We start from the raw sequence: 71,815 nt of genomic DNA on the forward strand, positions 1-71,815 counted from the left end.
TAGTTCCTGCGATTTTTAAAATTATTTCCTGGCTTGATCTGAGTTTGTTTGAGGACAAACAAAGGTTTAAGTCTGGAGGAGTTGATAACACCCTATTTTGACCACTTTTATGGATCATAATGATGTCTTATGCAGGTGTTTTAACTTTGTTTTCAATGGTTATTAAAAAAATTTCAATTTTTTAGAGTTTCAAAAGACTTTTCAGGAAACTTGGGCAAAATATATGCAATTTTGAACAAATAAGCAATTTTGGATAGATGCAGACCCTCAGAAGTATGCCAAGCGATGAAGCCCTTCTCACCGTCTGATCACCCCCAAACTTTGAGACAACATAGAAAGTAAAACCAGCTTTCTAATTCACTTGGTTTGGAGACAATCCAACGGTTAGATCATTAGATATCCCTGATACAATAAAGATAGAAACTGCAGTCTCGAAGGAGGATGTTGGCCAGGACCGCGGCCAAAGCATGTTTCCCTACGGGTAGGAGCACCGCGATCGCAGCCAGTAGTCGTTCACTTCCCAGACGACCTAATTAAAGCCCAAGTCGATTCCTTTTATTATTTTTGAAGCTCTAAGTGTGCAGGACCACTCTAGAGGCCATAAATACCCTCTTTAGGTCATTCTAAAGGGAGAGACAGAAAAGAGATGACTGACTTAGAAAGAGAGAGATATTTTCGTGTGAAACCCTAGGGAGGCCGCCGTCTTCGAAGAGGAGCTGTTGAGGAGAGCATCATCGCGCCTCCATCTGCGACTCTGGTCTTCGTTCTTCTTCCATGTTTTCTTTAACTTCCAGCAACTTTAAATATTTTATCACTACAAGAAAAACACCGTTTTACAACGGTCGAAACCATCGTAAATTCGCTGTAAAGGCTCTATTACGACGAACTAGCGACGGTTTGGAAATCGTCATAAACGATATTTCGTCATAAAATCATCGTACAATCTAGGACGGTTATAAATCGTCATAACATCGACGTAAAGTGAACGTCATAAAAGCATCGTAATGGTTACATCGATTTGCCACGATTTGATTCTCAGCATAACCGTCATAAAGTCGTCGTTAAACACCGATGTATGTTCGTTGTATAATATATGACGTATATTTCGTCGTAATTCATTAATTTTTTTTCTTTTCGACATAAAACCGTCGTAAAACAGTGACGTATATTCATCGAACAATACGTCGTATACTATACGACGAATATATGGTTGTATGGTTTACGACGAATATATGGTCGTATGGTTTACGACGATTTTACGACATTTATTTAATAAATAATAAATATATTACGACAATTATATGACTTTTTTTTATAAATGAAATAAAAAATTATTTAATCCAAATTAAAATTTTAATTAAAAAAGAAATAAATTTAAACTTAAATTTAATTAAAATTCAAAATAAAAAAAAAATTATAATAATTACAAAAAAACCTATCAAAGATCTAACTCTAAACTAATGTCGTCTATCCCCGCATCGTCCCGCTCCGGATCCCCATCTTGCTCCACAGTTTCCTTGCCGTCTTTTCGGTTGGAGGCTTCCGGCGCCTGATCCCCGGCTCTAGGAGGATCAACCCCGAGAGACCAGAACATCTCCTCGTCCGTCTGCACCGGTGGTTGCCTCCTAGAGGATGAAGAAAATGTTTTGACGACTCCAGCTGCCCGCAACCTGTCCAACTGAGCCTGGAGCAATGGGTTGTCGGCCCCCATAATCTCGAAGAGACCGTACAACTGGTCGATCTTGTTCTCATACTGCGTCTGCATCTGATGGAGCTCCTGGCGGATAACGACTGGATCCTCTGCCCGGACATGACCAGTTGCCGTAGCGACTGGGGTATCACGGATGGATTCCATCCCTAAAACCCGGCCCTTCTTCCGAGGGGCAACCTGAAAAAATGTAGAAAACTTATGTAAAACAGTATAATATATAGTTAAAATCATACTAAATAGAAAAAATAAAGTAAATTAAACTTACCTCTTCGAATATCTGGTCCATCTCCGCCACCGTCAATGTCGGGGTGGACTGGACCGAGCTACCTCCGGGAGACGTCGGAGGCGCCTGCTGTGTGAGCTACGTCTGCCGCTCCTCGATCCCCGCACAGGCGGCGTTGTAGATCTCCTCCGCCCAAGGATTTGTGAATTCACCGTTCTTCTTCTTTTGGTCTCGGCGAAGACCTTCATCATCGGAGGAAGTTCTCCCCCGTTTTCTTCGACCTACAAAATCAATTTGAAATTATTAATAAGACAAATAAGGTTTATTGAAAACAAAAACTCATTATAAAAACTTACCATCATAAGTCGTCTCCCGACGAAAGGAATCTGGCCGGAAGTGTGCGGGACGTTCTTTGGATTTCCCGCATCGTCAGTAGCGTTCCTGAAAAATATAGTAGTTAGATTTGTAATTAAACCTATATAGTATTATAAATTAAACACATTTTAATTTAATTTACAAAAATACCTGGATGTAGAAAACTTGGCGGCAATAGTCTGATTGTGCGGGGTCAACCAATGGTGCACAGACCCTCCCACTTCCGCTTCCAGTCGGAAACGGTATTGTTGAGCCGGTACTTGACCTTCTCTTTGAAGGCCGTCTTCACACGTTCGTGTGCGGAAGTTTCCCAATGCCAGTTTTGCTAAAAAAAAAAAGAGTTAGTAATTATTGTAAAAAATAAAAAATAATAATATAAATCGTAATTTTAAATAACTTACCGCGAAACACTTGAACCAAGTGTCAATAGTTGTCTGATCCAGCTTCTTCCACCTGGTACGGGGTTGTACGAAGAACCCCTTGATGATGTCGGAAACGTTACGACCGACTGCGTTATCGGTCGTAAACCTTGTCATTTAAAAAAAATTTGGTTAGATATTTCAATTATTATAAATATATATCTTTTAAATAAAAATTTGTGAAAAAAAACAAAAATCATACCAAAACGTCTCCGGGACTCGATCCGGATCGAGTTTCTTCATACTCCCACGACCCCATTGTCGTAGAAGATCCTCAACCGTAAATTGGGCATACAGTTCAGGCTGTATCGAGGCTGCGGCTGGTGCTGGTGCTGCTGGTTTTGCTGGTGGTGGTGGAGGCGGTGTAGGCTGTGGTACAACGACCTGTTGCGAAACCGTACGTTGTGTTCCTGAGGACTTCGAGATGGCAGACCCCGTAGCTGAGGTGGACGGAGCGGTAGCATCCGGATCAACTATCTCCCGGTAGTGGAACCTCTTGGTCCGGGGAGCCATCTGAATAATTTACAAAATTAAATTAATTATAATTATTAATTATATAATCTATTTCTAAATTCCGGGCCTATCTAAATTCAGAATCTAACTAATCCCCCTAATTATATCTATATAAGGATTTAAATTTAAACAGGAATATAAATTATAATGAAAAAAACTTTTTAAAAAAACTTACAAAATTAAGGCTGGCTCGATATGCTCATTTCCTAGGTCAAGATCATTATTGAGAGGTGCGAAGGTTGATACTTCACGTCCTTGAATGATCTTCTCAACCTTTTCTTCAACTTCATCAAATGCAAAGACCATTTTGTCTACAGTGGAGTCTATCTTGTTTGCTTTGTCCCAAACTTCGTGCACTATACTACAAAGTTTGTCTACATTGAAGTAGTTCTGGTTGTTGTTATCATTGATGGTTTCTTCCGCCTCATCGAGCTTGATTCCTAAGGTACGATTTTTCCTTTGGCTTTTCGGATGCTGATTTCGTTCTCTCCAACTCGTCCTTCCACGTCGTCTATTCTCTTTTCGATGAATTCAGCGTCCTTGTTTACTTGTGTTTCAATGGCCTGACCTGAGCAAGAGATCTTCAAAACTTCTTTATTGAAGTGTATTGACATACTATCAATTCTCTCATGAAGTTCGGCCTTAGAGACAACTTGAGCATCGATGAACTGCTTGATTGTGGCTTTAAGCGGTTACTGATCTGGATGTTCTTATCCTGCTGAAGGATTTGGTGAGGTTGGCAATGAACATATGGTCTAGGGTTAACAATAGGAGGCGCGTAGGGATCGTCTCGGTGACGTCCATTCAGCTGGTGGTTCGGATTAGGGTTCTGAACAGAGTGGAGAAGATTGCACATATACTGTTATCCTCTGCATCTGGTGGCTATAGGAGTGTTGTAGAAACCTTTCTCGTAGTAGGAATTTCTGTTCATGGGATCCATTGCTTCAAAATCTGAAACAAAGAGAACCAATAACAAAAATAAGCAGAAAACGTGTTTTAGAGTTGATTTACTAACCTTCTTATTGTTTTTCGGAAGAGAAAGCGCTTGCCTTCTCTGGCAATGGTGCCAAAAACTTGATGTGGTGTGAGTGCGAGAACAAGTTTTACCCTAACAGAATCAATAAAAGTCGCAAGTGCACAGCTAATTGATTCTAGTACTTAGAGATCGAATCCACAGCGAAGGAGGATCTTTTGTGCAAAAACTTTTGAAAGAAATTGAAATAAGAAAGTCTAGAACTAATCGATATTTTAAACGGGTTTTGGGGTGTCACTAAAGCGTAAATCCTAAACTAAATGAGAAAAGAAAGAATCGAATAAAAACTAAAAATGACCTAATGCTAAAACTTAAGAAAATTGGATGGAAAAAAATAAGACTTAACGTAAAAAGCTTGAATGAAAATCGATGTAAGATTATTAAAACGAGACGCTGGGTTTTCAGGAAAATTATCTCTGGGGTATGAACGATTCAAAACTTTGCTGAAAAGTAATTTAAAAGATCCTAGCTAAAACTTTTAGAACTGGAGCTTGAAGGTATGACCACGTCACTGTCGTGATCCCAACTAACTATCACCAAACGACCCTGACCAGTAGGTTTCCACTTGATATATTCATTTCATTGCATATTTAGAATGCATTTTTGGTCCAAGAATAAAGTCTCATGCATGCATTTTAGATAGATTCTTTGTGTTTTGTCTTTGTTTTAGAGTTTTAAGGACTTTGAATTAGGTCCAAGGAAGTCTTGCATGTTTGGAGTGATATTCAGGTGCTTGGGAGCATATTTGGAGTGGAAAAGATGGAACCAATGGAAGAAATGGTGAAAGAAGTTGAAGAAATGATGAAAATAGGCATTTGGAGCTTATGGGCCAAACCATGTGTCGGTCGCTTTTTCTCGACCAAACCATGTATCGGTCGCTTTTTCTCGGTCAATAACCTTACCACGGGTATCAGGACTCGGCCAAACGCGGAATATGATGATTGGCCAAATTTCCCAGGTGTTGATACACTTCAAAGATCGTGATACCGGAAACCCTTTTCGTTAGATTCAGCATCCGGTGTCTTAAAAAAAATCAAGAATATTTAGCCACGGTTCCATAACACTTTGAGTCAATAGAATTGGAGCAGTGAGCTGAAAGTTATGGCCAACATAAGATGAACATATCTCGCATCCATTCCGGCCCAATCCGATGCGCCTCAAAGATCACCCAGGACGAAGCCTTTCCCTTCCGATCCACTTTCCGGGGCCTTCATAAAGATTTTAGAGCTTTGAGTCATCTTTCCAGGAAGATTTGAATCATCTAATTTGAAATGATGAGTTGGCAGATATCTCAAACGAGGAACAGACCCGTCCCGCAACAAGAAACCGGAACCTTCTGATCTGATGCAAAGAATCGCTTACTGGAAAGCCTTTCTCTCCTCGGATGTACTTGCACTCTTTTGAAAAAATTCTAGGCAATTACGCTGCCTTCCCCATGGAGTTTGTCTCGAGTCATTTGCATCAGTACCCCGCAGGTTATGGTGCCTCAAATGCAAACTGGTCCGAGAAAAAATGAAATGCTGCAAGATGGGACTATGACTGAACAATTCGCAGCAGCGTGTGTTTAACACCAGGACCATGCTGCAACATGGGAGCTGCGTGTGGAGAAGGAGAAGACCTGACTCGCAGGTACATTCGCTTGGGGCTGCGACATGGGAGCTGCGGGTGGAGAAGGAGAAGACCTGACTCGCATGTACAATTGCTTGGGGCTGTGACATTTGGAGCTGCGGGTGGAGAGAAGGAGACCATCTCGCAGCAAACCATCGAGGACCCAAAGAATCCAGGTCAGTACCCAGTTTTTCCTGGGCTGACCCGGTCCAGATCCCCTTAGTATAAATACTTTTTAGGGAGAAAACCCTAGACATCTTTGGATCATCTTTCATTCCCATTATTTTCTTTGCCTTTTTTTGTGAAAGATTGTGAAGAGATACCTCGTTTTTAATTAATCAGTGCTGTTTCTTATCATTCTTTTCATCGTTTCTATCTTATTAATCATGTTTAACATCACCTCTTGTAAAAGATTAGGTGTGTTAAGCATGATTAGTTAGTAGTCTTCTTTTAAGCTTCTAGGTGTGTAGATTAGGGTTCTTAGATGTTTGATTTATGATGTTTAGTTTCTAGATTCTCATTTTCTTTTCTTAGTTAGCTGCTCCTAATGCCAGATTTCCTTGAGAAAGCGAAATATGGATTCATATGCATTTCATGCACCAAAAGTGTTTTATGAAATGCATGAATGAGCTAACTTAAGGGTTTATGTTTTGAATGCCATGGGAATGTTTGTTTGAAGCATAAATGACATGTTAGGACTGTTTATTAATGCATATTGATCATCATTACCACTAATGAGATTTAGGTTTGAATGCTGATTAATATAGTGATCATTGTATTGGGAAAGAAATTGTCTTGCTTTGAGTTCTAAGTTGAATGGGATTTGAGATCATGTGATGCTTGTTTATTCTTTCTGTATGAGATTCATTCTATCTTAGCTCTTATTTTAATGCACAAAGAGGCTGTTCGGTCATATTAGGCTTGGAACCTTATGCTTGTTAATTGCTTATTCACTAATGGGAATTAGTCTTGATTAGGTAATTAACAAAAGGATTATTGTCATGAGAGTGAATTAATCTGATTTAGAATTCTAGACTAAAGAATAGCAAGTGTTGCATTGTTTGCTTAGGATCATGAATTAGGCATTGAAATCACCCTGATCAATGATCACATCTAGAGGTTTAGCTATATCGTTTGTTTGTTTTTCTTGTCTAGTTCTTAGTTATTGCTTGTTCTTGTTTCTTTTATGTTTTAGATCACTTTGTTACCAACCTATTTCATTAGACTTGGATTAAGAATTGATCATCATAGTCCGGGTGCCTAGAAATCTCCATTTGGTTTTATACCTCAAATGCTACAATGATATGAGTAGTTTGAGTAACTATATTTAAACCTACAAGTTCCAATTATCACCACCCTGCCCTCAGAAGCAAGTGTACGCAATCTTGCACTAGACTCATCTACATTCACAACTCACAATAGGTCAGTGGCTGCGGGTGGAACCTGTATGACCGCGGCTGAGGGGATGTTGGCCGTGGTCACAAGAGATGCGAACGCGGGGAAAGGTCTCAAAGGTGACTTGGTTGATTCATCTTCTCCTTTGTCTTCTAAGTGGTTTCCTGGATCTTCTGGCTTGATATGCTCATTTCCTAGGTCAAGATCATTATTGAGAGGTGCGAAGGTTGATACTTCACGTCCTTGAATGATCTTCTCAACCTTTTCTTCAACTTCATCAAATGCAAAGACCATTTTGTCTACAGTGGAGTCTATCTTGTTTGCTTTGTCCCAAACTTCGTGCACTATACTACAAAGTTTGTCTACATTGAAGTAGTTCTGGTTGTATTTATCATTGATGGTTTCTTCCGCCTCATCGAGCTTGATTCCTAAGGTACGGATTTTTCCTTTGGCTTTTCGGATGCTGATTTCGTTCTCTCCAACTCGTCCTTCCACGTCGTCTACTTTGGATGAATTCAGCGTCCTTGTTTACTTGTGTTTCAATGGCCTGACCTGAGCAAGAGATCTTCAAAACTTCTTATTGAAGTGTATTGACATACTATCAATTCTCTCATGAAGTTCGGCCTTAGAGACAACTTGAGCATCGATGAACTGCTTGATTGTTGCTTCAAGCGGTTACTGATCTGGATGTTCTTATCCTGCTGAAGGATTTGGTGAGGTTGGCGATGAACATATGGTCTAGGGTTAACAAAAGGAGGCACGTAGGGATCATCTCGGTACATAGGAGGCTCGCGACGTCCATTCAGCTGGTGGTTCGGATTAGGGTTCTGAACAGAGTGGAGAAGATTGCACATATACTGTTATCCTCTGCATCTGGTGGCTATAGGAGTGTTGTAGAAACCTTTCTCATAGTAGGGATTTCTGCTCATGGGATCCATTGCTTCAAAATCTGAAACAAAGAGAACCCAAAACGAAAATAAGTAGAAAACGTGTTCTAGAGTCGATTTACTAACCTTTCTTAGAATTTTTCGGAAGAGAAAGCACTTGCCTTCCCCGGGAATGGCGCCAAAAACTTGATGTGGTGTGAGTGCGAGAACAAGTTTTAGCCTAACAGAATCAATAAAAGCCGCAAGTGCACAGCTAATAGATTCTAGTACTTAGAGATCGAATCCACAGCGAAGGAGGATCTTTTGTGCAAAAACTTTTGAAAGAAAATGAAATAAGGAAGTCTAGAACTAATCAATATTTTAAACGGGTTTTGGGTGTCACTAAAGCGTAAATCCTAAACTACATGAGAAAAGAAGAATCGACTAAAAACTAAAAATGACCTAATGCTAAAACTTAAGAAAATTGGATGGAAAATAAATAAGACTTAACGTAAAAAGCTTGAATAAAAATCGATGTAATATTATTAAAACGAGACGCTGGGTTTTCAGGAAAATTATCTCTGGGGTATGAACGATTCAAAACATTGCTAAAAAGTAATTTAAAAGATCCTAGCTAAAACTTTTAGAACTCGAGCTTGAAGGTATGACTACGTCACTGTTATGATCGCAACTAACTATCACCAAACAACCCTGACCAGTAAGTTTCCACTTGATATATTCATATCATTGCATATTTAGGATGCATTTTTGGTCCAAGAATAGAGTCTCATGCATGCATTTTAGATAGATTCTTTTTGTTTTGTCTTTGTTTTAGAGTTTTAGGACTTTGAATTAGGTCCAAGGGAGTCTTGCATGTTTGGAGTGATATTGAGGTGCTTGGGAGCTTATTTGGAGTGGAAAAGATGGAACCAATGGAAGAAATGGTGAAAGAAGGTGAAGAAATGATGAAAATAGGCATTTGGAGCTTATCAGCCAAACCATGTATTGGTTGCTTTTTCTCGGACCGGAACAAGTCTTAAACAGCTCAGCTTCAACTAAGCTCTCATCTGGCCATAACCAGGTATTTTCAATTTAGTACAATCTGTGCAGGTAATATGGAGGTATCCTAGTGGTACCAGACTCGCAAACAATGCCATAGAATGTCGGTTCAAGCCCAAAGAAGGCTGCACGTAGTTAAGTTATTTTTCTTTTTAGTTTAAGTGAACTTTCCATTTTTGTGTCCAAATGAGACGTGTTGCCATTTCTTTTGTTTATTTTTACAAGTCATGTAGTTTTGAGTCTTTTGTGTCCTTTTTCTTTTTGTCGAACCTAACAGGTTCAAAACTGACGGACTATTTATAAAGTCCCACACACAGCTGTGGTAGTCAAAACTTTTTACCTTGATCAATAAAATAACGCAGTTCTTCTCTTAGCGAGTGCTTGAGAGTTATTTTGCTTCTGTTCTTGTGTGTGTGATTCACCGGATCCAAGTGTTAAAGTATCAGAGATCCTCAGTGGTGCCTTTGATCCACTTCACTACCATTAACCGATCCCTCAAGAGAGAGCATCAAAGCCAGCTTGACAGATCCCATCTCGATTTAAGTCTTGTGGAAACAAGCCTTGTCTTACCATCTCCATCCACTGATCCACACGAGAGAGCGTGAAAGCCAGCATGTTGATCCCATCAAGCCATCTCTTTCTCAATCATATAAGTCTCTCACCGAGTCTTATATAAGATTTCCAACACGTTGCCCAGCAATCTCAAACCATACATTGAAGGAGTATGAACATGCCAAAAAAAGAGGTGGTCTCTTGATTCATCTCGTTTTCTACAAAGCACACAAGCTTGCTCTGCTCCCCACTAACGCATACGATCTCCTGTCGAAAATCTGTTTTGCACAGCCAGCCAAGTAATAAACTTGCATCTTGGGATGCCTTGATTAAACCAAATAACTCTCCACCTCTGAACTAGAGGGTGATGAACCCGAATCTGGTCCCAAGTGAGCATTGAGGATAAGTCCTTATACGTAGTGGTCATGATGCCACAAGTAATAATCTCGTCCATTCTCCTTGTGCACATAATTGTTGGAATAGCGGATCAAGATAGCAAAGTCTTATACGACAAAATCTCCACCTATTTGGTCCTATTGCATCTTTAGCTGTAGCATTGATATGAATTCCCAGAATTCAAGGCCCCCATGATCCAATAATATCTATTACACGACCCACCGGTAACCATTTATCATGCCAAAATGAGATCGAGTTTCCATCTCTGACCACGCTTTGAATGAACATTGAAGCTTCTTCCCAATTAATAAATTTCTCCATATCCAAGACCCAATTGTGCTATCCGGTGCCACCCAAAAGCTCGTGTTCCTCAAAAATTGCGCTTTGTCCAAGCAACCCAGAGGGATCATGACTGGGAGAATAATGGCCAAATAAGGTTCAAAGCAAATACCCTTGAGACATCTCGCAAACGTCGAATACCCAAGCCTACTTCATATTTCAGAAATTGGAAATGCTCATTATAACAGATGCAATGAGTTGAAGTCTGCCCGCATAAGATAGTTGCTTACATATCCAGGAAAGCGTAGAGGAGCATAATCTTATCTTGTAAGTGTCTTCGTAGTTAAAGGTAATCCCAGATATCGAATCGGAAGGGAACCAATCTGAACTCCCAACTTTGCTGCTGTGGAATATATTCTTGCTGGTGGCGACCTCCGTTAAACAGACCCGACTTTGTTGTATTAATACGAAGATCCAAAATCCATGCAAATTTTAATATTACTGTTAAAAAATAAAAAGAAATAAAAAATTTATTAAAATTTTCATTATCAAAAAAAAACCAACGTAATATTAAGATAATTTTACTTATGATGAAATAATTTTATCACCATTTTTATTAACAAACTAATTTATTATTATATATATATATATATGTTATTTAGACAAATTGAAGTTACTTGATTTTAAGGCTTTCCACATGAAATTTTAAATAACTAATAATTATGATTTACATTTATCCAAATTTTTGTCCCATGTAAAAAACATATTTTCATATCACCTCATGTAATATATTGTGCAAAAATGATCGAAAAAAGTACATTTTGTATATTCGGCTTAGAATTGCCATAGATCAATATAGAAGTTCTTAGTTTTATATTGTTCTATTTGTTATTATTATAAAAAAAAATTATGTAAATGTATTGGTTATTGTTTACTTGTAATTGCATGAAGTGATAATGAGTATGATGAAACTGAATATAATCATTAAAAAAAACCTTAATACGATATAATCAATGATATAATCAATGAAAATGCAGATATATTGAGAATAAAAATGAACATGATGAAAAATATTATTCATTCTGATTGGAAGAGGCAGATATAATCATTGAGAAATCTTTTAAAAGTTACCAAAACCAATTTACTGGTAAAAATATATTTAATTCACCTATCTCGAGTGATTTTATTTATTTCATATTCATTTATTTTTTGTTTTCAAAATTTAAAAAACTGTTATTAATTTTAAAGTAAGAGTTGTGTTTATTAGTTTGTTTTTTAAATTAATAGACCAAAATAGAAATTTGTGTTGGTTAAACTATAGAAAGAAAATAGTAACTTATAAAATTATTACTTTTATTGTCTTTAAAAAACACATATATAACAATAATGAAAGTGAAAATGATAAAAAAAATATACATATATTATTTTATTGATTTAAAGAAATGATGAATAATATTTTATCTTCATATTAATATTATGTTTATTAAACAACATTTGTTTAATTTGCAACATTTTTAGTTGGTTTTGGTATATTAATTTATAAGTGTTTGACCAAATAATACGTTTTTAAACATGACATATACAGATTCAAAACAAAACCGGTAAAACCTCATAATCTACATATAAATTCTGAGATTGAAGCTGCAAGATTTTTTTAATATATTATTAAAATACTAATATATAAAAAATATCTTAATAAATATAATTGATTTTATATAAATTTTATGTCCTGGATTGAGTAGTCAAATGCACACTTACAAGACTTATAACATCTAACTCTATCGTCGCCTAGGATAGAAATTATTTTGGTCCACTTATCAAGGTATGAGTAATGTTATATCTAACCCCTGAACAAAGGATACGACTGACTCAATAACACAATTTGTTTTAAAATAAAACTAAACATAAACCCGTATGGATGTTCTAATAACTAAAGGCAATCAAATTTGAAATTCCTAATCTCACTCTTAAACTAATCCAAGTGTAAGGCAATGTCAAAATGTAAGTTAGGGTCGAACCACTGAGAAGACTTACGGGATCTAGATGCAAAAAACCTATTAGCTTAGTTCTAAGGATGAGGAGATGGTTGTTCTTATGATTGGAATGTAAAGCACAGTGATGCAAAGCATGTGAATATACAAAGTAACTACTGAAGGTTGAGAACTTATAAGATGAGACATGGACCTTGGGCATACGTCAATGACTTTGGCTGACTAATAGTGGCTTAGTGGTGCTAACAAACCTCAAACAAGCTTAATCCAAGGCAAATGCTCACTATAATAGACTAATCTATCTTCATAGCACTAATCTCTCTACTAATCATTTGACTAAACAATTTTTCAATAGTAGCTCAGCCTCCTTGTTGGAAAAGGCTAAACTTTTCTTCTCCTTCACCCCACTGTCTTCATCGGCGCATAATACCATTCACAAAATTATTATAAACAGAGGAACATAAATCAGTTTGCACTACTTCTTCTAATTTTTCATTCACATGCAGTTTATAAGCGATTGGATCAGTATATTTTTATTGAGACTAAATCTTCTTCGCACTCTTCCGTACTCAGAAAATTCAACATCACAAAATTAGAATCATCAGAAACAAGTTGGATAAATGGATTTACCTTAGCAGAACTCTCGGTAAGTTCTTTTCGAGCCATGGCATGTGGAGTTAACGTGTGATCTGGTGGCTCTTCTTGAAGAAAGATGTTTCTGATGCCAACTTCAACATCTCTAGTGGTTATCTCGTGGTAACTACTTCCACTGTGTGCTCCACTTCTTGTTTTAGACCTGCATCAACAACTTTTGGCAAAGACAAGTGCATTAAACAAAAATCAGGAATTTCAGAATTCAACTCATCTTTTTCTACTTCTCTAGCTTCTACTTTTTTCTGATTCAGTTGAGGACGTAGTAATTTCTTGTTTTCTATCTGGGCATAACTTAGCAAAATGTCCTCTTTGATGCCATCTATAACAGATCATGTCATCTACTTTAGAGAGTTTAGAAGGCTTACATTGATCTGTCTTAACTTGCGGTTTAAGCAATGGATTTGAACTTTGCTTGTGAGCTATGGTTTGAAGATCTAACTTTGGTTGTCCACTCTCTGCTTTGGCTATTGGTGTCATCTCTGCCTTTTTACTGAAGTGTTTGGAAACACTTTCATTGGCTTAGCTTTTGGAATTGGCTTTGTGGCTAAAATCCACCTTCCTGGTTCGGGAGTTGTATAAACCTTCACATAGCTTTGTCAGTTGACTTCAGCCTCCTCCACAAACTATTCACGCAATATCTTTTTCATCTCTTCCCAAGTGGCATCTGGTATATCATACTGAATTTGAATGCTCGGGTCTTGATCCCGATGTTGAAAGGCATCCTCGGTTGATGTTTCTTCAGCAATAGACGCCTTCTCCTCCTCAGGTATTTGGTTCGCTTGAAACCAATCTTCTTTGTCTCTCTCCCATCTAAGCTAAGCCTCTTGTCCTTGGATGTTATCTGAAAAATAGATGTGGTGTGATTCAAAATCACCTTCATCATCTGTTGAATGTTCCAATGGATTGGATTGGTTGGTGAAATGGTTTTGCTTGGGCTCTTCTACTTTTTCTAGTTATGCTTCATCACAATAGTCTTCTTGTGGTTCACCCTCATGGCTCCAAAACTCATGATTAATCGGATCAGCCTTTTATAGACTGATTGTTAAGTCCATTTCCTCATACCATAGCTTGTTCTGATATTATCATATATTCACTTGTTTTAGCATGCATTTTACTTATTGCTTTGTGTCTCATGCATACATTTTCATAGATTTCTTAGTGTTTTTGTTTTAATTGTGTCTTGATAGGTCTTGCATTAGGTTCTAGTGTATTTTTTGCATGTTTTAGAGTCTACCTAGGTACTTTGGAGCAGCTTGTAGCACTTGGATGAAATGGAGCTTGGAAAGACTTGAAGAATGGACAAGAAGTAGTGTTTCTTGGCTAAATGTATATGACCATCAGCTAAGCTATGGCCGATGTGCTTAGGCCGATGCTGGGGCCCGACAAAGAAGTGAACATCAGCCATAACATCACCCAAACTCTGACCGATGTTGATCCTTCTCTCACGCACTAAAAAACCAACATCGGCCAAGACTTGCCTGATGTATACATGCCCAATGGTGGAGCCGAACAAGGAAATCTCTACACTGGCCACAACATCGGTCTGGCCATGACCAATGCTGCTGTAACTCACCCACGTCATGAAGCTGCTACATCTCCCAAGTCTTGCCTGATGTTCCCCAAGCCGATTTTATTTGGACAAATTTTATGGAGCCTAAGCCCGCACCACTGCGGTTTTACTTGGGCCGAACCCGCGGATCAGAGCCCAATTTGACACCTCTATTGTTGATTAATCTTTTCACTAATAAGAATTAGATCTTGATTAGTTAATTAACATGGTAATTATCATCATGAGAGTGAGTTAATTGAGATTAAGAGTTTTTAGCTAAATGAAATGTCTTTTTGATTGCTTCAACATCCTGGATTAAAATTGAATGCACCCTAATTAATTATCACACATAGAGGCTTATCTTTTATCTTATTGGATCAGTCTTTGTTTAGTTATTTGCTTATTTGGTTTGATCATTTGTCATAGTCTTCTATTTAATTAAAAACATCACATTTTTGATTGCTTGGATTAAGGTAGTTTCATGCATTTCTAGTGTTTGAATCACACTCATTGGACTGATACCCTTTACCCGCAATAGTGCAAAGGTTAACTGAACCAAGAGATCCAAAAACTCTCTTATCATGTTCTCATGGTACGGCTTCGTGTACTGGTCTTGTTCTTCTAGATTGAACCCCTCATGTTTTGTTTCCTCTTCGTGATCTTTTTCTCCAAGACTGATTTAAGATTCTATATCTTCTCGCCAAGAGTCTTCTTCATAGGCTTCCCCTATGTCGCTTTGTTGGTCAGTGTCATCCTCTCTATACCAACTATATTGTGGCTTATGTTATCTCGATCAAGGTCTGGTGGTTCTAGATAACATCCTTCACCATCTGTGTCTTCTTCAAAACCATAGCTCGGATAGTCATCTCCTTGCACTGAAGACAGATGATAAGCCTTGAAGTAAAAAACAAGACAGACCAAGAACCAGCCTCGTCGCGGCCAAGGAGGACATACCCACGGCCAACCTATCTCAGCCCAACAAGCCCGTTTTGATCCTGAGAGTTACACCGACTTCTTTTCTGTAAACCCTAGACGCCTCTAAGAGATTGAAGACTATAAATACATGTTTTTAGGTCTTTCTTAGATATCTCTTTCATGCTTTAGACAAAGAATAACTTTCAGCCGCTTATTTTTCTTAGTTTTATTCGCCTTTGTGGAGAAGCTTTCTCGCCACCTTATTCTTCAATAAGAGAAGTTTGTATTCATCTCTTTTCTTTTATTTTACTGCTTTCTTTTTAAAACCAATGATCATGTTAAGTTAAGTTATGTCTGAGTAGTTCCCTTGTTGGGTATAGGGCCATCAAAGGGGCTCTACTTTTAACAGCTCCTGCGTTGAGACCGTTGCAAGTGGGGTTAATACTTTCACTTCTGTCATCTTCTCTGGCGAGACACGGCAGAGCCAGCAGAATATCTAATGTGCGCTAAAAATCTTGAAAACCCCTAATTGCTTTAGAAGTCCCACTCTATTGACTTTTGGATTATATCTCTATATGATTATGCTTGCATCTGATCAAATATTTACTTACTTAGCGACATACACATCTTTCAAATGTAACTTGGTAATGATCTATCATAAATTTTGAATCAATAAAACTAACCTTCAGTGGTTTGTTTCTCATATCCTTGTCGGACATACATAAAAGAAAAAAATCAGAATCGTTGAAGTTGTCGAATCAGTGAACTTATAGGCCAGATATTGAAGCTGTTGTTGAATCAACAAGTTGATTTAGAACAACATAACTAAAATTTTCAAAAAATATCCCAAAATCAGTGAACTTATAACCTTAATGAAGTTGTCAATGAATCTACTCAAGAATGAAAAATCAAACAGAGTATTTAGGAGAAGGATACTCTGAAGTTTGGTTAGAAGCTAAGTGGGAGAGAAATGTAATGGGGATGGTTGGTGGTGGCTGTAAGGTCTCTCCACAGCTAAAAATGTTTCTACACCACTAAAATCCAACCAATCGTGTTTAATGTTATTTTAAAAGTTACAGTTCAAACTTTGAAAATTATTTTCTCCTTATTTTTAAGACAGTTCACTGCCTAATTATAGCTAGTAACTATGTTTTAGGCTTCGACTCAATCGAAGAGAAAGAACAACAGCTATGAAACAGATCTTTTTCACTGAAATTTTGCACTAGCCATGAGACGCCACAATTTTCAGATGGAGAAATCTATGACTAGCCGATGTTACATTTGAGATTGTCCATAGGTGGTATGCTCCAACCACCTGATAAAATTTCAACCAAATACCACCATACTTCCTTGCTATACTGCTAATCGAGGCAGGTTTGTAACAAATTCTCACTGAAACTAGAACATTATGTTCCTTCCATATTTGCCAGAGAGTCCATGGAAAAGATAATCTCACACTATAGATTTTTTTTACTGCAACTAAGGAGATTATGCAGATTCAACATCATAGAGTTCCTCGACAAACTGGATGATGGAGCTGAAAACTGAGAGATGGACCAAACTTCTTGAGCAATCAGACATGAATATTAAAAATGAAAAATGCTCTTTGAGGCTAAGCCACAAGCAGAACAAGATGAATCAATTTGGATGCCTCTGGTTTGTAACTATTAGAGAAGAGGAGTTCATGATAACGATGGAAAAATGTATTTTGTTATTCCCAGTTTTCCTAATCTGTCTACAATATACATGTATGTATTATATACTGAACCAAAGCTAACAAAAGACTAAACCAACATAAGTTAACCGGTATCAACAACTATACAATTGAACTGGGCCTATATAATTGATATTCCCCCTCAAGATGGAGCTGGAAATATGTTGAGAAGCCCCATCTTGCTAATGTTCTCGCGAAATTTAGCAGGGAACACAGGTTTAGTCAGCACATCTGCAAGTTGCTGATCAGTCTTTACGTACATGGTCTTCAGGAATCCAGAGTCAATGTATTCCCGAACCTTGTGACAGCCAAATTCTATGTGTTTCGTGCGTTCATGAAACACAGGGTTGCTTGTAATACCCAGAGCCGAGGTGTTATCTGTGTAAAGGCAAGCATGAGGAGTAAATGAGACTCGAAAATCTTGAAGCAAGTAAGATAACCATACCATCTCCTTAGCAGCCATAGCCATTACTCTGTACTCAGCCTCTGCTGTGCTCATAGAGACAACTGATTGCTTCTTAAATTTCCAAGTAATCAATGAATCACCAAGAAACATAGCATATCCAGTAACAGATCTTCGTGTATCCAAACATCCTTCCCAGTCAGAATCACAATAACCTCGAAGATCCAGTTTTGCATCTGCAGAATAGAAAAGCCCTTGTCCCACTGTTCCCTTGAGATATCTAAGTACCTTGTGAACAGCCTGTAGGTGAGGAACTCGAGGGTCTGATGAGTACTGCGCCAACTTGGAAACAGCAAAACATATGTCTGGTTGCGTAATCGTCAAATACTGGAGCTTACCAACAAGTTTGCAATACTTTTTGGGATTATCAATGGCCACACCTTCATCTTTACAAAGCTTCTGATTAGGTTCCATTGGAATGGCAGACAGTTTGCAACCAGAAAACCCTATAGAACCCAAAAGATCCAAGCAATACTTTCTTTGACTAATAGAGATGCCTTCATGAGATCTAGCAATCTCAAGACTAAGAAAGAACTTAGGAGGACCAAGATCTCTCAACTTTAACTGAGACTCTAACTGATGTTTCAATACGACCACAACTTCATCATCAGTACTCGCTATCATTATATCATCAACATAAACAAGGATTGCAAGGAATTTACCATCCCATTGTTTGATGAATAATGTGTGATCACTGTAACATTTTTCAAAACCCAAGTTAGTCAAAGTAGAAGAGAATTTGAGGAACCACAGTCTAGAGGCTTGCTTCAAACCATATATAGACTTCCAAAGGCGACACACTGAATTTGGTGTAACTACTTCCCCTTTAAGCTCAGCGTATCCAGGTGGAAGCTTCATGTATATTTCCTCGTCCACATCACCATTCAAGAAAGCATTGGAAACATCAAGTTGATGAAGTGACCATTTCAAATTCGGAGCAAGAGCCAACAAAAACTTCACCGTGGCAAGCTTGGCAACAGGTGAAAATGTATCAAGAAAATATATACCTTCCTGTTGTGTGAAACCCTTTGCAACCAAACGGGCCTTATATATATATATATATCTTTCAATGCTACCATCAGCATTATACTTCACCGTATACACCCACTTACATCCAATAGCAACCTTGTCTGGAGGTAGCTCACAAACTAACCAAGTATGAGTCTTTTCCATAGCACTCATCTCCACACACATAGCATCACACCATACCTGAAAGTTCTTGGCCTCTAAATATTTCTCCGGAGTAGGAGTGTTTGTGAGTGTATTAAGAAAGTCACAAAAAGGCTCAGATAAATTGGAATAAGATATATAGTTTGTGATAGGATAAGGGGTTGTTACTTTAGTAAGAGTATTGTTATAGCAATGAAAGTCATGCAACTATTTGGGTAAATGTGTTTGTCTGCGAGACATAGACTCAGAAGGAATAAAAGTCTCAGAAGAGGACACATCAAAGTGATAATGTGCCTCGGAAGATGTTTGCACAGGAGGCAAATGAACATCTATAGAAGCAGGAGACTGTAATAGAGGAAAGAAGTCTTTTGCATCAGCGGTAATGGTAGACGATACAAAAGGAAAAATATCGTCATGAAAGATAGCATGCCGTGAAACAGAAACAGAATGTGTCTCTATATCTAGTAGCTTATATCCCTTGTAACCATTAGGATATCCTAAGAAAACACAGGCTCTAGCTCTAGGTTCAAACTTGTTTCTACCTTTAGGAGAGGTTGAACTATAACAAAGACAACTAAATAAGCTTTTCAGATTATGATATTCAGGAATCTTATTATTAAGCTTCTCATATGGAGATTTGTTACCGAGAACTAAAGATGGAATTCTATTACTGAGAAACACTGCCGTAAGAATACAATGCCCCCCCCCCCCTAAAAAATTCTAAAGGTACCTGAGATTGAAACAAGAGGGCTCTAGCAACATTTAAAAGATGCTGATGCTTTCTCTCTACCACAGAATTTTGTTCAGGAGTTTCAGGCATGAATGATATGCAACAGTGCCTTTAGATGTATGCAGGTCAGTGAATTTAAGTTCATGTGCATTATCTGATCTAACCGATTTAACTTTTTTGGCATATTGAGTTACAACCATTTGAATGAATGCAGGAAATATAGACAAGACATCAGATTTAGCATGAAGAAGATACACCCAAGTAGCTCTACTATAGTCATCTACTATCGTGAGAAAGTATTTATAACCATCAGTAGTTGGCACACAAAAAGGACCCTAAGTATCAATATGAAGTAACTCAAACGCATGAGAACACATATTATTTCGACTTAAAAGGGAGATGTTTCTGCTTAGAAATGTGACAAACATGACAACAACTAGAAGTCTTTTCATTATCTTTATTCCTTTTCAAGTTCAGTACATCAGAAAGTACATCTATCTTGGACTGAGAGGGATGACCCAATCTCATATGCCAAGTCTTAGAATCAACAAGCAAGCTAGTATAAGAAGTAGAAATACTTGAAACATCTGATAAAGTTATCTCATTATTTGCAGAATCGAAATTCAGAATATAGAGGTTTCCCACTTGACTACCTTGACCAATCATCAATTCCTGTGTAATTGTCTGAATGAAACACGCATCAGCAGTGAAACTAACTTTAGAATTTATAGTTCGAGTTAAAACACTGACACTCAGAAAATTGAATATAAATTCAGGAATATACAGCACATTATGTAGAGAAATAGCATCAGTCAATTGAATGAATCCTATGCCCACTATCTCAACTGTATATCCATTAGGGAGAGTGACGAAGGTATTAGCTAAGGGTTTAACGGTGATGAATAAATCTCTACAATGTGTAACATGATGAGTAGCCTCTGAATCTATTACTCAATCTCTAAGAAACACTTTTGGTGCTGTAGATATAGAGGAAATTAGCATGTCATAGTATTTATTATTGTAGAGATCCAGAAATGTACCTGTTACCGAGGAGATAACAGGTGCAGAGGTTGAAGTTGAAGCACAAGTGCTAGCAGATGGAGTTTTAACACCAGGAGGATGGAGCTTGACACTGAGATAGGAGATCATCGTTTGTATCTGGTCATTGGTCATATTCTCGAAACTATCCTTAGAATGATCCATCTGTGACTCTTGAGAGAACTGCGGAAGACTGCCCAAAGATGCAACATTTCTAGAACCAACTGTGTTTGAGGTTTGGTCTTTGGATGACCAGGAGGAAACCCGTGCAACTTGTAGCAGCGATCAACAGTGTGTCCATTTTTGTTACAGTGTGAACACTTTGGTTTCTTGAAGTTACCATGAGCCAAGAGGATCTGAGAAGGATCAGTTGTAGTCGAGTCTTGCATTTGAAAAGCAACTGGTGCTGGAACAACTCTGTTAACCTGACCAACCACACTTTGACTTTCATCCTAATCTAATATGTTATAGATCTCAGGCATGCCAGGACAAGGCCTATTATTCAGTATCTGACCTCTGATGTTAGCAAAATTATCATTTAATCCCATCAAAAACTGGATGCTTTTGCTGGTTTCTGCATCGTCCAACAATTCCTTGACAGTATCACAATTGCATTTCTTCGCAGAATGAGACTTAGTATTTGCAAGTTGCTCCCAAAGAGTTTTTTTCTTTGTGTAGTAAGTAGACAGATCAAGAGATCCTTGCTTAAGAATGTAAATGGCTTGTTCAAGTTGATACTTCCTAGGGAGATTACTCATGCGAAATCGCAAGAACAAATCATTCCACATCTCAGCCGCGTCTTCGTAATAAAGAATACTCTCATAAATTTCCCTGTTCACTACATTCATCACCCAAGCATTAACCATACTATTGCAACAAATCCAGATTTTGAACAAACTATCAGAGATCCATCCACAAATGCAAGTTTATTTTCGCATCTAGACTGATTCTCATCGCAATATACCAGTTGTTGTAGTTTGAACCATCGAGTATATGAGAGACAATAGAGAGACCTGGATGATCAGCAGAATGTAGGAAATATGGACTGTGTACATTATCCAGAGATTCCATTCTAGCAGAAATCATACCAGAAGTAGCGCGATTAGCAGATCCGAGAGGGATTGAAGGTGCGAGGAGTTCCGGATCATCGAAAGAAGGGGATTCAGCTTTATTCTTCATCCTAGATCCATTCACCTCAGAAACAGTCTGGGTAGGTGAACGATTGCGTAGTTTCCTTCCTTGTTTCGCCATTATAGTCGACCGAAGCTCTATTGATGAATCAAACCAAAGACGAAGCTCACACAACAGATTTGGGAGCTTCCGATGTCGAAAAATTCAGAGGTCCGAGATCAATGCGACTAATAAATGGTGAAAATAAAGAGAAATCAAAGAAAAACGCTCGAAATCAGAGAGATGAGATTGCTCTGAAACCTATATTAAAGAAGAAGAGTTCATGATAACGATGGAAAAATGTATTCTGTTATTTACAAGTTTTCCTAATCTGTCTACAATGTACATGTATGTATTATATACTGAACCAAAGCTAACAAAAGACTAAACCAACATAAGTTAACCGGTATCAACAACTATACAATTGAATCAGGCCTATATAATTGATAGTAACTTCTCTATTATTGCTAGTGCTCCGACCAAGGCCTTCCATATAAGGTAACAAATTATGGGAGCAGTTTTTGTCTTCCATAGATTTCTCTACAGCCTCTCTATTGGTGGCAATGCTTTAACAAACGGAGTTTTTAAGTCCATGATACAATTTAACAACCTGTGTCTGCTTTGAGACATATACAAACCATCAAATCATACTTGGACCGCGTCTTAAGAAACCATCTATTATCATTTCCCGTAAAGGATTCAAACTCTATCTCTTCTTGAATTGTATTATGCTACTTTTTTCTATTTCTTTTTATTTATTGTCATATAATTTATTAGGTGTAATTTAGGTTTGGTTATTTTATTGTAATAGGTAATAATTTCTACCTCTAAAAAAATTCAGAAAATGGTATAAGTCTTAACATTTCAACCAAAAATAAATCATGATTTTTAGGGTGCTTTAATAAAGAGTCATGATTTTTTAGGGTGCTTTAATAAGATAGTGTTTTCTTAGGAGATAATTAAAAATATTAGATCTTTAAGGGCATTGTTCCAAAATATAAAATGTATCAAAAGTAAATTTTGAAGAAGATTGTAGTAGCTATACTTAGAAGACGAAGAAAGAAAAAAAGAATGCCTTTCCGCGTGACCTGACCGAAGCTTCGTCGCTCCTATTCTTCAAGTTGTGAATTTTTACACTCCGATCGAAAAGTTTTGCTATTTCGAATCGGATTTAATTTCGTCAAATCTTCTGCAAAGTTTTGAGTTTTGTTCTTTGAATCATGATGAATTCCATCTTCGGAAAGCGTAAAACTCCTGCAGGTTCTTTATCTTTCCATCGCTTTATTGGTCTGATTTACTTCTGTGAAAATTTTGTGTCCTTGGGCACTCGATTTGTTTCTTGAATTTCATTTACTGACAAGAGATTGCATCAATAAACGCTTTCGCCAATTCGATGAATCGCAACTGTTTGATCTGTAGTTTTAGGATTTATTTGACATCGAGACCATTAGGATCTTCAATCTTTTGAATTGGGTCAATGGGTAATTTGGTTTTAAATTAACGAGAATCGATTTGTTGTTGAAGTGACATATCATTCGATTGAATGCTTTGCTGTTCTGAGATTATGTAGTTCTTTCCATGTGCACTGTTTTGTAGCTTAAAGAATGTTCATGCTGAGTTTAAATCATGCACATGCTGGTTTAAGGTTTAATGAGGTTTCTTACTTTGTTTCGTTTCAGAACTTCTGCGGGAAAACAAAAGGATGCTTGATAAGTCGATCAGAGACATAGAGAGAGAGAGGCAAGGCCTTCAATCACAAGAGAAGAAACTTATTGCTGAGATTAAAAAAACCGCAAAGCAAGGCCAGATGGTTTGTTTCTGTTTTGCTATGCTGACAATCTTGTTTCTTTCATTACCATCTGGAATTTAAAACTTAACACAGGATATGCTGAGGTTGTATGATTAGATAACAAATTTCACAACTTTAGGCATCAGGCTTGTCTGTGTCACCAAATGGTTGCAGTGATGCTAAAGTAGGAGTCCTGAGCTGATTAGTTTAGAAAATCCTTGGCAAGAACCAATCGGCAAAAACAAATAGATTTACAATGATGTATGTTTAGAAAGAATACATGAAACTCTGCAGTGTTTGTTTAGCTGATGCTTTAGGCATAGCATATTGACTAGAATTGGTTTGGTATTTTCTCTCAGGGAGCTGTGAAAGTGATGGCAAAGGACCTTATCAGAACGCGGCACCAGATTGAGAAGTTTTACAAGCTTAAATCCCAACTCCAAGGTGTATCTCTCAGGATCCAGGTATGTTTTATTTCTTTGGTTGGTTATTGTCAAAGTTTGATTTCAAATCATAGCAAAAGTTTCTAGAGCGTATAGTTGTATCGATTTCCTTCAAGGCAAAAAACTAAAACTTTCTATACTTTTCAGACTCTGAAATCAACACAAGCAATGGGTGAGGCAATGAAAGGTGTGACTAAAGCAATGGGGCAAATGAACAGGCAGATGAACCTGCCATCTCTGCAGAAAATCATGCAAGAATTTGAGAGGCAAAACGAAAAAATGGAGATGGTCTCTGAGGTGATGGGAGATGCTATTGATGATGCTTTGGAAGGAGATGAGGAAGAGGAAGAAACTGAAGATCTTGTTAGCCAAGTCCTTGACGAGATCGGAATCGATATCAACCAAGAGGTAACACATTAATCCTAGCGCTACCATTCTCACTAATTCAACATACGGATGTTCAATCTACATAAACTGGACTCATCTAAAACCCGTTCTAGAGACTGATTAAGTTCAAGTTCAGACTAAGATGCTATACTTGTTACCTCGTCCTCGTTATATTTTGTTTTACATCAGTTACTATTTGTCTGTAAAACAATCTAGATAAACCAAAGTGAAACCTATATTGACTATCCTTAATTCCATTTCCACGTATAAGATGCTTAACTTGATTGGACTGGTTTATTGGTGTTTCAGCTGGTGAATGCTCCATCTAATACGGTCGCAGCACCAGCGACGAAGAACAAGGTGGTGCAAGCTGAGGCGGCCGGAGCTGAGGACGGCGGGGGGATAGATAGTGACCTCCAGGCAAGATTGGACAACCTTCGGAAAATGTGAGGCCTTCCTGGTTTCTGTATCACATTATATTACTGATGGTTAATTACTTTTCAAGGAAAATGTGCCAAACGAGATATGTTTACGTTTCCGGGGTGGGTTTGTAATAATTTCATATAATTTGAGTCCTGAATTTATAAATTGATTGTGGTTGTTTGACTTTTGTATTATACAATTAAAGGATGAGGGAACGTAAAACTTATGTTCTTGGAAGAAGGCAAAAAATAAAAATAAAAATAAAGCGGAACCAAAACTATTTGAATTATGAGAAAATTATTCTCAAAAACACTTATTGAAACCGTTTTTTTTTTTGAACCTTTTTTTGCATTAAATAAATTTTTTGATTTTTTTTTTTACAATAATATTAACGGATAATTGAACCGATCCAAAACCTAAATAGGTTTGTAAAAAGAACTAAACCAATAACATCTGAAATTGAAATAAACCGAACAAAAACCGGAGAAGGAAACCGGAAACCAGATCGGGGAAGAAACCCTAGCTGCCACAAAAGAGAGTCCGCCGCCGAACACGCTTCCACCACCGTTCAAAACCAGACCAACCCACCACCCGTCAAAACCAGACCAACCCACCACCCGTCAAAACCAGACCAACCCACCACCCGTCAAAACCAGACCAACCCACCACCCGTCAAAACCAGACCAACCCACCACCCCTCAAGACGTCAACCACACAGCTACCACTAGGTAAAATTACCACAACCGCCCCCAGATAAACCACAAGCCAAACCAGCACCGGAACAAGACCACCGACGAAGCGCAGAAAAAGAAGACTCTGCTAGAATGATTTTCCCTCCGATAAAACTCGAGCGGCACAGGACCACCGCCAAAAGCGAGGCAGAGCCAAAGACAACCACCATCGCTATCACTCCGAGAGGCAAGCGCACCGCACAGCTAACCAAAGCCAAGAGCGGAAGAGAGGTGAGGGGGGGAAAGCCATTGGAGGGAGACTCACCGAGAAAACTCCACACTTCGCTTACACCGACTAAAGGCACCAGAACCACCACGCAGAAGCTTCAACGCCAAACACCGCCGAACGCACACCGAGAAAGGATCCGTCACCAAGCCATGTCCTCGAGGCCAGATCTGAAAACCTTTCCGCTGCACCACAGAAGCAAACAAGCCTCACCGCAGCGCTGGAGCTTTAATCTCTTCCAGAAGTCACCGGAGCAGTCCACTTACCACTGATGAAGCACCATCGATTCACAAAAGGTGGTGGCTCCCTCACGACGCCGGCATCGCCAGAGGAAACCACCGAGAGAAGAAAGACTTTTGGAGAAAACGAGGAGAGAGGTGAGAGAGAAGTTATGGGCGCGTGAGATTCACTCGCACGCAACTCGTTACAATTTTTGATCCACTTATTGAAACTGTTTTGTCACAACTTCCGTCGTCCTTCCGCTTGTCGTCACAAATTCTCGAACGACCGGCGTTAACCACGCACATGAGATGCTCCAGTTCTCAAACTTCAGTTTATTGGCCTTCTTTTTAATGAGTTCCCGTTGGACGTAAAGCTTGTTGCTATATCTACTGGTTCAAAGACCGGGACTACTTTGGTCTTTCCCGTTATGGGTCTGGTGAGTTTACAAATTTCTTCTATCGTAGAGAGATCTTTGACACCTTCTTCCTTTTGGGAGAAATTGACTTCACCACCTTTCTCCTTTTCGTAAAGAACCTTTCCACCAATCTTCTCATATATGGAGAACATCTTTAAACGCTTAGCTTTAAGTTATTTCGAACAAACAATTTTTTGGTTCCTTTATTCATTCGCCCCTTATTGTTGTTAACCAATGAAAATATGTTACAGCACAACTAAAAAGTTAAAAATTAAAATTAACAAATAAAATAAATTAAAAATTAAAAAAAAACTAAATCTAAACCCTTTCCATAAACTCTAAATTTTGATCTTATACCTTAATTATAATCTGTAAACTTTATAAGAATACTAGATTCTAACCCGTGTTCGCACGAATATTTTTTATATATTAAAATTTAATATAATTTATGTTTTTGTCTGTTTAAATATAATTTGTGTTTTAAATAAATTTTTTAATAAATATAATTTTTCTAATAAATGATAAATCTTTATTTTTATGTTTAGATATAATTTTTTGTAGATTTATTTTTTAGTATTCAATATAACTATGATTGTGTTAGCAAGGGGTGCTCGTGTTCAGCCACAAGATGTTTTTCATGTAAGTTCAGTACCACTGATTTGGATAACTGAATCGTTCTAGGTACTTAGTCTTTCGACAAAAAAATCATGATTATAAAAACATAATTATAAAAAAAATTGATAAAGATAGCCCCAAAAAAAGTAAAACTTCACAACATTAGCCTCTCATTTTGGAGGAGACTAAACTAGAATTCGTTTAATATATTAAGTTGAAAATTATCACATCATCTTCTTTTTTCTTCACGATTGTGGTGCCGTCGAAATTCAGTTATGAGAATTCTCCAGCGATTTCACATCAACGATTAAATTAGCCCTGGCGATCATTGCGTAGCTGTAACATCGAGACCGTGTGGAAATCTGAGTAGAAACAAGAGGACGAGCAGAAAAAGCTTGAGGAGCTTTGTCTCCAGATCATGTAGGAGAGGGAGCGTTCTGAGTTTCGCACTCTTCAGGAACAAGCCGGTCTCGTCCCGTAAGTTTGCGTTTGTAATTAAAATTGTATTGTATTGGATTTCTTTTATGCTTTTGGGTTTCTTACCTTCTATAGCTACTGACCGGTTGGGGGAATTTCTAATTTAAAGGTAGAAGAAAAAGGAAAGTATAAAGATGGAGACACAAAGGAGCATAAGAAAAAGCATCATCGTAAAAGTGGAAATTATCGTAGGTAAACTTCACCCAGACATTAGGAGGAAGATTCTGGTGAAGAGAATAACAGAATCCCACCATCACAAGACATCAGGGACTCGTGACAAACACTATGAGAGACAGAGGTCAAATTTAGGAATACTCTTTTCAGAATTTGTTTCTCTTTGTAGTTCACAAAGTCAACAACTTTGTGAATTTGAAAAGATCAATTAGTAAAAGTTTTTGAAATTTCAGGAAGAATTATTAATAAATAAGGAATGCATTCCATGAATTTTTTTAAAATATCATGTTCAGCGTTTTTAAGTTAAGCATTTTAAGAATTAAAGTAAAGTTAGAAAGCAACCGAAAGAGGCGCCAAAGGGCTATGGAGAAAGGTGTAGATCGATTGCTGCTCTGGATCCGGAATTTGTGGGTGCAAGGATGCAAGTCTTACGGGACGATCCAGGCACACCTTCCAGTATGGCTACCTTGACAAGCTCAGCTAGTAAGAGAAAGAAGATTCACTCCTCACCTTTTGTTCACGATCAAATGAAGCTTATATCATCTTAAATAACACATACTGATTGATTTAAACTTGAAAGTGAAATGTTTTTAATGATTCAAAAAGCATTTTTGAAATTTAAGGAATGATACCTAATATTTCAGAAGGCTTTCGTGAATCTTTTAAAATTTTAAGAGACATTAAGGTTTAAGATTCAGGAAGACTTTCCTAAACTATTATGAATTCTTCTTAAAATTTAGGAAATTTTTTTAAATTGAAAATTCAGTAAGAGTTTTTAATGTTTTAGGAAGGGATTCCTAAAATCATCCTAATAAACTTCTCAGAGAAAAAGTTGTCCATGTTTGTATATGTGTAACATGTATAATAAAAAGTGTCAAAGAAATCGATGATACATATTTAAAACAAACTCTTGTGGTTTGTTTGTCTTTAAAACAAAAAATACATCAACATTTTAAAAGTTTTTTTGAAGTTAAAGGCCTAATGATTTAGAAAGACATTCCTAAACGATTACAAATATTTCCTGAATATTAGGAAAACCTTCCCGAATTTAAAATTCAGACCTGAACTCAAACGTTCTTTTTGTTTTCTAATCCACAATTGCAGATGTAATATTTGGTTTCTAATAAAAATAGATATTCGCTAATAAGTTATAGTTTGAGCACTAAAGTTTTCAAAACTCCTATATTTTTTTCCAAAACTAAAACTTGAAATTGCTTATTCTTCAAATCAAATCTCAAACAGTTCTTCCAGACAAAAATATCGATTTAAAGGAATGACTGATAGAGAGGGAATTAGAAGAAATAGAGTGAGGCGATCTCTGGCAACAATTTTGGAGGAAACGATTACAGATTCCATCACCAATTAGAGATCAATAGATTTTTGGTAAACCTCTCGAAAATAGACGGAAGTGTTACAGTGGGAAAGTGATATGAAGTGAGACTTTAACGGTGAGATTGTGGTGGTTGGTTTATCGGCGGTGGTGGTGTTGTTGATGAGGAAGTCGCTGAGAAATTTTTGCCATCAATGAGACTGAGAACGATTGTGTTCGACGAGTCGTGATTTATTTTTAGATTGGAGAGGAAGGTTTGTTTTTGATTTTTAATGAATGCTAAATTTGTCTATGTGAAAAATAGATGCTATTCTCCCAGTTGGTGTCTAGTTTGAGTTGTCTGTCTTGCAAACTAATTTGTGGCTTGACCATCTGTAACAATAGATCAGTTTTTTTTTTATTGTATATAATCTTCCCAAAGATCGGCACAAAGAGGCTTGAGAGAGAGAGATAAAATAGAAATAGAAGGTGCTGAATAGACTTCCGTTCTGAGATATAAATCGATAAAGATGTTGCTAAGCAACGAATCGATCACAAAAGAGAAATAAGAGAGGATAAAGATGTTGCACAAAGCAACGAGTCACTCTCTGAGATAGATGAGAAATGATAAAGATGTTGCACAAGACAACGAATCACTCTCAAAAGACAAAGAGAAGTTTCTCACAGTTTTGATAAGAGAAAGAGTTTTTGATAAAAAGAGTTTGATTAATTTTTGGTGATCCAATCCAGGATGAATAATCCTGAAATCTTACATGAGTTTATATAGGAAATAAGATGTAGAAAACAAAGCAATTTCGTAACTAGGCAAAAGACTAGTCAAAACATTAACTTCAGAGTTGAATAACTCTTGATCTACTTTGAATCTTGACTAACTCTTGAACTTCTTCTTCACTTGATTTGTCTCTTGATATCTTTGGACGAATTCCTTGATGGGTTAATACAATTATGCTCTTTGGGCTTTGTAGAAAGTCCTCCTGGATGCCAAACATAAGTTTGCAAACTTCCAAACCAATCAGGCCTAAAACACTTCAGGTATAGAACCAGAACAACCCATTTTGGGAAATAAAGAGTATCTTTGTGATCCGATGTCCATTTTTCCTGATCTTGGGCTTGTTGGAACCAGAAGAGATCCATTAAGATTCTCCAAGTGGTTTCATGTAGAAATTGTTTCTGAGGTAGGCTCGGGAGCTCGATCTTTGGCTCAGACGCGTAACCGGGCCTGAAGCAGATCTGCTGAATTGTAAAATTCATATCTTCCAAGTCTGAACTCCTTTTAAAGTGATTCCAATTCTCTATGCTTCTGTGATGAACAAAGATTCCAGGAAAGGTACGTTCATAATTTGATTCCTTCTGGCTTGGTCGGAATCCTCCATTGAGCACGCGCAGGTCCAAATCGAGTAAGCTTGACTTTGTCTGGTTTGAAAACTGAATAACTCTTTCATCAAAACCCGAATTGAACCGATTCCACTTCGAGGAGTGCTCTAGATGAGGTGAAAACATATTAAAAGTGGCCTTTTGGCTGTTCCAGTTGAGATCGGACCCCATTTGTTTTGAACAATGCAGATACGTCTTCTTGGGCGTCCTCAATATCATATCATCCCCTCCCTCTTGAAAAGGTTTCGTCCTCGAAACTGCATAACCTTGGGTTGGGAATTTTTGACATGAGACTGGTGGACTCTCCTTGATTAGCATAGAATAGATGACTCCCTGTTGTTGACTCTGAGTTAGATTTGCACCGCTTTGTGGGAAGTCTCCTAACTTGCCTTTTGTTCCTTCAAAATTGAAACCCTGCTCTGTTTTTCTTGGCCTCTCTGAGAGTGCATCAGCTGAATCAAATGTTCCCCTTATACTGTGCTTCGTGGCTTCCTCATTCTTTGATTCATGTTTCAGCTGATCTTTGTAGATCTCCTTTTGTTTCTGCTCCTCGGCTTTAGTTTGCTCACTTAGTGAACTTGTCACCAATAGATCGCCCTTAACCGGTAACTCCACATCTTTCTCCAAAGATGGAACTGAATCAGAAACAACAATTTCTTCCCTGAAATCTATATTCCCATTGGCTAGAAGAACACATGTTTTCTTGCTGGTGCATTTGTCGGCATAGTGCCCTTCCTCTAAACACTTAAGACATCTCACAACAAAGGTTGGTGATGTGGAAGCCAAAACCTTGCCTTTAGGGTTTTGAGTTTCTGTGAAAGTCTTAGTGAATACCTTTTGTTTGGCAATGTTTAAAAGGTGTTTACCAACTGATGAGATCTTCCCAAAGATCGGCACAAAGAGGCTTGAAAGAGAGATAAAATAGAAACATAAGGTGCGGAATAGACTTCTGTTCTGAGATATAAATCGATAAATATGTTGCTAAGCAACGAATCGATCACAAAAGAAAGATAAAAGATGATAAAGATGTTGCACAAAGCAACGAGTCACTCTCAAAGATAGATGAGAAATGATAAAGATGTTGCACAAGACAACGAATCACTCTCAAAAGACAAAGAGAAATTTCTTCAAGTTTTGATAAGAGAAAAGAGTTGTATTGATTAATTTTGATGATCCAATCCAGGATGATTATTTCTGGGATCTTACATGAGTTTATAAAGAAATAAAAGTGCCAAAAACAAAGCAAGGCACAAAATTCTCAAAGCATTAAAGTGCAAAGACTAGAAATAATGACTAAGGTTGAATAACTCTTCATCTCCACTTGCCATGACCTTTAGGCTTCCTTTGGACGAAATTTGATTGTTCTTCTGGCTGGGCATAAGTCTTGAATCAACAAACTGGGCTTGAAGAGAAGTGATCACCATTGCCTCCTCAAAACCTTCCTTTGGAAAACCCATTGGGACAAAACCAAAGGTAAGGGAAAAAGAATACAACTGAGACACTTAGCCATTTGTTGATCTTCTTGGGATTCTTTTACAACCAGAGTAGTTGTAAACACCTCTTCTTCCTCCTGGTCCAAGTGTCTTGGCCGAATATAGTTTTGAACAAGTATTCCTCCATTTGTTCCCTTGAGCTTCTCGGCATTAACTCGGGTCTTAGTACCATCTGGATCAAACAATGCCTCATTCTCTAGCTCATCCACTGGTACAAGCTCTGGTTCAGGCTCTGGTGCAAGACCCATTTCTTTAATGCTGGCCATGATCATATCATCCTCCCCCAGTTGAAAATGATTTGTCCTCAAATCAGGACCAACTTTTGCAGTAGTGTCTTGTTTATGTCGAAGCTCCTTGAGTGCAAGACTCTTTTTAGTGAAGATAAGACCTTCGGATGGGTTTCTCAAAGGAAAGATGCAATCGATTTGCCCAAACTGAATCCTGTTCCACCCACTCTCTTCCAAAGGCTCATCGGGTTTGAGAAGATGGTCCTCATAGTCCTGTATAACAAGAGATCTTCCACTCGGCAGCTCCGGTGCATCATAACTCAAAAGAATTTCTTTGTAAACAGGCTTATGACCAAGTGATGGAGAGATTAGAGTTCTTTGGACATTACCAGATTTAGCAAGGAAGTTGTTTCGCTTGTGGATGTTGTCCTCAGCCTTTTTCCCTTTCCGCTTTTCATCTTGATAAATCTCGAAGGGTGTCATTGGAACAAGAGTGTGCTTCCTGCCTTTGAACTCAAAAGAATACTTGTTGGTTGAGCCATCATGAGTCACTCGTCTATCATACTGCCATGGCCTTCCCAACAGGATGTGACTTGCTTCCATAGGTAGAACATCACACAAAACTTTGTCCTCATACTTTCCAAGGGTTAGAGAAACCGTTACTTGGTTGTTCACTCGCATTGCACCTTTATCATTGAGCCAATGCAGATTGTACGGCTTGGGGTGCTTCTTCACAGTCAAGCCAAGCTTATTAACCATGTATTCGCTTGCTACATTGGTGCAGCTTCCTCCATCGATGATGAGATTGCACACCTTGCCTTGGACATGACATCTTGTGTGAAACAGGTTCTGTCTTTGTGCTTCCTCATCTGCCTTAGATTGCACGTTTAGTATCTTTTTCATCATCAAAAGTTCTCCTGTAGCAGCATACTCTTCTTGCTCTTCTACTGAATCAGAGATCTCTTTTTCATCTGCTGATTCGTACTCTCCATTTTCTAAGAGAACCAGAACTCTCTTGTTTGGACATTCACTAGCAATGTGTCCTCTTCCTTGACACTTGAAGCAGACTATCTCACGAGCTCTAGTAGTTAATGCTTCGGTTTTGACCTTGAAGTCTGGTTTAGCAGGGACTGATTTAGTAGACACCACAAACTCAGCACTTGGTTTTTCTTCTTTAGCAAAGCTTGGTTTAGCCGTAGATGAACTAACTCCAAAAGTTGATCTAGATCCTCTTCGCTTAAGCTGTTGTTCAACCAAAATAGCTTTGTGATATATCTCCTCTAGATCAGCATAGCTTTGCATCTCCACTCTGTCTTGAACTTCTCGGTTTAGCCCACTCAAAAACCTAGCGATGGTTGCTTCTTGATCTTCTTCAATACCAGCCTTGATCATCAGAGATTCCATTTCTTGGAAATAATCTTCTACACTGCTGTTCCCTTGAGTCAAGCGCCTAAGTCTCTGGTGTAGCTCCCGGTGATAGTGACTAGGGACAAAGCGTTTCCACATGAGTGCTTTTAACTCATCCCAAGTATCAACAGGTGGATCCCTATTGCGTTTACAGCTTGTTGTGATCTGATCCCACCAGTTTATAGCATAGCCATACAACTCTGTAGCAGCTAGCTTCACCATCTTGAGATCTGAATACTCTTGACAATCATAGATCATCTCTACCTTCTTCTCCCATTCCAGGTAAGCGTCTGGATCATTCTTGCCATGAAAAGGAGGAACTTTCAATTTCATGCCCCTCATGTCATCATCAACACGTTCTCTTGCTCCTCTCCCACGTCTTGGACTGCCTTGTGAAGAAATATCATCACCAACATTATTTCTAGGCTGTCTCTGCTGGACTGGCACTCCATTGACATTTCCTTCTTGAATTCTCCTTGGATTAGGCTCTCCTTGTAGTTGATCAATCCGTTGATGTATCTCTTCTACTTGAGTTTTCATCATATGCTCCAACCGAGCCGCCAATGCTTCCATCAGAAGTTTGTTGTTATCGTTGCTGCTGCTGGTTTCATCTTGATGATCATCCATGACCTTCAGCAAACACACAAAAAGATCACCAGTATCTTGCTTTCACAACCGATCAGGTTCTAAATATGACTCTTCGTGTAACACACAGAACTATCAAACAAAAAACCCTAGCAATTGATCTAAAAGACAGATCCGAATTTGAAAAGACAACTCTGCAACCAGATCCAAGCTTATATGTGTGCTCTGATACCAACTGATAAGATCCTCCCAAAGATCGGCACAAAGAGGCTTGAGAGAGAGATAAAATAGAAACAGAAGGTGCGGAATAGACTTCCGTTCTGAGATATAAATCGATAAAGATGTTACGAATCGATCACAAAAGAGAGATAAGAGAGGATAAAGATGTTGCACAAAGCAACGAGTCACTCTCTGAGATAGATGAGAAATGATAAAGATGTTGCACAAGACAACGAATCACTCTCAAAAGACAAAGAGAAGTTTCTCACAGTTTTGATAAGAGAAAGAGTTTTTGATAAAAAGAGTTTGATTAATTTTTGGTGATCCAATCCAGGATGAATAATCCTGAGATCTTACATGAGTTTATATAGGAAATAAGATGTAGAAAACAAAGCAATTTCGTAACTAGGCAAAAGACTAGTCAAAACATTAACTTCAGAGTTGAATAACTCTTGATCTACTTTGAATCTTGACTAACTCTTGAACTTCTTCTTCACTTGATTTGTCTCTTGATATCTTTGGACGAATTCCTTGATGGGTTAATACAATTATGCTCTTTGGGCTTTGTAGAAAGTCCTCCTGGATGCCAAACATAAGTTTGCAAACTTCCAAACCAATCAGGCCTAAAACACTTCAGGTATAGAACCAGAACAACCCATTTTGGGAAATAAAGAGTATCTTTGTGATCCGATGTCCATTTTTCCTGATCTTGGGCTTGTTGGAACCAGAAGAGATCCATTAAGATTCTCCAAGTGGTTTCATGTAGAAATTGTTTCTGAGGTAGGCTCGGGAGCTCGATCTTTGGCTCAGACGCGTAACCGGGCCTGAAGCAGATCTGCTGAATTGTAAAATTCATATCTTCCAAGTCTGAACTCCTTTTAAAGTGATTCCAATTCTCTATGCTTCTGTGATGAACAAAGATTCCAGGAAAGGTACGTTCATAATTTGATTCCTTCTGGCTTGGTCGTAATCCTCCATTGAGCACGCGCAGGTCCAAATCGAGTAAGCTTGACTTTTGTCTGGTGTGAAAACTGAATAACTCTTTCATCAAAACCCGGATTGAACCGATTCCACTTCGAGGAGTGCTCTAGATGAGGTGAAAACATAGTACAAGTGGCCTTTTGACTGTTCCAGTTGAGATCGGACCCCATTTGTGTTGAACAATGCAGATACGTCTTCTTGGGCGTCCTCAATATCATATCACTTGCTCTCCAAAAGTTTTTCAATCTTCCCACAATTCTAATTCAGGAAAAACATTCTACAATTTTGGATTTGATATGATTGATGTGAATTTCAGGCCTTAGTCGTATCTGGCCTTGCAAGAGAGCAGACGTCCATATTAGTGAGCAAAAAGAACCTTCTTGGAGACCCTCAACCATCTTTTCTATCGGTAATCTAATGTGCAATGCATTGCAATTGAAACAATTATATAATTACCATACTAAACAAACAAAATTATATTTTTTGTTTATAAAAATTATTTATTGGCTAACACACTATCACCACTCAAATCATTAATATTTAATGTTGAATATATGATACAGACTGTTGAACAAAAAAAAAGAAAGATGATATGGACGATTTATAAAATATAAAGAGACGTGTTTGACCCACCAAAAAAAAACTATAGTCTGAATAAAAAGAGAAGAATGAAAGGAGAATTCTTCAGGGAAAAATATGAAAAAAGCATCAATCGCTTAATAGAGAAGCATTCAGCGCTTGGGAAGAGCTCTTGAGTTAGGACAATGGAGTGGCAAATTAAAAAAAAAAAAAAAAAAAAACTAAGAATCAGGAGGATCCAGCAGACATTTCTGAAGAACTGACTTGGGGAAATGTCAAGAGGGCGACCCTCAGATCTGTTGTCAGACTATGCAAAGTCTCATCAAATTATATGGTTACGATTTTCCAGAACAACTATGCATACTCTCAAAAAATTTCTAATTCTATTTTCAAATCCACGCGGCAAGGACCTGATTTGTGGGAAGCTTATCATTGGTCAATGGTCTCCCCAAGAGGCCGTGTTGATAGATATTCATAGAGATTCCCGATACTCAAAGTTACTGTCTTGTTCGACTCTTTTGTCTTCTAAACCAGTGTATGACTTGATTACAGTTTATTGTATCTAATCCTGAACTTAAAAACTTTTTTTTAGTCTTCTCACGGTTCCTAATTCGAGAACACCGATTTGCTATTTTGGGTTTGATATGATTGGTGTGCATATTAAGTACTCAGATGTATCTAAACTCGGAAGAATGGTACCAGAGACGTCTACATTCCAACTTTAGTCGAGAGAGAATAATCTTCTTGGTACTTTTCCACTGTAATAATTCTTTGTTTCTTACTATTACAAATAAAACAATTATGTAGTTACCTCAATAAAAGACTACATTATCTCATTATATAAAATGATTTTAGCGGCTAAAACACTGTCACCATATGGATCACTAATATTTGCCATTGGTTATATTATATCAATGGTTTATTAAATATCACGAGACATATCAAGACCCACACAGATAAACACTCAAACAAACATATCTTAAGGAAAACTAAAGGAGAATTTTTGGAATGAGATAAACTGAAAAGCATCTATTTCTTGGGGAGAGTTCTTAGAGTTAAATAGAGCGACAATGGAAAAAGTTAAGGAGAAGGATTCATCAAACATTTTTGATTAACTAACTAGAGATTATCAAGAGATTGCTTTAAACTGAAAAACACACTGACAAAAGATTGGTTAGCATGATTTCTCTTAACAACTATGACAAGCCTTCAAACTTTGGTAATTTCTTCTTTATCTCCGCACGGCGAGCACCATAATTATGATTGAGCTGCCAACCTCTGAAAAAGAAGGTTATAGGTAGAATTTTGTGCTTTCAACTTGTAAGCATAATTCACATGAATCTTGCGATCTGTTAAAGCATCTAGATTAATCGTATAACAGATTCATAAAAAGATTCATATGAATACCTCCATTTTTTGTAGTAAAAAGATTATTTTGAACAGTTTTTGAATCAAAGTTGAAATACAAGTTTTTAGATAAGAAATGGTACCTCCCCTCTTTCCTAGAAATTTCTCTTTTAGGTGTTCTGTTTTATATAATGTTTTTATGATGAAGTCAATGTATCCATTTTTATGATGAAGTCAATGCATCCATTTTTAGCTATAATATACTCTCTTTTTTTTTATAAAAAAATCTAAGTTATATACTCTTAAAAAGATGATTGTGTAAGAATAACAAAATGAAAGATGGTACATTAATGGGAAAATTGGCTTTTTCCTCCCTAAACTATACAAAAATGTTAAATCTATACCCAATCTTGTATCTTGTGCCAAAACGTTTTCAAGTTTTAAATAATTTGAATTTTATACCTAAACTTTTCTTTTTGTGCGTAAAACATCATTCGATTAAACGCTATTTAAACTCTGTTAAATCTAGTATATGTGGCATCCACATAAGCAGCCACATCAGATTTTCAAAAACTGAAAAAGAAAATAACAAATGACATCATTTAACCGTCAGAAATCTTGAGATTTAGCCATAATCCCTCATCGGCGTTTTTTTGCCAGACAAAATCCCGACAATGATAGAAACCTCAGGAATCAATAATCTGGTTTTTCTGATACTTTCGCTGGTGATGATTAAGAGCTTCCCGGAGAAGTCTTCAGGGGCGGCTCTTTCGCGTAGATTACCACCGGCGGATCTCTTCGAACTCATTGACGGAAAAATGCTTATGAAGGTCGATCTTCCTGGTGAGCCTGATCGAGCTTAACGACGACCAGGAGAAGTATAACTCTTCTTCTTCCTCCTCTCTTATTGAACCAACCTCCCGATTTAGACTGGTAAAGAAACTCAAACCATTATTACTAGCCGATGGATTCTTAATTCCTCTTGGATTCACCATCATTCCTAAGTAAAGAAACTCTAAGCTAGTGTTCGCCGTCGTCCTCTGCTTACTATTCCTACCCTCTTAGCGTTGCCACCAACAGAGGAGGCAGATAAACTCGGTGGCTACTGTCGGTTGTCCACGTCTTGCTATCATCAGGTAAGTTACTATCCTGTCATCTTTTTCTTCTTCTTCTACGCCAATAGAGCAATTTGATAAGCGTGGCGACTAAAACGGTGGACATCACGGCAGAGATTGCGATAATGAGGAGCTTTTTGGAATTAGGAAGGGATTTAGTGGCATGATGGACAATTAGAGAGAAGATGTTGGCTGGGAAGGAAGCGAAAGACACCAGAGAAAGAGTCGAATGTAGAAATGTTGAAGACGAAGAATACAAGAAAAAAAAAATAACTAACCCGGCGTCGTTTACACCTAAACCTGATGACGTTATGTTTTTGAATGAGGTCTTTGACATGGACTCCACATCGACAAGGGTTGACGGTTTTTTAACGACGTTTGGTGTTAAGTATGTTTATGCACAAGAAACATTGTTCAAGTATGATACTCAAATTAAATAGAAGTGTAAGTATGTTTTAGTCGGATATATAAAGTCAGGTTTGAGATTAACATAATCGAATAGTTGGGGTCTAAAAAAACCAATTTTCCTACATTAATGCCTAACGGATATCTTATTCGCAAATGTCATCCACACATAAATTTCACATAGTTTATTTTGATTCAAAAATACTCTATTTTTTTTAAGATTTTCTCAAGTAAAATATTTTTTTTTTAGTTTGTTGATCAATAATAATAACTAGATTTTACAAAATAAAACCAATATTATTTAGATTAAACTAACATCTTAAATAAAACGACCAAATATTTTCTGATGTTCGAATTCAGAAAATAAGAAATCCACAAATCATGACAAATGCAGTTCTAGTAGTTTCTAAATATTAGTATAAATTTGTTTCATTTAATGGATCACCCCTAAAATTAACCACAATATCTCCAATTGAGATAACCTTATGTATCCAATCAGCCATTGGAAAGCTCAGAATCTGCCATGTAAGACTCATATCCTCCTATCTCCGTCCTCAGCTTTCTCTCATTTCCCTTCTCAAATTCCATCCTCCCAAGCAACTTCACACATTTCCAGAGAGAGAGAGAGACCAACGAAGAGAGAGAGACCAAATACTTGGAAATATGGCTTCTACCTCCACAATGTCATTGGTCACACCGCTTAACCAGACCCACTCATCGACTTTCTTCAACCCATTACCTCTGAAACCATCCAAAGCGATGGCTGCACCTAGAGGCAGAACACAGAGGCTCCAAGTTAGAGCTTCTAAGCTCAAGTTCGACAAAGCTGTAACTGGACTCTCAGCGGCTGCTCTCACCGCCTCGATGGTGATCCCGGAGGTTGCTGAAGCCGCCAGTCCTGGAATATCTCCTTCTCTCAAGAATTTCTTGCTCAGTTTTGCTTCGGGTGGCGTCGTTCTCACTGTCATCATTGGTGCCGTTTAGTGTCGTCGTTGGTGTCTCCAACTTTGACCCTATCAAGAGAACCTAAAAAGCTAATATATGTTTTAGTGAAAACTCCTCAGACTAGCCTTTAAGGTTGACAAAATGACAAACCTAGCTTAACATATTGATCGCCTTCCTAGACTAACCTTATAAAGTTGGTCTTATACCATTTTGTCCAAATAGTGAATATTATTACGAGAATGCCATTCTAATTTTAAAAAAATATCAGAATAAACATATCTATAAATACACTATAACATTTTCATATTAAGTCATATACATACGTATATACAGATATTTAGGAAATTAAAATGAAAATTACAAATTAAGAATTATACATATTATTTTTCTCCCAAAAATACACAAATTACGGTTTTAAAAAAAAAGCAAACCCTAATATAAAAACAGGTGATTCGGCGACGAAGGAGGCGATTCAGCGACGGCCGTTTAGGTTACACGATTTCGACGGCAACGAAAGGTTTTCCGGCGACTCCTCTGGTAAGTGTTTCAAATCTGGCTTATCCATTTCCTCGTCTCCAACAAGTTTATTTCAAGGGATTTTGGGGTTAGGTTGAAAACGGTTTTCACGTTTCTGTTGCAGTGGTGGTGTTAGGGTTTATTACCGCATGTTCCGGTTTCAACGATGGTGTCGCGGTAACGCCAGAAGAGAAATCTATCTTTTCTTTTATTTTACTCTGAAATCGCAACCCTTTTCTTATTTTTTGCAGGGAAGTATTACTATCGTTGTTTCCGTCTTTCGAGAACGATTTCTGGAGAGAGTACATGATTTCCGGTGAGTAATATCTGTTCGTAATGGTTGGGTTCAAAATTGCGTTTGGTAGACTTTAAGTAGTTGTTGAAAATGGTAGATTTGTATATGTTAAATGGTAGATTTGTTCGTGTTTAACGGAGTTATTTTTTTATGTTAGATAGATTTGTTTTCGTCTCATGATGTGGTTTGAATAATCGTACTATTTTTGGTAGAGTTGTTGTTGATATGGTAGATTTGTGTTTGGTAGATTTATGTATTTATTTGGTAGATTTGTATTCTATATTTACTTCCATGTGTGGTAGATTTGTGTTCGTTTTGGTAGATTTGTATTTCGTTTTGTGGTAGGTATTCTATAGTTGCTTTCGAGTTTGATAGACATGTGTTTGTTCATGGTAGATTTGTTTTGATATGTGGTAGATTTTTAAGATTTTAATGTTTTTTTTGTTTGCAGATATGGCTTCAGCTAGTGGCTCAAAGGATTATCCCCAAAGATTATACCCGGAAGGCAGATCTCCTTTGATGAACAAGAGTTTTCATCATAACTGCAAGGTTCATGAGTTCATCTTCTTGATTAGGGATCAGCTTGGGGATGGAATTTTCGACGACATTAAGAATAATTCTCAAGTTAATGTGTTCCTAAAGCTTGCGTTGAATTCGTTCGTATGGAGTGCTAAGACGGTGGATAAGAATCATGAGTTCTGGACTCTTATTGGAGGTCGTCCGGTTAGATTTTCACTCTTCGAGTATGGTGAAATCACGGGGCTGAACTGTGATCCATTTGATCCCAATGACAAGTTGGAAATAGACCACAGTGAAAGGTGAGGAAGGCCCTAATTGGCATGAGTTAGAAGCGTTAATGAAAACTTGCCAAGCATGGACCTATGAGAAAAAGAAGATGGTGGCGTTGCTTTTCACTTTGCATGTTGGCGTATTGGGACTTCACCGCAACAGTCGAATCCCGTTGGCTTTAGCGAAAACAGTTATGGATGAAGCAGCTTTTGAGAGACAGCCGTGGGGTCGTTATGGATTCCATTAACTAATTTATTCCATCAAGATTGCTAATTTGGGGGGACCACGATACACTCTCCACGGATGTGTACAGGCCATGCTTGTTTGGAGTTATGAGTGCATCCCAATATTGGCAGAAAGAGCAGGAAAAATACGCCCCGATGCAGATGACTCAGTTGTTCCTCTTCTTAAGTGGACTTCATCACGATGCTGATATTTTTTGAGACTCTTTTGGAGATGTATAAGAGTGAAACCGAGGACAACAAGGTACTTTTCTTGTAGCTTAATCAGTTATTTAGTTGGTAGAGTTCTTTGACAATAAGGTAGATTTAATATTGAGAGTTAGGTAGAGTTATTCATTATACAACAATGTTTGGTAGAGTTATTAAATTTGGTAGAGTTCTTACATTTCGTAGAGTTATTAATATCATTTTGTATAGCATGGCAGGTTTGGGTTAGACATCTGTTGGTGGTGAAGCCTTTGGAGAAAATATATCCTGTTTGGAAAGGTGAACCCCGACTTGTAGACGTGGATATAAAGGTGCATAACATGATATGTGATATTCTGGATGGAAGCTTGGATGAGGTGTTCTGGGAATCTCACAAAAATGGAGGTGGTCTTGATGTGTGGTGTCGAGGGTTGTCAAGTTTTATCCTAATTGAAATCAATAGCCGCAAGTGCACAGCTGATCGATTGTAGTACTTAGGGATCGAATCCACAGGGAAGGAGGATCTTTTGCTGCAAAAAGCCTTTGAAATAAGTTAAAGTAAGGAAGTCTAGAACAAAAACGGTTTAGTGGGGGTTTGGTAGTGTGTTTAAAATCTAAAAACGAAATCTTAAAAGAGAATACGGAAATTAAATGGCGTAATAACTAAACTTAACGAAAATAACTAAAAATGATAAAAACGGATATTCTAATGCTTAAATGAAAATGAACTAAAAAGGAAAGACAATATTGAACTAAAGCTTGAAAGAAAATCGGTGTAAATCAATGGAGAAGAAAGCGTTGGGGTTCAGGGAAGTTTTCTCAGGGGTACGAACGATTCAAAACATTGCTAGAGAGTAAATTGATAAGATCTTAGCTTAAACTTTTCGAGCTGGAGTCACGGACGTATGAATACGCCACTGTCGTGATCATAGACAACTATCTCTCTCAATCCTGACCAGTAGGTTTCCACTATGGCCCTGGAAGAGAAGAGATGCATTATGTTTAAGACTCGTCCTAATTCACAAATCGCCCATAGGTAGGTTTCCACTCCTATGTTTGTTTTGCTCTCCTAAACTAGATCTGATACCTGATGAACACTTTCGTGTCACCAAGCATCTGGATCAGATTGTAGTTCATGACACTACTCTCATGCAGTAAAAACGAATTCAGAAGAAAAAGTTCTAAGATTCAGCTCAATAGCCAATAAAATCCTCATCGAACATATAAATCCCCATCGAAAATCCCTTAATCCCAACAATAAAACTACTCAGACATAATGAACGAAATCAAAGACATAATACTAAGAAGTAGAATAGAAACCGAAATTGAAAAAGAAAGAACAAGGGTTCAAGAGAACAAATCTCTCTCTCCCTAAAAGCTAAAGCAAAAACAATAAGAATATGAAGTAGATATTTCGGTGGTGATAGGTTACACGATTTCTAGGGCTCCTAAGACATGTATTTATAGTGCTCAAGACCTCTCTGGACGTCACTTAGGGTTTCTCCAAATGTGGGCTTCAGAAATGGGCTTTTTGGGCTTGGAGGTTGAAGGCCGCGGTCGGGACAAGTGTGACCGCGGTGGATGAGTGATTTGCTGCGGTCGGGATACTCCTGACCGCGGGAAAATGCTTGTTGGCCGCGGGTGGAAGTGCTGGCCAGCTGGTTTACGGGACATCTTGCTCTTAGCGTATCTTTTGATTGAACCGTTGGATTGCCAAGCTGTAAAGTGCACTGGAAAGCTGATACTTCCATCTTTAAGGTCTCCAAAGTTGAGCTGGATCAGACGGTGAGAAGGCCTTCAATCAGGGGTGAACTTCTGACGGTTTGACTCTGAGCTGAAATCTGGTTTTCTGTCCATTTTGTTAAGCTTTTCCCTAAGTTACCTGAAAAGAGTCTTGAAACTACAAATACTAGAAAAACATAATAAAAGTACTTAAAAGCAATTAAAAACATAGAAAAAGTATTTCAAAACAATCCATAAAAGTGGTCAAAATACGGTGTTATCAACTCCCCCAGACTTAAACCTTTGTTTGTCTTCAAACAAAGCAAAAGCCTAAACTGGTTAAGTGAAAACAAAAATAGGGAATGCACAAATCTCATAGACATGAACTCCTAAACTAGGACCAAAGATAGTGCATCAATCCACAATTTAGTCTAGAAAATTCTCACTAATGCACAAGAGATACTAGTCCACTTTTTCCGTCATGCAAAACTTAAACAATTTAAATCTTGATTTCAGTCAACTAGCTCTCTACATTCATTAAGTTCAATAGTGAGTTCTCATTAAAGACATCATCCAGGGTAGACGGCGTTTGGCATTAAAGGGCTATTTAAGTGGTGGAGTTAAAGTGTTTCGGGTTACCTGAAGATCTGGAGGATGCAAGATAATATGCAAAACCGCAAGAGAGATAAGGAGCTGTTGATGACCACAGTTTTCAGTCACTTCTTCTTGCCAAATGTTGTTGCATAATCCTTCCTCCTTTGTTGTAAACAGCTGTTCCCCCAGACTTAGATTTTTTTCGGAAATCAGAAAACAATCTCCAAAACTCCATAAAATCGAACTCCAGTTGCCTTGGGACTTAAAATTCGACCTCTCTAGACTCTCTAAGGCTTTTATTTCCTTTCTTTTCTTGTTTTCGGATTTTTTTTCTTTTTTTTTTTGGAAAGGAAATGCCTTTTAGGGAGAGAGACTAGAGGACGAGATTGTACCAAAATTCGAGATTTTCCTAAGGCAAACTGAGATTCCTCTTGTGTTGAATCCTTCTGTGAACTTTTTCCGGCAAATCGCAGGTCTCTGTCTTTGGTGACTGAAAACTGCGTCGTTCCTCTTTCTCTCCAACGTTTTTGCACTTATCTGCATATAAGACAATAGAAAACAAGAGTCCATGTGGTTTGAAAGAGGATTGGTTAAGGTGGGGAACTAGCTAAAGATGAACTAGCCATTCAGGATCAACAGAGAGTGGTAAAAGGATAAAGGAGTCCTGAATGTATGATTCGTTTCCCTGGTCTAATGCTTCAATGAGAAAATTCAGTCCAAATTAAGTCCAAATAAAACAGAGCTAGTGTATCCCTTCATCTAAATCGAAATCATTCAAATTCCTCTGGGGTACTTCGTTTGAAATGTGTTTAGCTACCGCCTAGTCTAGTCCTAAATCATGAATGAGCATGTCACTAGGAACAGTCTAAAACACACAGTCAACTATCATTGATTCATGTTCACCATTCCCTTTAAAACGTATTTTGTCCGATTTTGAAAAACTTTAAGGAAAATGCAAAAAATGTAGATAATGCAAGACTCATGAAAGAAAAGTGGTTAGAAAGGGATGAAATCCTCCCCCAGACTTAAATCACACTGTCCTCAGTGTGAAACAAGTCGAGATTGGATGAGAAAGATGCATAGATAATCGAATTGGTAAGGACAAAGAGAACTTACCTGGATCCGGGATGCTGGTGGAGATGAACCGGATTCATTCGAAGGGGTTTGGGAAGGTGATTAGGTGGTGATGAAGGTGGTGGAAGGTGATGAATGAGGTGGAGGGTGATTGGTGAGGTGGAATGGGATGAAAGGGGTGGTTTGGGTCGGGTTTGGATCTCAACGACCAAGTGCCGCGGTCAGGGGCTGCACGACCGCGGCGAACCATTGCTTGGCCGCGGTCAGAACTACACGACCGCGGTCGACCATGTGTTTCCCGCGGTCAGAACGCCTGCGACCACGGGGGCTTAAATAGCGGCCTCTTCCTGCTTCTCCTTGGTTCCTGCTGGGCCGAGCAGTCAGGTACCATCCTTCTTTTTGGTTTTTTCTGGTTTTTTGATTTTTTTGGCTTTTTTGTTTTATAAGAAACACCTGAAACTAAGAAAAAGAAAAAGATCAAAAGAAAAAGAAAGAAAAATTCTAAAGAAAACAATACCTAAATGGGTTGCCTCCCATTAAGCGCTTTTGTTTTAAGTCGTTTAGCTCGACTTTTGGTGTTGGACGTGACTTATTCCAATGAAGAAGACCTTGTCCTGAGACAAGTTTTTGTCGACATCTCCTTCCTTTGCTTAGCAGGTTCGAGATGGTAGCTCCTCCAGGATCAAAAATCAGTCTTGGAACTTCTTTGAGGTATGAGTCTTCAACACCACTTGTGACAGGAGAACGTCTTAGATGCTTGTATGATGAGGTGAATAAGGTCTCTCTCACTTCATGACATTGAACCATGTTGCAAGATACAAGGACAGATGATTCTTTATGATCTGAAGTGGTGGAGATGGTTAAGCATCCAAGGTGAGGACAGTTTGCTTGGAGATGTGTCGCAATGGCTTGAACTGTTGGAGAATTGGTAAAAAGAGCATTGGCCGCTGGTGGAAGTGTCGCAACCGCGGTAAAAGGTGGTTTGGCCGCTGGTAGCGCACGCGCGACCGCGGCGAAAGGTGGTTTGGCCGCTGGTAGCGCACACTCGACCGCGGTGCCGAATATCCCAGGAAAGATGTTCAAATCCTCTTGCTTCTTGTCTCCAATTCCTTTTCCTTGTGGAGAGTCTTCGGAAAAGAGACTTGAGAGCCATTTAAACTCCACTCTTGCTTCGATTAAGTCTGCATCACCTCTTATATGAGCATTGGTTAAAGGTGTGCATAGGAAAATACCTTTGTTTGTCAAACTTGTAAATCCAGCATTTTCTTCGGGTGCTCTTCTTTCTAGAACGTATCCAACATCCTTTGTAGTTCCTCCAGGGTCAAATATTGGATCATCTACGCCTCCTATTGTCAGACAATGAGAGTTTCTTGTAGTAATCACCGGGTATGGGGTTTTCTTGTTGATCTTCAGGAAACTCATATGTTGATGCAGGTAGTTGATGAGTGTTCCAACATATGCTAGACACGAAATACCAAGTATCAAAGGTTTTGTTGCATTGTTTCTCATCTCCATAGCATGGAAACCAGTAGAAACAAGACAACCTTTCCCTTGAAAAGGCAATTCTGGTTTGGAACCAAGTAGAGCTGCACCAGAAAAATCTCCATAGTGAATATCAATCTTCAAGGGATGAAAAATCGAAATACCTGTATTCTCTGCAATGGTCTTTGGTATGAGATTCACATCAGGTCCAGATTCACAAAGAGAATCACGAAATTTCACTTCCTTGATTGAGAATGGGGCATCAAACTTCTCGGAATCCTTCGTCTTAGAAAGCGCCTCCAATGGTGGTTTTGATGTCACCATTAGTGTCTTATCTTCCACGTGGTCTGTCTTACATTCAAGGTGGTGAGGAGCTGAAGGAGAACAAGGCTTTGGTTCATCAAGAGAAAGGGACTTATGATCTTGTTTGTAGTCTCCAAAACACTTGAATGAATCGGTAGAGACGAGGTCGTCACTAGGGATTGAAAGAGGTTCTCCTTTTTCTTGATGGCTGGCTTCCATGACGTGATGATCCAAAGGAATTTCATTTGATGGCCTCTTTCTAACAAACTTGATGGAGGATTCTCCATCTACTTCACAAGATACCCAATACCCATCATCCATAGATTCATTGAGCTCCTGAAGCATCTCATCAATCTCGGTTTGGGAGACAGACGACATATCTTCATCAAAGAGACGATCATGGATATCTTCGTGGGTATTGTAAGTTGTTATGGTCTCCCAGCAGAATCCTTTTTCCTCTAAACCTTCACGAATTGATTTGTAGTGCTTGCGATGTCCTCTTTTGTGGTGGTTCGGAATTGAATTCTGATCCATTGAGGAGGGATCACGAATGTATTGTGCTTCTCGGCGTTGAGTGGCTCGAGGAGTGTTGTAAAAACCTCCCTCATAGTAGTAATTTCGTTTCATAGGATACATATCTTCTGAAATGGAAACAAAATAACCGAAAAATGGAAAGTTGCAGAAAAAGGGGTTCTAGAGTCGATTTACTAACCTTTCTCGGGGTTTTGCAGAAAAGAAAACGCGTGCCTTCCCCGGCAACGGTGCCAAAAACTTGATGGTGGTCTTGATGTGTGGTGTCGAGGGTTGTCAAGTTTTACCCTAATTGAAATCAATAGCCGCAAGTGCACAGCTGATCGATTGTAGTACTTAGGGATCGAATCCATAGGGAAGGAGGATCTTTTGCTGCAAAAAGCCTTTGAAATAAGTTAAAGTAAGGAAGTCTAGAATAAAAACGGTTTAGTGGGGGTTTGGTAGTGTGTTTAAAATCTAAAAACGAAATCTTAAAAGAGAATACGGAAATTAAATGGCGTAATAACTAAACTTAACGAAAATAACTAAAAATGATAAAAACGGATATTCTAATGCTTAAATGAAAATGAACTAAAAAGGAAAGACAATATTGAACTAAAGCTTGAAAGAAAATCGGTGTAAATCAATGGAGAAGAAAGCGTTGGGGTTCAGGGAAGTTTTCTCAGGGGTACGAACGATTCAAAACATTCCTAGAGAGTAAATTGATAAGATCTTAGCTTAAACTTTTCGAGCTGGAGTCACAGACGTATGAATACGCCACTGTCGTGATCATAGACAATTATCTCTCTCAACCCTGACCAGTAGGTTTCCACTATGGCCCTGGAAGAGAAGAGATGCATTATGTTTAAGACTCGTCCTAATTCACAAATCGCTCATAGGTAGGTTTCCACTCCTATGTTTATTTTGCTCTCCTAAACTAGATCTGATACCTGATGAACACTTTCGTGTCACCAAGCATCTGGATCAGATTGTAGTTCATGACACTACTCTCATGCAGTAAAAACGAATTCAGAAGAAAAAGTTCTAAGATTCAGCTCAATAGCCAATGGAATCCTCATCGAACATATAAATCCCCATCGAAAATCCCTTAATCCCAACAATAAAACTACTCAGACATAATGAACGAAATCAAAGACATAATATTAAGAAGTAGAATAGAAACCGAAATTGAAAAAGAAAGAACAAGGGTTCAAGAGAACAAATCTCTCTCTCCCTAAAAGCTAAAGCAAAAACAATAAGAATATGAAGTAAATATTTCGGGGGTGATAGGTTACACGATTTCTAGGGCTCCTAAGACATGTATTTATAGTGTTCAAGACCTCTCTGGACGTCACTTAGGGTTTCTCCAAATGTGGGCTTCAGAAATGGGCTATTTGGGCTTGGAGGTTGAAGGCTGCGGTCGGGATACTCGTGACCGCGGGAAAATGCTTGTTGGCCGCGGGTGGAAGTGTTGGCCAGCTGGTTTACGGGACATCTTGCTCTTCGCGTATCTTTTGATTGAACCGTTGGATTGCCAAGATGTAAAGTGCACTGGAAAGCTTTTCCCTAAGTTACCTGAAAATAGTTTTGAAACTACAAATACTAGAAAAACGTAATAAAAGTACTTAAAAGCAATTAAAAACATAGAAAAAGTATTTCAAAACGATCCATAAAAGTGGTCAAAATACGGTGTTATCAACTCGCCGGTGAAGCTACTGAAGGATGAGATTGAAGAAAAGAGAAAGGAGAAAAGGGAGAGAAAGGAAAGAAAGGAGAAGGAGAGAGAGAAGCAAAGATGATGTGATCCTCCCAAAGCTCGGCACAAAGAGGCTTGAAAGAGAGATAAAATAGAAACAGAAGGTGCGGAATAAACTTCTGTTCTGAGATATAAATCGATAAAGATGTTGCTAAGCAACGAATCGATCACAAAAGAGAGATAAGAGAGGATAAAGATGTTGCACAAAGCAAAGAGTCACTCTCTGAGATAGATGAGAAATGATAAAGATGTTGCACAAGACAACGAATCACTCTCAAAAGACAAAGAGAAGTTTCTCACAGTTTTGATAAGAGAAAGAGTTTTTGATAAAAAGAGTTTGATTAATTTTTGGTGATCCAATCCAGGATGATTATTTCTGGGATCTTACATGAGTTTATAAAGAAATAAAAGTGCCAAAAACAAAGCAAGGCACGAAATTCTCAAAGCATTAAAGTGCAAAGACTAGAAATAATGACTAAGGTTGAATAACTCTTCATCTCCACTTGCCATGACCTTTAGGCTTCCTTTGGACGAAATATGATTGTTCTTCTGGCTGGGCATAAGTCTTGAATCAACAAACTGGGCTTGAAGAGAAGTGATCACCATTGCCTCCTTAAAAACCTTCCTTTGGAAAACCCATTGGGACAAAACCAAAGGTAAGGGAAAAAGAATACAACTGAGACACTTAGCCATTTGTTGATCTTCTTGGGATTCTTTTACAACCAGAGTAGTTGTAAACACCTCTTCTTCCTCCTGGTCCAAGTGTCTTGGCCGAATATAGTTTTGAACAAGTATTCCTCCATTTGTTCCCTTGAGCTTCTCGGCATTAACTCGGGTCTTAGTACCATCTGGATCAAACAATGCCTCATTCTCTAGCTCATCCACTGGTACAAGCTCTGGTTCAGCCTCTGGTGCAAGACCCATTTCTTTAATGCTGGCCATGATCATATCAAAAGAGAGAACAAGAGCAATAAAAAAGAGCTGGCTATGGAGAAGGAGGACTAGTGAGATCCTCAAGGCAATTACACAATTATCAACGATGGTTGCATTGATAAACACCAATGTCAACAATGTTGGAATTTGTCTAGATGAAATGGATAAGAGGATTATTGTTATCGAGGAGAAAGATGAGGATAAAGTTGAGGCTATGGAAAATTCTGGGAACCTGGTTGACAACGATCAGAACCAGGTTGACAACGATCAGAATGCCGGAGATGCAGAATCCAAAACATCACCATCACCAAACGCATCTCCTCGAGCAGCAGCGGTAGTAGCAGGAACGGCAGCGGGAAGTGGAGCAGGAACGGGAACGGGAACGGGAGCTGTGGAAAAGGATCATGTACGCAAGTCTTTCTTTGAATATCAGTAACTTAGCAAAAGTTACTGGAGAAAACATACATTTTAGAGAACTATGTTAACACAAATCGTTTTCCGTTATGGTAGATTTGTATGAAATAACTTTTTTTACTTTGGTAGATTTGTATCGAAGTTTTTTACTTTTTCTTCAAAGTAGACTTTTAATGTTTGCCTTGAATACAAGATTAACTTTATGTGGTAGATTTTAATTAGTTTGGCAGAATGGGAATTTTAGTGATGTTTATATAAGGTAGATTTATAATTAATTTGGTAGATTTTAGGTAAATTTAGATATGTTAATATTTGGTTTGACTGATGTGAAAGTACTATACATGCGAAGCAGTCGTGGATGATGGAGATGCTGGAAACATCAGAGCCAGGTTTTCCGGTTGCAAGAGTTGTTAGAACCCCAGCGTCGAGAGGAAAGACTGTAACCAAAGTGAAAAAAGAACCTGCTGATCCTAAAGAGAAGAAACAATCAGGCAAAAAGTCAAAACCTGATTTAAAAGACAAAAACGAAGAAACCTAGATAATCAATATAAGCAATCTTCACGCCCACTACAGTCTAAACGTGGATTACAGATCCCTTCCCTACAAGACGAAGACGACTCAGCGATTGAAGCTATGAAGAAACGGTTAGATAAGCTGGTGGAAAATGCAAAAATTGCACCTACTGAGAAAGAAAAAAGGGGACGCAGCCTTGCATCTACCCAGGTTTCACCATACCTTGGTAACTCAGTGGTGAGACGCATCATGGATGCTGCAAGTCCCCCTCCTGGGAGGTATGATCCTTTTGAAACGGTGGACAGTGTAATACTGGATAATCTACTCCGCTACATAGCTTTTGAAGCGTAAGTCAGTTTAAGTCTTACATGGTAGACCTATTTGTTTTATTTGGTAGACCTATTTGTTTTATATAGTAGACTTGTTAGGTATTTCGGTAGACTTGATTTTGAGTCTGGTATATCTATTTCATTTTTCAAGGAAAAACAGTTGGTGAGTGCATATGCAAGAGGAGAATTTTACCTGAAATAATGACCCCTAAAGAAAGCTGGTCGAGAAAGGAGTACGGGTGGTTGCATGACTAGGTACGTGGTCATATCATTCACCTGATTTTTGGTTGCAAAATGTTTGGTAGACTTGTTATATTTTTGGTAGACTTTTGAAAATGTTTGATAGACTTGTTATATTAGTTGGTAGATTTGTTGTAATGTTTGGTAAACTTGTAATATTTTGGTTGACTTTTGAAATTTTTTGGTAGACTTGTTATGTTGTTTAGTAGAGAATTACTTTGGTAGATTTGTTATAATGTTTGGTAGACTTGTAATATTTTTGGTAGACTTTTGTGATTGTTTGGTAGACTTTTGATATTAGTTCGTAGATTTGTTATAATGTTTGGTAGTCTTGTTATATTGTTTTGTAGAGAATTACTTTGGTAGATGTATTATACCAATTAATTATTACATGATGCAGCATATTTGCAAAGGATTAGACATGTTCCGGCAACGGTCTATGCGGTATCCATCTCTTTAGAAAGGGGAAAGAGTTGCTTTCATGGACCCTATCTTTTGTCGAGTTTGGTGTGGAGACTATTGGAACAAATTTCTACCAAACAAGAAGATTTGGATATTCAGTGATGGTTATTTGGAAGCTGTCATGGGCATTATGACCATTACTTGCCTACACACAAGAAATGGGGGAAAGATGTTGATTTCGTGTATATCGCCCACAACGTGAACAACAAACATTGGGTTGCCGTGGAGGTGGACATTCCCAAAAGAAAGATCCGAGTGTTTGATTGCATTCCAGATTCTTACAAAAAAGGTGAGGTGGAGGACTCTGTCAAGCCCTATGCGAGGATGATTCCGCTGTTGTTGAAACATATGGCACCACCGGAGCTCAAGAAGGGATGAAGGAGGGCCAGTTTCATGTCTACATGTTTAAAACAGCCCCACTAAACAGACAGACATGTGCAGTGCAGTTTAGTCGATTTGGTATTTTATTTTGGTAGATTTGTTTCTCCGTCTAGCAGACTTTTAACTAATTCTCGGATACTTGTTACCAGGTGATTGTGGCGTCTATACTTTAAAGACCATTGAGTGTTAGGCTTTGTGCCATAAATGGGACCAGCTGAAAGATAGCAACATGTCTATCATTCGTATGAAATATGCAGCTGAGATTTATGATGAGGTACATGAAGTTGATGAATCCCGGATGTCTGAGCCTAACCCATGTAGTTTATTCGATGACAAGTATGGTTTTCAGACAGACTCGGCTAACTGAGATATTGGTATGGTAGACTTTTGGGATCTGAATTTGTATTTTGGTAGACTTAATACTCAGATCCAAACTAATTGGTAGACTTCTGGTATCTGAATTTGTATTTTTAGTTGATTTATTACTCATATCCAGCCTCTTTGGTGGTATTTTGGGATTTAGATGTTACTTGTTTTTTGGACTTTAAATCGACTAGATGCTGATGTAAAAGGAACCTGCTTTTTAGTCTACATTCTCGTCCTATGGAAGTTTCATATTGTTTTTGTGACCACCCACAAATGTTATATGGTTTAAATGAATGGAAGATTTATAAAATGAATGGTAGATTTATAGCAAGATTGGTAGATTTCTTATTGTAAAATAGTAGAGTTAATGATATAAAAGTTCTAGATTTACAAGTACATAAAACAAAGTTTTCAAACGGATTATTACAGTCTATAATAACACAAATACTAGCAACCACTAAGAAGTGGACAATAAAGTTGACAACTAAGCTTGACATGTTAGGCGGTTATGTCCGCCTTGGCCACCATTACCACATTTGGGTTCTTCCTAGGATGTTTACTCGCCATGGCGGCCTCGAACGCACCCTTAATCAAATTTTCTTTGGCCTGTCGGGTGGGTTGCGAACATCTGGCGGGAGACAAATTTTGGTATGTACTTCATCTGGCACTGGGAGTGCTACATCTCTTGGCATTATACTAACAGCATAAGCTTGTTGCAAGTAACTAGTGTGGTAGTAATGATGGCAAAGAGAGATCGGAGATAACTTCTTCCTATCGGCGGCGGCTATGGCATGTACACAAGGGATTTTTTCCAAATCAAACCGTCGACAAGTACATGTTTTCTCTATCAAATTGACAACATGTGCAGATGTTATGCCTAAAACCTCTGTACGATGCTGATCAATCTCTTGCACAGGTAAGAGTTTAGCATCTTCAACTCTAGCCTGTCGGAAAGCAATTATTTTGACGTTAGATAAGTCTACCAAAATAAGTTTAAGTCTATTGAAAACAGAAATGAAAGTCTACCTTGATGGCAAAGAAAGTCTACCAAAATCAGAAAAAGAGTCCACAAAATACTGAAAGAAAGTCTACCTAATAATAAATGAAAGTTTACCAAATAAATGAAAGTATACCTCAAGCAAATTCTCAATGCCCGTTGTTAGAGTTGGTTCCATGTTATTGGCATTGACATGTCTTTTAGCAAACCACCTGGTCAGGAGACTCCTAATACCATCCACAAGACGTACAATAGGCTTAACTCTTGCAGCGGATAGCACCTTGTTTAATGACTCTGCTATGTTGCTAGTGGTGAAATTGTACCTATAACCTTGGAAGTGTACACGACTCCACATACAAATATCAGCCTTCACCAAGTATGCATGCAGTGCAGGATTTGCCTCTTGAATCTGAGAAAAAGGGCATTGAACTCGAGAATTCTATAAGCTGTGGCAGCCTTCTTAACAAGCCGGAATGTTTCAGCGCCTCCGAATTTCAACATAATGTTCTTATGCAGATGATATGTACAAATACCCCGACTAGGAAGAGGATAAACCTTCCCTATAGCATTTCTTATGGATCTATGCCTATCAGAAATAATGGCAAGTCCTTCATCGTCAGGAATAACACGGTGTAGTTGTCTAAAAAACCATTCCCAAGACTCATCATTCTCAGTATCAACAACGGCAAAAGCTATGGGAAAATATTGAAATTTCCATCTTGCGTGGTGGCGAGTAGTAGTGTACGTTTGTATTTTCCATGTAAAAACGTACCATCGACAACTACCACTTTCCTCATGAAGGAAACCCATGTCTGCTTGCACCAAATGAGAGGAACATAAATTTGAAGCTATCTTCCTCATCAACTTCTCGCTTGATTAGTGTTCCCAGATTTGCTCGCCGAATCATATATAAGTATGACGTCAGTTCTTCATAACCGCTTTCAGACGTCCCTGATACTAGTTCTCGCACATACTTTAGGGCCCGATGTTTTTTCCAATAGTCAACCTAAATGTGAAATAATATAACCAAAGCAATATAAAAATCTAACAAATGAGATCATAAATCTACCGAGAATCAACGATAAGTCTACCACAATAGATAATAAGTCTACTGTACCTCAACCTAAAGTTTTAAAACATCTGCCAAACATTATAACAAATCTACCAAACAAACCTTGATACTATATCGTTTAATGAGAGCTTCAGCGACATGATTTGGCAAGACTTTTGGTCCAACACCTCCCACGAAGTTCTTATATAGATGGCCTAGTATCTGATGGGTTGCATGGCGGGTGCGTTTTGATCGCACAGTCATAGAACAAGTGTCTTCTCGAATGTAAGTCTTAACCCAAAAACATTTGCTGGTCCCAACAGTTGAAGCATGAACCCTCCAATTGCATCCATCTACCCAACACTTAAGAGTAAGCTATTTCAGACTCGAATGATCGACATTGTAGTCGAATTTCTGAGCAATAAAAAAATTTTGAGTCTTATCTCGAACTCCTCTTTTGTTTCATAACGCTAGCCAATGGCTAAGTCTAAAGATGAAATCTCTAGACTTTGAAAGTCGGGAATTAGGTCGGTCCTCTTTTCTTGGGTGGTAGATTTAGCAACTTCTCATCATCTGAACTTCCACCATCTGTACATTTCTCACTTCTACCGTACTCTTCGTCATCGGAACTTGCACAATCAGGATCTTCACAGCCATCAAATCTGGTTGAGAAATCCTCTTCTTCTTCATCCATTTCTTCTTCTCCAACTTCATGACCTTGTTAAGGACGATCTTCACAGCTTTTACCAACATCAATATCAATTTGTTCTTCATGAATTTGACTAGGACCTGCATCTCGATCTTCGTCTTCATCAACAACTCCCTTCTGAACTTTTTTATTAATCTCAACACATAAACGAACTGTTTCGTTTTCGTTCTGGAATTGACGCAAACAACTCTGCAGGTCTCTTGAATTCCCAACAAATACGGGAGGTGTATCTAGAGGTAATTTCCGCCGGACTTCAGACGACAACATATAGCTGAACTGAAGCTCATAAATCTGATGATCCAACCTGAAATCTTCATATGCGATTTCAAGTAAATCAGCGAAGGATGTTTTGCGGTCGATCCCTGTAAAACTACATCTCCTGGACTGATCTACGACGAAGACTCACCTGGTTTTCTTCAAAATCCACTTACCACAAACCAAAACAACTTGATCCATGAATATAAAAGTGGATAAGAGGCACAAGATCGAATTTTTAGAAGATGTGGTTGCAAAAAGAAAGAAGAAAATCAACATGCAAGAGTTTACACAAACATCTCGACGGCGAAACCTAGAGGTTGAAGATGAACTCTGGTTTTTCCGTACTTTGGAGAATAAGTACATGGGCAAAAAGGTCAAAATGCAATGCCCGATATATAGGTCTACCACATTGTCATTAAATCTACCATTAGCACCACAAATCTACCAAGAAGGCGATAAGTCTACCAACGAGAAAAATATATACTTCAAATGTTAATAAATCTGCCATGTAAAGTATATTTTTACACATGAAAACCAGCACAAAACGTAAAGTAAGTCGAGTTTAGATAAAAATCTTCTGGTCTTGCGACGATTAGGCGATTCGGTGATTCCACCGACGGCGAAGGAAAACTCACCGATAATTATGTTAGAGATTATTCGAGATTTCGATCTTTGTTGTGGATAATGTTCATTGAATGAGTGGTGTTGCTTGAGTAAAATGCTTCTGTTTCCTCCTTGAATAATGGTTTCGCGGCTGTCGGCGGCAGTTGGCGGCAACAATGGAACCCTAATTTTTTCTAAATTGTAGACTTTTTATTTTATGGTAGACCTTTTAATCTATGGTAGACTTTTGTATTCAATAAAAGTCTAAGAGTCTTTTGTAATAAATGGTAGAATTTTTAAATTGTATGGTAGACTTTTGTTCGTTTGATTTGTGTTGATTTCAATTGTCTTACGGACACAGACAATGCCGATTTGCTATAACGACAGTTCGTCGGAAGAACCGCAAATGGACATGAGTTGGGCTTATACGGATGGAGATTTTGGGATTCCACAGAAATGTTTTGTGGTAGGGATATGATCTTTCAATCAATGACTGGTGCCGTGATAGCAACACCTGGCCGAAGGTATTACACTTGTCCAGACTGGTTTAAGGAGGTAAGTAGCTTGAATATTTGTTATAAGTTTTGTTAAAAAATCCTTTTGTTAAGCTTTTGGTAATTGTTGTGATAACTAATGTATGAAATTGGCCTGATGTATATAGGGGAGTCGAGAACATATCTGGAAATGGTGGGATGAGGCTGTTACAGAGGAATTGGAACGGTTAAAGACATACCTTGAGAAGCATAAGGAGAACTTGCAAAGGCTTGGCAGGGATCAAGCTTTTGATCCTCGTTTCAAGCATTTAGAGACTCGTGTCGAGATATTGGAGAGGTCCATGGAAAGCATTGACTTGGTCGGAGACATTAGGGAAATTAAAGATGAGATAAGTCAGCTTCATGGAGACTTCGTTTGGATGACGGAGCAAAACGCCAGAGGTGACCACTACTTGATGCTGGCATTGCTGTTCGTGTTTGCAGGCATTGCGTATATGTTAAGTACAAGTCAGTTTCCTTATTTTTAGTACTAATAATGTTGAAGTAGAAAGTAATATTTCCTTAAGTCGAAGTATTGTTATAGGTCCTTTGCAAACTATGTTTTCGGATGGTAGACTTATTTAACAAATGATAGTTGTAATATACTCTTGTCAGATTTCTTTCAATTATAATCGAACGAATGGTAGAGTTTTTATTTATTGTAATAGTACTTTAACATAAGTCTACTTCAAAAACAAAACAAATCTACTAAAGTAAACTTAGGTCTACCATACGATAATTAAACATGTACTACTGTTGCAATCAACGAGGCCATTCCATAGCAAATGACGGTATTGTTTCCCAGAAGTTGGTACACTCGAATTTCCAGAAGCAGGAATCGCAGAGTTGATCTCCATACGTATCAACCATCTCATTTTCATTGCATCTTCCTCGAGGAAGATTTAACATACACCTGGAAAACCATTTCCACCAGTTCCTCAGGCTTCTCGAATTTGAACACACGTATATAGATGTCTTGCACAGTCAATCTCATTTTCATTGCATCTTACCGGGAAAGACCTTGAATGGTGTTGAATACCTCTGCTGTGCCATCCATGGTTAGATGTAACATAGTGTGGCAGTATTTACCCATGAGAGATCCACTGTTTGATGCCATCCTAATGAAATCTAACCCTGCTTGGAGGCTATCTTTGAAAAAAATCAGAGATAAACCTCTTCGCAATTGTGCGGTTGGATTTCCTGCTTCCAAGCACCGTGTGAAGAATGCACCCACCCTTCCATGTTGATCCCACCTCCACTGCATGATAAAAGATATCAAATCAACTTGCCTTAGAAAACCTGCTTTGTTAGAGATGTTGTTAAGTGTTTTCGACAAAACTTTGCTATACAAAGATCCGCATATGAGTTTGAAGAGATTTTTAACAGAATCTCATACAAAATATCAGAAGGGAGCGAGTTGATGTTTATTTGATTGGCCATATTAGGAAATTCGGGATGGGAAATGAAAATTCTCGGGTGTGTGTTGTATTTATAGAGAAGTTGCACTGATTTAAATCGATGCAACGGTCAGAGAAAACCGTTTCACATAACCGTGACCAAAAGTCTACCATAAGGACGAACCTAGAAATACGTACAACACTCCAAATATAAGTCTACCAAACCTCCGGGTTTTCGTAGATTGCAGAATACATTTAGGGCAAAAAAGTAATTTTGAACCAAAAAGTCAAATGTCTACCTAACACTAACAACTAAGTCTACCTCAGACATGGTAAATAACTCTACCACAGAAACAAGTCTACCACCAAACAGCACATATGTCTACCAGATCGAGGTTATCTAGGTAAATACCAAACTTATTTAATCTACCACATGATGCTCAATAGAAGTCTACCATACGTACAATAACTCTACCAATTGATCTTAAATCTACCAAACAAACGAACAAATCTACCAACATTTTATAAATCTAGCACATGTAACAATTAATCTACCACTTAACGGAAGGAAATCACCAAACTTTTACTTGAATGTAAATCTACCACATAACTAACAAATCTACCACAAAAAGTGAAAAATCTACCAACAAGATATAAATCTACCTATTTCAACAATAATCTACCATAAAGAGATAAATTTACTGTCACGTAATAAAAATAATGTAACATAAATCTACCACCAAAGGAAATAAGTCTACCAATTGAGGAATTAAATCTACCCAATTGTCAAAAAATCTACCGACAAGTCAACTATGCGAGTAAGCTAACGATTTCCTTAACAAGTCTACCAACACATTTGACAAGTGTGCCATACATAACAACAAATCTACCGAAACTTAATAAATCTACCTCTCATTGTCAAAACTCTACAAAAGTCTATCAATATTTAACAAATCTACCAACTCTCGAATAAATGTACCATCGTCCTAATAACTCTGTCATCCAAAATGTTGCGTTGATCAATAAGTCTACCGTCAAAGCCTAGTAGACTTATCAAATTTTTAGCGCTATTTTCTGCCTACGTGGCACTAAAAAAGTAATGACATTTTTATAATTAGGTTTTTTTCAACAAATGCGAAAATAGCGTTTTGGGTATGCTAGGTTAGTTTTGTAAAAAAAATAAAAAACGTCAAACAAACAATAAAGATACTTTTAAAGGTTAGTACAGTAATCCTCCATATGTTTTATCTTTCTTACACCATTGTTGTAATGTGTGTCTTGTGTATTCGTTTAATGTTCCAGTAATGAAACTTTGGTGTGTACGCTACTCACAAGTAAAAAAATGGGATTCGAAAAAGCGTGAAGCTCGAATTACATCATATGGTAAAGTACTAAGATCGAAAAATAAACTCGATTTTGCATTAATTGAGAGTTAATGAGATCTCCATATAGGCCTTACGAAGTTACGAGCCAATCGAGCAAGTATGTACTCTTTGATGTGTAATTAACCTTATCAACCTTCACACGGTCATCTTCACTCTTTGTTCATCCGCGTAAGATTCCTCTTTGATCTTCGACTTCAACATGTACTGATGAAACAGTCTGTTTCTAACAATATCTGCGAATTCCTCATCGTTCTACAATTCGTATTTCAGTGTGTAAATCTGCTTAGCCGGACAGCCTATGATCTCTTCACCCGATTCTTGAAACGCGGTTACCCAAGCCAACCCTGTGTGGTCTTGAATCTGCACCTGAATTAGGTATCTGTAGTCACATTCCTCGGACTCTTGGTTGCACCGGTCACAGAGCCACATGTTTGTTCCAGTCCGTGTCACCTTCTTGTTGCATTATTTATCTCCAATCATCAAAGGACAAGCTGTGTAACAGAAGCTATCAGTTTTGATGAATGATATGGTTGCTTTCACAGTGACCCAGTCAAGCTTATCTGATCTTTCAAGATCTTCCTCTTTGATATGAGAAACAGCTTTTCTTATCTCATTCCTGGAACCTTCTCCAGGCATATTGTCTCTACAGACATTGTGGGGTTGCCAATGGTTTCAAAATGTTGTACTGTCGTCTCCATGTTCAGCACCACAATAAGCCTGCACACAATATGCATAGAAGTATACGAAAATTACAATCAAAGAGAGCAAAACTCCTTCAAATATCTCATGCTCACTCAAGTGGTACTGTCGTCTCATAATTTGTAATATATTATCTACAAACACGATCAACATAATCGTCTCCATGTTCTCCCCTGAAAGTTTTCCACAACATATGCCAACCTACAATTAAATTTCTATGAACTACAGAGACAACATCACAAATCTTTGGCACTAGGAGAAATTTTAGCCAAATCATTCATCAACACAAGATAACTGACAACAATCCTCAAACAAAGCTATCTTTGCTTTTGAACCTCATTGTAACAAATGTCTAACACATACAACTAAAACATATAACTAGAAATGCTCAAAAAACATTGCGAGACATTCGATTGAGGGAGAAATTTAGCATGTCACAGAGCTGAAAGTTGAATTCGAAGGCAAAAATGCTATACAGATTTTGTTCTCTTATACGAATTGGTGTACTAAAGATGGAATTATGAAAACAAAAACGTCCAACAATATCACATGGCTTAACTTCTCTCCCTTCAAAGCTAAAGCAGTAACACGCTAGCAAGCCTTGAAACTACTTTTACGGCAAACCAGTAATCAGAAATCACTGGAAAATTTCATCAAAACTACGAAATTCAACACCATGGCGGAACAAGATCTAACAACAATGGTATGTCTTACACATACAACTAACAACTATCAAAAACATTACGAGCATTCAGCTGAGCGAGAATCATGGTATGTCACAGAGCTGAAAGTTTTATCCGAGGCAAAACTGGTGTACTGAGTTTGTTCTCAAACCAAAATAAAGATTGAATTACCAAAACACAAACGTCCAACAAACTCACATGGCTTAAACTTTCCCTCCATACCAAATCAATACACACCTAGCAAGCCTCTAACGTCGCACTTACTGAAGCACCAAATACTTTTCCGGCAAACAAGAAATCAGAAATCGCTGGGAAATTCCACCAAAGCTATGAAATTCAGCTGGAACAAGAGAAAACAATTTAAGGAGAAAAATGGAAATTACTTGCGGCCTTTAACGTCGCTGCAAATATAATCAATCAGCTGAACAATGATTCCTTCTCAACCTGTGCCGACTTGACTCCATCATTGAGCTGAACCGCAAGCATAGCATGTTGAGCTGAGACACCATCTGAATTCAGCAAAGGGTACCTATCCTGGCTTCTCTCTGACTTTTTCCTATCAGTAAGCTACAGCGATAAATTTCACAATTTACCTCGGAATCAGGATCTGAAAGTTGATCTGGAAAGAAGGATCCGAGATCTACAGATTGGTATATGGATCGCTATCTGGGTCCTTCTGGATCGACAACAAATCGTTTCTCAAGTTCACTGCGAAATCGGAAAAATCAGATTTGCAGAAACGAATGATTTTTCGCCAACTTTCAGCTCACTTAAAAGATTCCTTGCAGCGAGATCTTTCCAGAGGTATAAAGATCGGCACCAAGCTCGATCTGAGTTTCTGGCAAACGACCCAGCAGAACCCTCACTCGGACATAATATTAAATTGACCCTTTGTTAACTCTTTGTGCCTCTCAAAAAAATGTGGCTGGCCCTTTATATAGGGAGGGGGTCGAACTCTTTAGGTCTAGGGTGGAGGAAAAATGACAAAAATGCTCTTACTAACACTTATGGCTTTATTTTTTCCCCTGGGCTTTAAGCTTTGAGCTTATTCATATTTTTTTTATAATTGGGATATCACAAGTTTGATATCTAATACCTAGGCTTCAAATTGACGTTGCCTGCTTTAATCTCCGTGATGGCGTTTGGAGTCAAACTCACCGGCATGTCACAATTCATTTTTTTTTATAACTGGGATGTCACAATTCTCCCCTACTACAAAGGAATTCGTCCTCAAATTCAGTTCCATCACTGCACTCTGCTCATGTCTTTGAAGAGCTCGGGGTAATCCTTTGCCATTTTCCGTTCAGACTCCCACGTTTCCTCTCGTCCATCCTTCTCCCAGCGTACAAGGACATCTTGAACCGTCCTTCCTTTTTTCACAACTTCTCTCCTGCTTAAAATTTCTAAAGGTTTGACCCAAATTGAAACATTCTTTTCTAAACCTTCTGGGGGATGGGGAATAATTAGCTCTAGGTCTAGAACTGTCTTTTGCAATACAGTTACGTGGAACACGTCATGAAACGGTTTTAATTCTTCAGGTAGGTCCAAGCAATAAGCCACATTTCCAATCCTTTCTATGATTTGATACGGTCCAAGGTATCTTGGCTTAAGATTTTTCAACTTTCGGTTCTTATCTGCATTTCCTTGAAATGTTCTCATCTTTAGATATACCAAATCCCCAACCGCAAATTCTAGATCCCTTCTTCTTTTATATGCCCAACTTTTCTGACGATCGTGAGCCGCTTTCAATCTTTCTTTCAATAGTTCCACTTGCTCAACTGTTTCATGGACCGCTGCTGTTTCTAATTCTTGACCCTCCCCTACTTCGGTTTAACAGAAGGGTGTGCGGCACGGCCGTCCATAAAGAGTCTCATAGGGTGCCATCCCAATGCTCGAATGGTAACTATTGTTATAGGCGAACTCTGCCAGCGGTAAATAACATAGCTGACTCATATCCCAATCTAAAACACTTGCTCGCAACATATCTTCTGGCGTCTGAATGGTGCGTTCTGATTGTCCATCCGTCTGTGGGTGATAGGTCGTACTCAAATGGACTTTAGTCCCTAACGCTTTTTGAAACGCTTGCCAAGAATTTGATGTAAATCTTGGATCCCTATGCAAAACAATACTCACAGAGACTCCATGCAACTTCACAATCTCCTCTAAGTATATCGCTGCCAAACGATCCACACTAAATGTCCTCTTGATGGGTAGGAAGTGAGCTGATTTTGTGAGCCTGTCTACGATCACCCAAACTGCATCCATAACTCTAGTCGTTGTCGGTAACACACAAACAAAATCCCATAGTGACCATATTGGGGTAGAGGTAACTCTTGCAATAGGCCACCTGGTAATCTCCGCTCTGCCTTAACCAGTTGGCATATCTCACAGTTGGCCACATAAGCTTCCACTTCTTTCTTCTTGTAACTCCAGTGATAATACCGTTTCAAGTCTCCATACATTTTTGTACATCCTGGATGTATGGAGAAACGCGACTAGTGAGCTTATTTTAAGATCTCATCTTTTAAGCCTCTATCCTCAAGGACACATACCCGGTTACGATATAATACAATCCCATTAATTGCCCTGCGGTACCCAACAACTTCATTGTCTACAGCTTTTTGGAGAACAACATCCTTCTTTTGGGCCTCGTGTATTCTCCATAATAAATCTGCTCTAGCTACAGCATGAAGTCCCAGGTTATCTTCATCTTCAACAGTAATGGCATTCAAACTAAGACAAGCCAACTCGGTGGTTAATTCCTGTATGTCCCTAACACTTGACACGTCATTCCTCCTTCTACTCAGGGCGTCAGCTACCTGATTAGCCTTCCCGGGATTATATGCGATGTCCACATCGTAATCCGTTAGTAACTCCATCCATCTCTTCTGCCTTAAATTCAAATCTCCTTGAGTGAAAATATACTTTAAGCTTTTATGGTCGATGAATATCTGGATCTTCTCTCCATACAGGTACGAACGCCAGATCTTAAGAGCAAAAACCACAGCTGCTAGTTCCACGTCAGGGGTAGGATAATTTACCTCATGCTTCCTTAACTGCCTAAAGGCATATGCAATTACATGATCCCCTTGCACAAGCACACAACCTAAACCCGTTCTTGATGCATCTGTATAAACTACATATGGTACTCCTGACTTTGGCAGTACCAGAACTGGCATTTCCGTCAAGCGTTCGTTTAACTTTTGGAAACTTTTTTCACACTCTTCAGTCTATTCAAACTTAACATCTTTTTCCGTGAGTAGTGTTATTGGCTTTGACACACTTGCAAAACCCTTCACAAACTTTCTCTAATTCCCAGCCAGGCCTAAGAACTGCAAATCTCAGTGGCACTCTTAGATCTCGGCCAATTGGTAATCACTGAAATTTTCTCGGGATCAACAGAAACTCCAGCTTCAGAAACAATATGTCCTAGGAAATCGATATTTCTCTGCCAAAAACTGCACTTTCTCAGCTTCGCATACAACTTTTGCTCTCGCAACTTGCTCAACACGGTTCTTAGGTGTTCAACATGAGTTTCTGGATCCGCCGAATATATCAGAATATTGTCGATGAATACGATCACAAACTTTTCCAAATATTGCAGGAATACATTATTCGTCAACTTCATAAATGCTGTGGGCGCGTTAGTTCGTCCAAAAGGCATCACCACAAACTCATAGTGCCCCTAACGCATCTGGAAAGCTGTTTTCTTTATGTATTCCTCAGTATTGTGATCTGATGAAACCCGGACACCAAGTCTATCTTAGAAAACCACGAAGCTCCTTGCAGCTGGTTCAATAACTCATCGATTCGTGGAAATGGATACTTATTTTTTATTGTCACCTTATTCAACCCTCTATAGTCGATACATAGTCGGAAGCTCCCATCCTTTTTCTTGACAAATAATATCGGTGCTCCCCATGGCGAGCTACTAGGTCTTATGAATCCCTTGTCCATATCCTCCAATTGCTTTTTGAGCTCTGCCATCTCTGCTGGTGCCAACCGGTAAGGAGCTATCGAGATGGGCGCAGTTCCGGGTTCTAGTTCAGTAGTGAAATCATCTCCTCGGGTTGGTGGTGGTCGTTGTAGTGCCTCAAATACATCCACATACTCAGCTGCAACGGGAATGTCCTCTAATGTTATCTCCGCCTCTCCCTTCTCCACGGAGATTGTTGCTAAGAACGCCTCACAACCTTTGCTAATCAGCTCTTCCACCTTAATCATCAAAACAACTGGTATCCGACTTTGGTTTTTCATCCCTTGATAAACCAGGTTTCCTTCCACCCGAGTGAAGCTAACTTTAGCTCTCCGACAATGCAACACAGCTCGATGACATTTCAGCCATGTCATTCCCAATATGACCTCATATCGATTGAGTGGCGTCTCAATCAACTCTGGAAGCAGTGCAACACCTTCCATTATCACCAGAACATCTTTGAAGGTTCGTTCGGATATGATGGCCATCGGTACGGCAGTTTCGACTTTTCATGCCTTTTTCACAAACTCGCCTTTTAATTCCCAACACTTTGTTAATTTAGAGCTCACAAATTCCTGTGTGGCACCCGTATCAAATAAAGTGTTAGCAGCAATCCCTCCCACCAAAACTGATCCTACACGGTTTTCTAAATCTAAGCGACTCGACACCAATAAAGACTCAGAGAGAATTTTTAAAAACTTATTTACGCAATTCCAAATGCTAAACAAAAGGACTTACCAGCGATCGGTTCTGCATCCTCGTCATCCACAGTTACATACTCATAGTCCTCTCTATACACATCTACGGGAGGGTCCTCGGCTTCTGCAACATAGACTCTTGGTGCTAAAGCGGGTGGCTTTGGTGGTGGTGCCAGCTGATCCCTGTTATGATCCCGTTGTTGCTGTCCTACAGTTTTTACTCTACAATCTTTTGACACGTGACCTAGGCCTCCACACTTATGGCAAGTAGCCTTTGCGTTATGTCAAAACGGTTTGGTGTGACCAGGTTGACCGCATCCATAACACACTTGGTTATCACCACCACAAGATCCAGCATGAGCTCTCCCATATCTGCCACAAATTGGTAGTTTCTCTACACCTTAAATGGCGCCCCGGTTATCCTGAAAGTGCTGCTGAGTGTTCACTTGTCTGGTTACTCTAGACTGAGTACCCCTTACCATCTTTGCCTTGTCCTCATTTCCTTTCTCCATCAGTGCTGCTTTCTCAACAAGGTCAATCACTGATGCATAGTCCACCACTTGACAACGGTTACAGATGTCCACCCGTAATCACTCCATGAATTTCATAAGACGACGCTCAGACATGTCTCTTCCAGAAAATCTTTTCAGGCGGTTGAACTCCTGAGCATAATTCCTCACGGTTCGATTTCTCTGGTCCAACTTCAGAAATTCTGACACAAGTTGGTTTTTAGCCTCTGCGGAAAATATTTCCGGTTGAACTCATGTGTGAAATCATCCCACTGCATCGCATACCTCCTTGGCATGCCTGAGATTACTCATTCCCACCATTCGTAAGCCTCGTCTCTCAGGTACTGCACTGCTAGCTCAACCTTGTACCCGACAGGACACCTGATCAACGCGAAGTTATGCTCCAATAGTTTCCTCCAATGGTCAGCCTTCACAAAATCAGTCCCACACTACAAGAAAGTGGTAAATTTGCAATGGAAATTTGCAACACAATATTTCGTAACTAATAGTTTCAACGTAAATCATTGCAAATCCGTTGCAAAATAAACTCTGTTGCAATTCTGATGCAAAATTTTCGAAAATTAATTAGTTGCGAATTTGTTGCAAGTTTGCAACTGATTTGCAATTATTTAGCAAGAAACACTTTAGCAACAAACTTTGTTGCACACCGTTACTAAAATTTGCAAGGGAAATACATCACAAAACTTTGCAACGGATATCATTGCAAAATGGTATAATTATTGCAACGGATATTTGTTGCAATGCATTGCAACATAATTCCGTTGCAAAATATTTGGCCGGTAGAATTTGCAATGGAAAGACGTTGCAAAATGTGGTAGGTGGGAATAATTTTAAACGTGGGCTTGTAAGTAGGTGAGTATATTGCAAATTCGTTTCTATATTTTTCTATATAAACAAAACCCAAGCTCACAATTTATTACAATGAGAAATATATATTTTTTTTAAAAAAAAAGAAAACTAAATTAAATGTCTTATGCAAGGTTAGTGAACGAAAGACAATGGATGTACAGGAGGTTGGATGGAAGAAATCAAGTTTCTGAAGAATTCAGAAAAGAATTAACGACGTTCTTGGAGTTTGCGACAAGTCAGCCAGATTGTGTAAATACGGGTACGTTATTTTGCCCGTGTATTAAGTGTCAAAATGGAAAATGTCTGAAAGCTGATTTAGTTGGGAAGCATTTATATTCAAGAGGGTTCATGCAGAATTATTATATGTGGCGAACACATGGAGAAAACTATTTGGTTAGTAATATAACTCTAGGGAGTAGTAGTAGTAATGCAAATGATGGTAACACAAGTCATCATGTCGAAGAAAACTACACTGATAATAGTTATGTCGAAATGGTGCAAGATGCATATGCATATAATAATTATGATCATGCTATTTGCAGTGCATATAATCAGTATGATTCAAGTGCATATAATCAATATGATTCAGGTGCATATGATAATCAACATGATTTCAATGCATATAATCATAATGAATATATTGAAGAGCCAAATGCAGAGTCGCAAAACTTTTATGATATGATAGAGGCTGCTAAACAACCAATCTATGATGGTTGCAAAGAAAGGCATTCACCGTTTTCATTGGCGGCAAGATGCATGAGCATAAAGACGGACTTCAATTTACCGGAGAGTTGTATGGATAGGGTGGCAGCAACGATAAAATACTATTTTCCAACGGATAACAAAGCTAGTGGTTCATATTATGAGACCAAAAAAGTGGTGAGTGGTCTCGGTTTACCTTATCAAACAATTGACATTTGCCCTAGTAATTGCATGATATTCTGGAAAGAATATGCAAATTTGGAGTGTTGTCGGTTTTGTGAGAAAAGTAGATACAAATCAACTGCTAAGGAGGTATTGAATCCTAGAACGGGTAAGGCAAAAAAGAAGACCGTACAGATTCCATGGAAGAAAATGTGGTACTTACCAATCACAGATAGATTAAAAAGGATGTATCAATCTCACAAGACAGCTTCATCAATGAGATGGCATGCCGAGCATTTAACGGATGATGATATTATGTCTCATCCATCACATGGTAAAGCGTGGAAACATTTCAATCAGGTATTTCCAAGTTTTGCTCGGGAATATAGAAATGTCTATCTTGGATTGTGTACTGATGGATTTAAACCATATGGGATGTTTGGGCAAAACTATTCTTTGTGGCCAGTAATCCTGACTCCATATAATCTACCTCCTCATATGTGCATGAAAACAGAATTTTTATTTCTAATGATTTTGGTTCCTGGGCCCGAGCATCCACGTAAGAGCCTAGATGCATTTCTGCAGCCACTGATTGAAGAACTGAAGGATTTGTGGCAAAATGAAGCTGATGCGTATGATATATCATTGCAAAAAACTTTTTTAATGCGTGCGGTGCTTATGTGGACCATTAGTGACTATCCAGCTTATAGCATGTTATCAGGGTGGACAACCCATGGTAGGTTATCATATCCGTATTGTATGGAAGATACTGATGCTTTTTGGTTGAAACATGGAAAAAAATCAAGCTGGTTTGATTGTCACAGGCGGTTTCTCCCAAAAAACCATCGGTTACGACGCAACAGAAAGAATTTCATAAGAAACAAAGTAGTTACATCTGATCCAATACCATATTTGTCAGGGGAAGAGATCTTATACGAGCGCATACGACAGTCAAATGTGGAAAAGACAAGCAAGTGTGGGGGAAATGGCCATGAAAAAACCGCTGAGGGATATGGAGAATGGCATAATTGGCATAAAGAAAGTATATTTTGGGAATTGCCATACTGGGAGGAACATATCTTACGCCACAATTTGGATGTAATGCATATTGAGAAGAACTTTCATGATAACATTATCGGAATAATATTACATGTTCGAGATAAGACAAAGGACAAAATGACATCACAGTTGGATTTAACGTTGTATTGTTCGCGGGGAGAGTTGCATATCACCAGTGATGGAAAAGCCCCGATCCCTTTGTTCAGATTGAGTGCAGAGGCCAGAAGGGCTTTTTTGGAGTCGTTGGCAGACAATGTGAAATTTCCTGATGGGTATTCGTCTAATCTTAGAAATTGTGTTGATTTCCAGAATGGTATGACAGGTATGAAGAGCCATGACTGTCACGTTGTTTTGCAACGATTACTTCCATTTATATTTGCAGAACTTCTACATGGTGATGTTCATGTGACAGTGGCAGGTATTTTGTTTGATAATTAATTAAATTCATTTTTTAGATTATATGTATTATAAATATAAGTTTTATATACTATTGTACTTTAATATTTTCAGGGATCGGAGCATTTTTCCGAGATTTATGCACCAGAACTTTGCGGAAAGATTGAATCGCTCTCATGAAAGATAACATTGTTATTCTTTTGTGTAATTTGGAGAAGATTTTTCCACCATCGTTCTTTGATGTGATGGAGCATTTGCCTATTCATCTCCCCCGTGAAGCTGAACTTGGTGGTCCGGTTCAATTCCGGTACGTATATGTTTTATATTTATATCAATTTTTTCAGCTATATCTTATATATATATATATTTCTTTTAATTTTGTTTAGGTGGATGTACCCATTTGAACGTTTCATGAGCCACTTGAAGAGAAAGGTTAAAAACATGGCCAAAGTTGAAGGATCGATTGTGAAACAATATCTAATAGAGGAGGGTTCTTATTTTTTGGAATATTACTTCGAGTCACACATTAAAACAAAAACAAGGAAGGCTAATCGATATGATGACGGTGAAGCACCATACTATCCTGTTACGGGACTTCCAGACATATTCATGCATAGAGGAAGAGTTAGTCGAAAATCAAAAGAAATATGGTTAAACAAAGACGATCATCACATTGCACATACATATGTGTTGATGAATTGTGAATATCTACAAAAGTATGAGAGGTACATAAATAAAAGGAATAATTGTTTTTTTTTATTAAGAACATCAAATAACATTACTAAACTTTAAATTTTATTGCAGCATATACGAGGAGTATCTAAGAAGGTGCTTCTCTGGAATACGTGATGGTGATCTGGTGAAAAAAAAAAGAAAAAAACTATTCATATTGGTTGAAAAACTATGTAAGTTAGTTACACAGGTAGACACGAAGCTTTTTTAAAAAAGAATATCATATTCCAGCAAATTAATTTTAATTGAATTATTACTTGCAGGTTGAAAATGGTGATGGTTCGACTTCGATGATGGAAACATTTCCATTGTGGTTACTTGAATTAGTGAAGGGACCAATTACGAGGGTCCTTTCGTGGCCGATGTATGTTACTAGAGGGTATATATTTCACACGCATGACTATGGTTCATAAAAATCGTTAATCAACTATGGGATTTGCGTCAAAGGATATGGTTCTGATTTGACCGAGGATCGAGACTACTATGGTGTTTTGGACGAAATCATTCAGCTTGAATATCCAGGTCTCATTAGTTTGAAGATTATTCTTTTTTGCTGCAGTTGGTTTGACACAACAATCGGTAAAGGAGTGCGAAAAAATAGCATTGGAGTTATAGATGTCAACACCTCGCGAAGCTATAAAAAATATGGGCCATTTATTCTTGCGTCACAGGCCGACCAAGTGGTTTTCATTCCATACCCCAAAATTAGTTTAACTGATTCAAGAGATTCTTGGTTCTGTGCTATCAAAATCAATCCAAGAGGACGAATCGAGGGTGTTACAGTTATTCCTTTTCAAGAAGATGAAACTGAAGAAACATTTACCATTCAAGAATTACAAGTTAATGAACTGGTAACTTCTTTTGAAGCAGCTGATCTAATGGACTACGAAGAGACTGGAGATGAAGAACCGTTAAACGAATTTGAAGAAAATAATTTTGAGTATGAAACTAGTTCAAACGATTTAAATGAAATGTAATGTAGTGATGACGAATGATTTGTAACGAATTTCTATAATTTGTAACAGATTTCTTGATTTTGCAACGGATTTCTTGAATCTTGCAACGGATTTCTTGAGTTTCCTTGCAATTGCGTTGCAATGTGGCTCAATTTTTTTTTTTATAAAAATAACAAGTTTGAATCCTTTTACTTATATAGCTTTTATCCAAGTTGTGTATGGTACATTCCCAGTGAAAATTTAATACATGAAGTGATTGAAAAAACAAAAAAAATCAACATTTATGTCAAAACCTCTAACAGTCTATCATTCACTCTAAGAACAAGTTAAGTGGAATACTCCCTCACTCACACTTATGACTTTGAGACATATTTTTCATATACCATAGATGATCTAATACAATATGATCAAAGAAAACATTAGACTTGATTAAAAACCAGTATAAGAGTTTAAAGAATCATTGCTTCCTTATAAAAGAACAGTTTTGGATTCAAACTTAACCAAAATGCGTTTTAGTAATTGCAACGAAATAGCATCGGATTTGCAACGGATTTCTTGAATTTGCAACGGATTTTTGGAGTTTTGTAACAGATTTCTTGAT

At 38.2% G+C, this 71,815-nt stretch overlaps 5 protein-coding genes and 1 long non-coding RNA gene across 7 annotated transcripts; 4 read left to right on the forward strand and 2 right to left on the reverse strand.

The window, feature by feature from the left end:
* Positions 1 to 21,105: 21,105 nt before the first annotated feature.
* On the reverse strand, positions 21,106 to 21,904 carry LOC112084603. Its single transcript, XM_024153838.1, has 2 exons — positions 21,618 to 21,904; positions 21,106 to 21,520 (listed from the first exon to the last, which is right to left on the reverse strand). Exons 1-2 carry the CDS (start codon positions 21,902 to 21,904, stop codon positions 21,106 to 21,108), a joined length of 702 nt encoding a protein of 233 aa, XP_024009606.1.
* A 947-nt stretch (positions 21,905 to 22,851) lies between these two features.
* LOC18013554 (vacuolar protein sorting-associated protein 2 homolog 1) lies at positions 22,852 to 25,061 on the forward strand. Its single transcript, XM_006396044.2, has 5 exons — positions 22,852 to 23,083; positions 23,503 to 23,633; positions 23,972 to 24,076; positions 24,203 to 24,463; positions 24,752 to 25,061. Exons 1-5 carry the CDS (start codon positions 23,044 to 23,046, stop codon positions 24,890 to 24,892), a joined length of 678 nt encoding a protein of 225 aa, XP_006396107.1. The 5' UTR covers positions 22,852 to 23,043; the 3' UTR covers positions 24,893 to 25,061.
* Positions 25,062 to 26,140: 1,079 nt separating this feature from the next.
* Positions 26,141 to 27,974, forward strand: LOC112084660. Its single transcript, XR_002898327.1, has 3 exons — positions 26,141 to 26,480; positions 27,348 to 27,551; positions 27,661 to 27,974. It is a non-coding gene; the product is annotated as an uncharacterized LOC112084660 (long non-coding RNA).
* An 11,459-nt stretch (positions 27,975 to 39,433) lies between these two features.
* LOC18013577 lies at positions 39,434 to 39,966 on the forward strand. The gene has a single exon (XM_006396045.2). The coding sequence runs from the start codon at positions 39,451 to 39,453 to the stop codon at positions 39,769 to 39,771; it is 321 nt and encodes a 106-aa protein (XP_006396108.1). The 5' UTR covers positions 39,434 to 39,450; the 3' UTR covers positions 39,772 to 39,966.
* A 203-nt stretch (positions 39,967 to 40,169) lies between these two features.
* On the forward strand, positions 40,170 to 42,343 carry LOC112084636. Of its 2 annotated transcripts, none has more exons than XM_024153895.1 (5): positions 40,170 to 40,269; positions 40,373 to 40,425; positions 40,500 to 40,564; positions 40,995 to 41,818; positions 41,992 to 42,343. In XM_024153895.1, exons 2-4 carry the CDS (start codon positions 40,415 to 40,417, stop codon positions 41,363 to 41,365), a joined length of 447 nt encoding a protein of 148 aa, XP_024009663.1. In that variant the 5' UTR covers positions 40,170 to 40,269; positions 40,373 to 40,414; the 3' UTR covers positions 41,366 to 41,818; positions 41,992 to 42,343. The 2 variants fall into 2 exon arrangements, with proteins under 2 accessions (XP_024009663.1, XP_024009662.1); XM_024153894.1 differs by having other exon boundaries at positions 42,000 to 42,272.
* An 11,086-nt stretch (positions 42,344 to 53,429) lies between these two features.
* Positions 53,430 to 55,581, reverse strand: LOC112084604. Its single transcript, XM_024153839.1, has 5 exons — positions 55,451 to 55,581; positions 54,392 to 54,476; positions 53,973 to 54,245; positions 53,866 to 53,883; positions 53,430 to 53,783 (listed from the first exon to the last, which is right to left on the reverse strand). Exons 1-5 carry the CDS (start codon positions 55,579 to 55,581, stop codon positions 53,430 to 53,432), a joined length of 861 nt encoding a protein of 286 aa, XP_024009607.1.
* Between the last annotated feature and the right edge of the window lie 16,234 nt (positions 55,582 to 71,815).

The sequence above is a fragment of the Eutrema salsugineum genome, unplaced genomic scaffold, assembly GCF_000478725.1.
Source record: "Eutrema salsugineum unplaced genomic scaffold, Eutsalg1_0 scaffold_4, whole genome shotgun sequence".
Taxonomy (NCBI): Eukaryota; Viridiplantae; Streptophyta; class Magnoliopsida; order Brassicales; family Brassicaceae; genus Eutrema; species Eutrema salsugineum.

What these genes read in the sequence shown, in the direction of transcription:
- LOC112084603 (XM_024153838.1), bottom strand. Translation starts at nt 21,904, where the DNA reads ATGGCGAAACAAGGAAGGAAACTACGCAATCGTTCACCTACCCAGACT. An exon ending in GGTTCAAACTACAACAACTG is followed by an intron (nt 21,521 to 21,617) that starts GTATATTGCGAT and finishes TTGTTGCAATAG; the next exon opens with TATGGTTAATGCTTGGGTGA.
- LOC18013554 (XM_006396044.2), top strand. Translation starts at nt 23,044, where the DNA reads ATGATGAATTCCATCTTCGGAAAGCGTAAAACTCCTGCAG. An exon ending in CCGCAAAGCAAGGCCAGATG is followed by an intron (nt 23,634 to 23,971) that starts GTTTGTTTCTGT and finishes ATTTTCTCTCAG; the next exon opens with GGAGCTGTGAAAGTGATGGC. An exon ending in GTGTATCTCTCAGGATCCAG is followed by an intron (nt 24,077 to 24,202) that starts GTATGTTTTATT and finishes TATACTTTTCAG; the next exon opens with ACTCTGAAATCAACACAAGC.
- LOC18013577 (XM_006396045.2), top strand. Translation starts at nt 39,451, where the DNA reads ATGGCTTCTACCTCCACAATGTCATTGGTCACACCGCTTAACCAGACC.
- LOC112084636 (XM_024153895.1), top strand. An exon ending in GAGAGAGTACATGATTTCCG is followed by an intron (nt 40,565 to 40,994) that starts GTGAGTAATATC and finishes TTTTGTTTGCAG; the next exon opens with ATATGGCTTCAGCTAGTGGC.
- LOC112084604 (XM_024153839.1), bottom strand. Translation starts at nt 55,581, where the DNA reads ATGGATGAAGAAGAAGAGGATTTCTCAACCAGATTTGATGGCTGTGAA. An exon ending in GGAAGTTCAGATGATGAGAA is followed by an intron (nt 54,477 to 55,450) that starts GTTGCTAAATCT and finishes ATGGTTTTTTAG; the next exon opens with ACAACTACACCGTGTTATTC. An exon ending in TAAGAAATGCTATAGGGAAG is followed by an intron (nt 54,246 to 54,391) that starts GTTTATCCTCTT and finishes CCTTTTTCTCAG; the next exon opens with ATTCAAGAGGCAAATCCTGC.